Genomic DNA, 72089 nt, shown 5'->3' on the forward strand with positions numbered 1-72089 from the left:
CATTATAAACTGTAGTGAAACACTTGGGGGTTCAAAGTTCTCACAACATATCTAGATAAGTTCCTTGGGGGGTCTAGTTTCCAATATGGTGTCACTTGTGGGGGGTTTCTACTGTTTAGGTACATCAGGGGCTCTGCAAATGCAATGTGACGCCTGCAGACAAATCCATCTAAGTCTGCATTCCAATTGGCGCTCCTTTCCTTCCGAGCTCTGCCATGCGCCCAAACGGTGGTCTCCCCCCACATATGTGGTATCAGCGTACTCAGAACAAACAACAAACAACAACTTTTGGGGTCCAATTTCTCCTGTTACCCTTGGGAAAATACAAAACTGGGGGCTAAAAAATAATTTTTGAGGAAAAAAATATTTTTTTATTTTCACGGCTCTGCGTTATAAACTGTAGGAAAACAATTGGGGGTTCACAGTTCTCACAACACATCTAGATAAGTTCCTTAGGGGGTCTACTTTCTAAAATGGTGTCACTTGTGGGGGTTTCAATGTTTAGGCACATCAGGGACTTTCCAAACGCGACATGGTGTCCCATCTCAATTCCAGTCAATTTTGCATTGAAAAGTCAAACGGCGCTCCTTCCCTTCCAAGCTCTGCCATGCACCCAAACAGTGGTTTACCCCCACATATGGGGTATCAGCGTACTCAGGACAAATTTCACAACAACTTTTGGGGTCCAATTTCTTCTGGTACCCTTGGGAAAGTATAAAAATTGGGGGCGAAAAATCATTTTTGTGAAAAAATATGATTTTTTATTTTTACGTCTCTGTATTATAAACTTCTGTGAAGCACTTGGTGGGTCAAAGTGCTCACCACACATCTAGATAAGTTCCTTAGGGGGTTAACTTTCCAAAATGGTGTCACTTGTGGGGTGTTTCAATGTTTAGGCACATCAGGGGCTCTCCAAACATGACATGGCATCCGATCTCAATTCCAGTCAATTCTGCATTGAAAAGTCAAACGGCGCTCCTTCCCTTCCGAGCTCTGCCATGCACCCAAATATTGGTTTAACCCTACATATGGGGTATCGGCGTACTCAGGACAAATTGTACAACAACTTTTGTGGTCCAATTTCTCCTGTTACCCTTGGTAAAATAAAACAAATTGGAGCTGAAGTAAATTTTTTTGTGAAAAAAAGTTAAATGTTCATTTTTTTAAACATTACAAAAATTCCTGTGAAACACCTGAAGGGTTAATAAACTTCTTGAATGTGGTTTTGAGGGGTGCAGTTTTTAGAGTGGTGTCACACTTGGTTATTTTCTATCATATAGACCCCTCAAAGTGACTTCAAATGTGATGTGGTCCCTAAAAAAAAATGGTGTTGTAAAAATGAGAAATTTCTGGTAAACTTTTAAACCTTATAACTCCCTAACAAAAAAAATTTTGGTTCCAAAATTGTGCTGATGTAAAGTAGACATGTGGGAAATGTTACTTATTAAGTATTTTGCATGACATATCTCTGTGATTTAAGGGCATAAAAATTCAAAGTTGGAAAATTGCAAAATTATCTAATTTTTCACCTAATTTCTGTTTTTTTCACAAATAAACACAAGCAATATCAAATAAATGTTACCACTATCATGAAGCACAAATATGTCATAAGAAAAAGTGTCAGAATCATTAAGATCCGTTGAATCGTTCCAGAGTTATAATCTCATAAAGGGACAGTGGTCAGAATTGTAAAAATTGGCCCGGTCATTAACGTGCAAACCACCCTTGGGGGTGAAGGGCTTAAATAAATACATTTTCTCATGGCATGTTCCATTGCATGCAAATTTGCTGCCGACACAGGGATGTGGATTCAAAAGAAGACATATCAATCGCTCCTTATATATTTATTTATTTATTTATTTATTTATCCTTCATATGTTTCCTTATTTTTAGGAATTTAATAATGGTTTTTACGGGGTTTTTTTAAGAAAAGCTGTCTAAAAATCTCTATGTGTTATTCCATGGGACAAATGGAATATCTATCCCTATCAGTCTTATAAAAGGGAATGACGTTTTGGTCATGCACATTCACTGTCACACCGTAAAGACAGTTGACTTTGAGACCTTCATGCGCAGGATCGGTAGATTTGTCATCCTACGCTTTAACCTTACCTGAGAATAGGTGATAAATGTATTTACTGAGACATCCCACCCCTTTAAGAGGAGAATAAAGGGATTGTCCTCTACATAGGCAACTCCATTTTAACTGAAGTAGTCACCCCCTTAGGATGATTCTGATATCTCCTAGTGGTTCATTATATGAAGCTATAAGGATTTTTTTCTAGGTAGTCATTTCACTGTTCACCTGGAACCACTTTAAGAATTAATTAAACCACATAAACCACTTCACATTCACACTGGTTTGAACAAGACTTGAGATGTATAAAGAAATAAGTAGTTAGGAGCAAGACTAAAGGATATGTTCCAGCTGGCATGTCATTACTTTTCCTGTGTTTTTTTCTTTTATAAGTGAAGGTCCTATAAAAATAATTTATATCTACTCCACAGCTGTTTAAAAAAAGAACAACATTGAGTTTGGATATATTTTATCTAAATATTTCAGCTTTATGGAGAGCAGCTCTGAGATGCCTTCTCGGTATATATACACATACTTTCACAAAAACACAGAAGCTTGGACACAACTGTTTTGATAACTGGGAAGGCACAACATGAGCTAATGCATTTTACCACTTGAAGATTTCTCGGCAAACATTCCATTAGGAATTCTGAATAATTATGAAAGCTTGGTCTTCCTCTTCAACATGTCAACTCCAAGTTATGGTGTCATAACAAACCCCGACTTGGCTGCCAGTGCCGGTTGACCTATTAATCTTACTTGAGTAAACATAAATTGTCCCAAACCACAAAGATTTCGGCTGCCGAAGGTTAAAAAGTTGCAGGATGGAACTTTAATGTCTTGTAATGAGCAAGTAAACAAGTCTATGGTCAGTCTATGGCTTGTGTCTCACTCTGCGGGAGCACTAATGTGTCAATGGTCTGAGAAGATGATATATAAGTATACATATACTGTATCTAGCTGTATTATTCCAAAAGGAGATGTTCTACAACACCAAAGGAAAGTAGTTAAAACACCCTTTAATTTTATAGGATAAAAAATGGTAAAAAAGGGGTTTTCTACCTGAAGCGCATAAGCATTATGTTTTTTCTTAATATGAGCTGTAAGATTGCTCTCACTGAGTGTATTGGGGGACACTCGCTTAGTACGGGATTAACGTAGTCAGGCACGATTTTTCCAAACAAAACAATCCATCGGGTTTATTAAAGTGTCATAAACCGGGTTATGCACAGTTCATATTATACATTTCATAAAACACAACAGGCACCAACTGGGCTTTGTCTCACAGACACTAAACATGCTGGACCTCTCACTTCGTCCAGTTACCATGGGTGTCTGTACGCCGAACAGCTCACCAACGTCCCTAGTCATATAGCGCACATGACATTGGGTCGCGGTCTCTAAACACGCTGAACCTCACTTCGTTCAGTTACCGTGGGAGACCACACAGTTCATAGATTATCACAAGCACCAACAGTCAATGGTACCTTATGGGAGCTCCTGCTCCACCTGCTGACTCCTCGTCAGTCCTCTCTCCTGGGGAAACCGCCTTACGGGGTTCACCAACTTGCCTGGCCGGCACACATCAGTCAGTCCAGAGCCACCAAAAGATGGTAGCTTCCCCAACACAGACCAACCAGAACCATAGTCTTACTGTGTGCTATTCAGGACGTCCATCCCACATGGGACCGTCTAACACACTGGCATGTGCTCTTCAGGATTCCTATCCTACTCCCAGGAGATCCAACACAGGTTGTGCTCTTCAGGAAGCCTACTCCCAGGTCTTCCAACACAGGTTGCCCAGTGTGCTATTCAGGATGTCCATCCCACATGGGACCGACCAACACACTGGCATCTGCTCCTCAGGATTTCTACTCCCAGGAAATCCAACACAGGTTGCCCAGTGTGCTATTCAGGATTCCTACTCCCAGGAAATCCAACACACTGACATCTGCTCCTCAGGACTCCTACTCCCAGGAAATCCAACACAGGAACCACACAAGAACATGTGACCCACACCCTGGTCACATTATATACCTGTAACCACTCCCACAGGTGGGAGTGTATAAGTGTGGCTAGTTTGTCCCGCCCATCTCACATAACTAGCCTAGTAAGTCTCCCTTACAACTATACAAACTCTTGAGGGACTACAGGTCCCAGAACAACAACATTGCATCAGACTTACCATGCAGACTCCTTCTGCGACACATATCAGCCATTCACAACACTGCCAGTCACTGTTTCACCACCATTATAACAACAAATATGCCTCCACGCATATCCCAAGCAGCACACACAGCGCCCCCTAGCTGCCATAGGGGTCACTGCATCACAGAGCACATTTTGCCAATTCTTTTTTATCCTATATGATTAATGGGGTTGTCCATTACTAGGACAACCCATTCTTAAACTAAATGTTCAGACCTCATAAAATAATAAAGGCTATACTCATATGCCACCTTTCCCGCAGTGTCGGCACTCGCTCTCCCCGGGGCTGTGATGCGGTGTTGTGACACGTGACGCCGGTGCCCAATCAGCGCTGGCATCACTGTCTCCATCTTTGCATGAACTGAACATGAAGAGGAAGCCAGGTATACAGCTCATCCTGGACTTCTTCTTTATGTTCAGTTTGTCTGAAGGTGGAGACAGTGGCACCAGCGCTGATTAGACGCCAGACATCATGTGACACAACAACCGCATCACAGCCCCAGGACCATGAGCGCCAGCACCGCTGGAACAGAACCGGCATGGGAGGTGAGTATAGGCTTTATTATTTTATCAGGGACAAACATTTAGTTTAAGAAGGGGTTGTCCTAGTAGTGGATAACCATTTTAAAGGTTGTTTTAACTACGTACCTTTGGTGCTGGAGAACTTTCCCTTTTTGACCATTGAGAGAGATTTGACTTGGGAGCCAGACCAGTGCATACTCCACACCCAGACCATAGACTGTCCACCCTGGAGGTCTCCTGCGATACTTATCTATAACACAGACATGGTGAGCTGAATTGACACTTTTTCTATTTTTTGTTCACATATTCACGCCTATTTTTATCATTTCTTGATTTAAAGGGTAACTATATTTTAAAAATGTTTAACTTTGTTGAAGCTTTTGTCTAGTTGTTTCAATCGGTGGGGATCTAAGTCCTCAGACCCACCGACTGCTCAAGCAAAAGTGCTCAGCTTATCCGTGAGCATGAGCCAAGTGGTTATGGCCTCATGATGTCAAAAAGCAAACAAAAGAAAGGGAATGGTGCCTCACCGCGTATTATATGGCAGCTAGCCTCTTATAATGTTGTCAGGATCCAGATTCCGTTAGACCATCGGATAAGTTAGGATAAGAAAAAATTAGATCAGCAAACTGAATTTCAATAAAAAAATTATTTATTTCATTATTTAAAAAAAAATTAGTAGATAGATAGTAAAATCATGTAGCATGATTGGTTGATCCAATTTTCCGTCCTCATGATGTCCTTTTCAGGCGGATTCTGTTGCAACAACCGTATGAAAACTCTATCAAAGAACGTTCAAAAGAATAAGCATTTCTGTGTAAGAATCACGTTTGTTCAGGCTTTTAACTAATTCAGATTTCTGAAAATGAAAAACAGTTAAAAGAAGTGACATGTCTATTTTTCTCCTTTGGACTTGTGTCGTGCAGCAGCTGATATATGCGATTTTTACATGTTGCTTAGGTGCAATTTTGCCAGGTGAGGAGATTCCTTCTCTGTCTTTCCTCAGGTTTTACAGTTAAAGCCGTATTTGGCGCTCTTCGTTCTCCCAGTTTCTACATTTGCACGTCTATTCTTCTGGCATTTTCCGCTCACAAGATGCTCTGTACTCTACAATACAAATCATAGGAATGCTCAAAAGATGACCACATGTTTTTTTATTAAAAAAAGCTTACAGCTTCATCATTATTCAATGGAGTGAAAAAATAATAATTGGAAAATTACACTAAAAAAGGTTTTTACAAGAACCATGGGAACAAAAAAGACTGGAAAAAGACCACCGAAAAACTCTCAAGAAATGACTGAACAAATGACATAAAAGACGGTTCAGAAAAAAGCATCATCTGCTGGAAAAACTAATCAGGTTAAACCTGGGTTTAAAAGATATTGTGTGCACATAGTCATAGCCTGTCAATTGAGCTTATATACTGCTCGCTCAAGGACATGCTTAGTGCTTCTGTCTCTTTCTGAGGGCGATCGGTGAGGTTCTCAGAACCTAGATCACGACAGATTAAAACTAATATGCAACATATCAAAAATCTTTTATAGTTTAGTTACCCTTTACAAGACAACTCCAGATCATATTTCAGTTGTCATTACAGCATTTTGGGTGAGAAATTGGCACACATTTTAGTGAGTATTTTTATAGCTTTTGGGGGCAAAAAAACATTTAAACCAGATGCATTCTAATTCTATTCGGCCATTTTTTCACTGCTTTCTAGCCTATTTTGGGTACTGAGTAGTGATGAGCGCAAGTGCTCATTACTTGAGTTTCCCTAGGGTGCACAGGTATGCACTGAGTATCGCGGGTGTTCGAGTGACATGTTCGAGTCCCCACGGCCACATGTTTCAAGGCTGTTAGACACAAAACATGCAGTTATACTCGGTGCACACTTGAGCACCCTAGGGAAACTCAAGTAACGAGCACTTGCACTCATCACTAGTACTGAGCTTCCTTCCAAGCATAGCATAATTTATATGTAGGTATTGAAGGTTTTCTTACATGATTTTTACCCAAGCTTCACTACGGGAAAAAGAAAAATGGAAATCCCATGTGTAAATAAACAAATTGCCACCAAAAAATGTGAAAACTCTTCCAAAAAATACATTCAATTCTTTTTCAAAAAAAGGCTGCCCAAATGTATTAAAAAGTAAAGGCAAACATACATATTCTTCAAAATAGTAGCATGTCGCAAAAAAACTATCACTGAAATATAGCATATATATATATATAAATAAAATGAAACCTAAACAATAAACCCCATCACAGACAAATGTCAAAAGTACACAAAGCAACGAATAATCTTTTTATTAACTCATATATGTGTTAACACAATCACCATAAATAAATTCCAAAAAACCATTAAAGTCAAAATCTAAAAGGACTTGGAGATGTTGGCTATCCTCCTGGACTTGACATTGTCGAAATATCTCATGGAAATGGATGTAATCTGGAGAAAAGCATCTCTTGTCTATGGTAGGATCAAAGGGATTTTTCCAAATTTTACAATAATGGCCTAATCCTTAGGTCAATGAGTATTAGGCCATGTGCACACGTTCAGCATTGTTCGCGTTTTTTTCGCGTTTTTTCGCTATAAAAACGTGATAAAAACGCGAAAGAAAGCTAACATATGCCTCCCATTATTTTCAGGGTATTCCGCATTTTTTGTGCAAATGTTGCATTTTTTCCCGCGAAAAAATCGCATCGTGGAAAAAAAAGCAACATGTTCATTAAATTTGCGGAATTGCGGGGTTCCGCACACCTAGGAATGCATTGATCTGCTTACTTCCCGCACGGGGCTGTGCACACCATGCGGGAAGTAAGCAGATTATGTGCGGTTGGTACCCAGGGTGGAGGAGAGGAGACTCTCCTCCACGGACTGGGCACCATATAATTGGTAAAAAAAAAGAATTAAAATAAAAAATAGTGATATACTCACCTTCGATGGCCCCGGAGTCTCAGCGGTGCATGCTGCCACTTCGGTTCCTATAACTGGTGTGTGGTGAAGGACCTGCGATGACGTCACGGTCTTGTGATTGGTCGCGAGACCGGTCATGTGACCGCTCACGTGACCGCGACGTCATCGAAGGTCCTGCACACACACATCATCTATAGGAACGGACACCGCTGAGGAGATCAGCTGTCTGCAGGTGAGTATAACCATTTTTTTTATTTTTTTTATTACTTTTAAACATTCTATCTTTTACTATTGATGCTGCATAGGCGGCATCTATAGTAAAAAGTTAGTCACACTTGTCAAACACTATGTTTGACAAGTGTGACCAACCTGTCAGTCAGTTTTTCAAGCGATGCTACAGATCACTTGTAAAACTTTAGCATTTTGCAAGCTAATTTCGCTTGCAAAATGCTAAAAAAAAAATGCGAAAAAAACTGGAAAAAAACGCAAAAAAAAAAATGCGGATTTCTTGCAGAAGATTTCCGGTTTTCTTCAGGAAATTTCTGCAAGAAATCCTGACATGTGCACATACCCTTATAGATCAATGTGTGGTTAGTGAGGGTCTATCTACTGACACCCTCATTGTTCATCAAAAAGAAAATGGTTGTGCTTCCGTATCAGCCAACAATATTTAAACATGCATATGGTCGTCATTGTGTACGTATCCCTTCTTCTGCTGATCTGTTTACATCTATGATATTTGCTAATGACTGGTCAACCAAGTAAAATCCGGAAAAAAAAACCTCATAAGTTGATGCAAAGTTTCATTATATGGGCATCGGGGGAAACGTGGGATAATTTGAGTTATTTCTATATTTGCCGATCTGTTATAGAAATTTTTTTACCAAGCATTCCTTGTATTAAAAGAAACCTTTTAGGATGCAAGGGTTTGAGTGGCGTAATATGTGAAAATATGTTTCATATTTCTAAAGAAAACGAACATACTTCTTGTTATCTGCAGCCGTCATATCCATCCCTTTGTGCATGTTTGTTTTGGAGACTGCAGTAGAAGGAACTAGGAATCCCAATGTCGGAAAAGATATTTTGAATAGTCCTTCCTTATCTTCCCTCTTTTTTTTTCTTCTGAATAATTTATTTGCTGTTACATCGTTCTTCCAGGGATTACTATTTCATTTATTGTGCAAGTCTGAGCTACATGTCAAAAAATATTAAATGATACTGTCCTCTGTAAGCCGGGTTTTATCTTCTTATGGTCTGAAATCCATTATTCCATACCTAACTTATGAAATGGATAAGACTGACCTGGGCCAGTAAGGTTTATACTGTAGTTAACTATTTGTATACATGTTTCCTTTAATAAGGAGTGCAGGATAGTCCTATAAAGAAGATTCCACGTTCAGCTTTAGTGCCGGACTCTAATGTCTTAAGTGTCTTCTATTTGGCTTCGGTTTATCTCAACTTTTTGAGGGCACTGTCTATTAGAAGTGTGAGGTAGTCTGGAACCTACTTCGAGACTCTTCCCAGGCTGTACTCCGAAGCTCTTCGCATTCTGATTGGCTGCTGCATGCGTAAGCGAAAGCCCACCTCCGGCCCACTAGGATACAGAAAGCATAAAACAGCATAAAACGACAAGTAACCAATCAAACAGTGGTAGAAAGAACAATAGGTGTTTAGCTCCAAAACGTAAGAGACCGAAGGCTCTTTTCATCTTCAGACATTCATTTGTTTCTTTGGCCTAGTAGCGGCACAAAGTGTAGGAGACCTGAGCAGGAACCAAACCAGGGGTGTTAGAAGTTTGTACTGATATTAGAAAATATAGCAGTGTCAGACAGTTTGGAATTAAGTTTCCAGCCACCCTGCCACCAATCGTCTCTAAAGTCTGGGACAAAGATTTTGCTGTCTTAACTCAAATCTATGAGCAGGTTTTCATCCTCCCACCCCCAAAAAAACTATGATAGATAGACAATACCTTTACATGGCCAGTCAGCTCCTCCATTACTATGAGGCTTAAAAACTATTTGTAGATCTGACTCCTCTGTCACTCCAGCTCTATTCGCTGCCCAGTGCCAGATCTTTTGCTTGAAGTCACACAGCATAGAAGTTGACTCTGTTCTTTAACCCTTACTCTTCTCCCTTCCAGCACCACCTATAAGCTGATAACACTCAAATATGCCTCTCTAGCCCAGATGTCATCTCTGCACTGTCCAGAATTAGCCATATCCCTTTTCTTCTGAAGATGATTTCTAAAATAGAGTGTAAAGAAAGTGAACTCATCATCTTTTCTCTATCTCGCTCAACCGTTTCAAAACAATCCATTACAAAAAATTAAATCTCAATTTGCCCTTTATCACAAGTTCACTGCCTTGTCCTTCAAACCACACATACAAGCCCTGACCACTTCCCTCCTCCTCCAACTAAAACACATTTCCAGAACCCACTCTTTCCTAAACCCTGAGTCTGCAGAAATGTTAGTATACAGCATGTCCTCATCACCTACCGTCTTGATTACTGCAGCATCCTCCTCTGTGGTCTCCCATCTAAGGCTGGAGCCACACTACCGTATGGCACCCGATGCATGAGCATCGGATGTGATATGCTAATGACCCTCTGCTCCTGCTCTTCTGTGAGTGTGAGTGGAGTGTCAGGCTACTGTACGCCGTTCCTCTTGCATGACAGGATGGGAGCACAGGTGCGGAGGAGGTGAAGAAACTAATTTCTCCATCTCCTCCACTGCTGGCGTCAGCGAATATCCCACCGCACTCGGGTGATATCTGAGTGTTGTGCGTTGTATCACTCGCACCCATAGACTTATATGGGTGCAAGTGAGTCGAGTCTCGCTGCAAATTGCAGCATGCTGTGATTGTCCTCTCATGCCAAATCGGCATAAGAAATTAATCGCAGATTTGAGCTGCCCCATAGAATAGAAGAGTGACTCCAGCTTACCACTCTCACTCCACTCTATTGTATCATTAAAGGAGATAGCCAGGCTGGAGGTTAAAGTCTGCAGTCACTCTATATGACGGAAGACTTTTGAATCCTCACATTACACACTGTGAGGATTCTCCAGTGCCAGTGCTGGTAACAGATGGTCACATTTTGCTAAATTTGGCCATGTGCCGACTAGACATTGGAATTGTTGCTCAATACAAGTGAATTGAGGCTGGGCACATCTAGTCTGAATCTATCCAGAAGTTTGCAAATTGCATATTTTTGATCACGAGACTGACTGCTCCTAGCGGCAGCACTGGAGAATCCTCGCAGCATGCGGTGCACGCGCTGTAAGGATTCAAAATATGCAGTCACATAGAGTGACTGCACACTCTAACATCCAGCCTGGACAATACTTTTAAAGAAGCATGCCCATCAAAGTTTTTATCCTCTTAATGTATTGCAGTCATCGTATTATATAGCACTGTGTACTTATAATTGCTCATTTTGCCTTTCTATCCATTTAATTCTTCTCTTTTAAATTAGGTCTATGACATCACATGATTAAAACAGACTAGTTGAATCCTTGTCTGCTCTAAGTAGAAACAGGAAGTCTCTTTTCCTTGCATAAGTCATCCCACTCTTCAACTCCTGACCCAACTGCTCTGCTCTTCACCATGCCAGGAATTTTGCACTGACATATAATTGTTGTTCTAATGATGACTCATGGAGAGAAAAGATAACTTCTTGTTTCTACATAAAGCTTAGAAGGATTCAGCTAGTTTGCTTCTAATCACATGATCTTATGTTAATGTATAAATATATGAGGGGACAGTACAAAGACCTTTCTGATTATCTTTTTGATAATAGACCTGAGACAGTGACAAGGGGGCATCCTCTACATCTGGAGGAAAGAAGGTTTAAGCATAATAACAGATGCGGATTCTTTACTGTAAGAGCAGTGAGACTATGGAACTCTCTGCCGTATGATGTTGTAATGAGTGATTCATTACTTAAATTTAAGAGGGGACTGGATGCCTTTCTGGAAAAGTATAATGTTACAGGGTATATATATTAGATTCCTTGATAGGGCGTCGATCCAGGGAACTAGTCTGATTGCCGTATGCGGAGTCGGGAAGGAATTTTTTTCCCCAATGTGGAGCTTACTCTTTGCCATATGGGTTTTTTTTTGTCTTACTCTGGATCAACATGTTAGGGCATGTTAGGTTAGGCTATGGGTTGAACTAGATGGACTTAAAGTCTTCCTTCAACCTTATAACTCTGTTACTATGATGTCATTGACCTTATGGAAAAGAGAAGAATTAACTGTTTAGCACTGCAAAATGAGTAATTGTAAGTACACAACACTACATAATCTGATGACGGTAATATATTAAAAGAATAAACATTTTGATGGGTTTGTATTTTTAACTCCGCTGCCTGATTAATCTCCCTCTTCCCTCATTACTCCTCCACCTCTTCCCGATGAATTTAGCTTAAATTACTAACAATGATATACAAGGTTGTCTATAATCTGTCTCCTCCCTACATCTCTGAACTAATCTTCCAGTACCTCACCATGTGTAATTTCCATTCAAGATTTTTTTCCCAATGCGCTTATTTGTTCCTCCTAAAACCATCTGCAAGATTTCTCCTGAGCTTCACCCATCCTCGGCTAAGCACATCAGATTGTCTTCCCTGATTGAAACCTTTGGATTCAACCTGAAAACTCATCTCTTTAGGTAAGTCTAAAGCCTGCAACCCTACTACAACTTCACCACCACTGCAACCCCCTGACCTACTGTCTCCTCCCCTTCTCTGTGTATGTAGATTGTTAGCCCAAGAGGGCAGGGTTTTATCCCCCTCTGTACCAGTCTCCCACTGTTAAGGCCCCGTCACACACAGCGATGCTGCAGCGATACAGACAACGATGCTGATCGCTGCAGCGTCGCTGTTTTGTCGCTGTGTGGTCGCTGGGGAGCTGTCACACAGACAGCTCTCTCCAGCGACCAACGATCAGGGGAACGACTTCGGCATCGTTGAAACTGTCTTCAATGATGCCGAAGTCCTCCTGCAGCACCCGGGTAACCAGGGTAAACATCGGGTTACTAAGCGCAGGGCCGCGCTTAGTAACCCGATGTTTACCCTGGTTACCAAAAAAAACAAACAGTACATACTCACCATCTGATGTCCGTCAGGTCCCTTGCCATCTGCTTCCTGCTCTGACTGAGTGCCGCCGTACAGTGAGAGCAGAGCGCAGCGGTGACGTCACTGCTGTGCTGTACTTTCACTTTCACTTTGCGGCACTCAGTCAGTGTGGGAAGCAGACGGCAAGGGACCTGACGGACATCAGATGGTGAGTATGTACTGTTTGTTTTTTTTTACATTTACGCTGGTAACCAGGGTAAACATCAGGTTACTAAGCGCGGCCCTGCGCTTAGTAACCCGATGTTTACCCTGGTTACCAGTGAAGACATCGCTGGATCGGTGTCACACACACCGATTCAGCGATGTCAGCGGGACCTCAACGACCAAAAAAAGGTCCAGGCCGTTCCGACACGACCAGCAATCTCGCAGCAGGGGCCTGATCGCTGGTACGTGTCACACATAGCGAGATCGCTACTGAGGTCGCTGTTGCGTCACAAAACTTGTGACTCAGCAGCGATCTCGCTAGCGATCTCGCTATGTGAGACGGGGCCTTTAGTTTATGTTTATTGTACTTGTATTGTACTTGGACATGTGTATCATCCTATAATTAATAATGCTCTAAAACTAGTTTTAATAATAATAAAAATGTAAAATAATGTTTAAAAAGTATGGCTACACTAAAAGTATGGCTATATATTCAATAAGGGGGTTGCCTCTTGATGATAACATTTGAGTATATGCCCTGTTAGGTTTAGTGAATATCCTTGGTGAAGGAACCTATGAGCCAGAAACTAGATCTCCTCTGGAGGCCTCCATCCATCCTTGTACAATAAGGATGACCATCTATCCGAGATTGCAACCTTGGCACCCTACAGTAAAACATTGTAAAGAAAAGTTGTCACATGAAGATGGCCCTTTCCTAATGGAAACTAAATCTGACTGTTTTACCTCTTGCCAATCAGCTGTTTTCACTAAAGGACACAACTTCTGGTTAGAAATTTCCCCTGGCCATTGCGCTATATAGTAGCCATGATACCATGATGAAGAGCAGGTTAACCGCTCGAAATGCGTAGGTTCCATACCTTATTTTATGGTGTCACTCTGTTATAACATGTTTCTACTCTATAATCAATAAAGAAGGTTTTATTCTATATCCATGTGGCTGGACTAAGAAGCATTTTTGGATTCTCAATGGAATGTTACACAGAAGCATAGCCCTTGGAATAATCCTATCTACACCCAGTGAGCTGATACACTTTTTTGGAACATATGATAGCATTGCATTCCAATTGCAAACCGTCTCTCTTATGGTTCACACAAGGTTGTCCTGGGTGGGGATACCTCTTCTGTGGCATCTATATGGACCTACAAAAGCATGAAATAATTCCTTTTAGAAGGTAGACAATATAAAAGGGTTTTCAAATTGGCGATGAAGTAGAACTTATGTTGGAAATGCAAAAATAAAAAAAATCTGGATTTAGGTAATTCAATCTAAGTGGTCATTTTTTACAAAAAAAACCCGTCACATAAATGACATAATTATGCGTCTAATCTAATTTGCAGTTCTACATAAACACAATTGAAAATGACCTGTCTTTCCTTTCCGAAAATCACACATTGTGATTTTGTGTATTTTGAATCAATCCCCCCGATGAAGTGGTAGAATTTTCGGCGTTGATTGTAACAAATTGTAACCGGCTATGAACATATAATTTCAAAGGTAGGTTGTTAAGTATTTCCACTAAGTTCACAATCATCGCGGACATCATTCATGAAGATATATAATCACGTTGTGAATACGACACCGTGCCTTGAGCTTAGATGAAGAAACAGTAGGTTTTATCCTGCCCTGGAACAGTCATGAGCTTAATGGAAGGATATTTATCTTTCCTGAGCAGACATTAGCACTCCGAGAAGTGGACAGTGCACATATTATAATCTCTTAATTGCATTTTGGCATCATCCATACTAAAAAAGGATAAGTCTGTGATATACAGGATGTATCGTTGCAGTCAGCACTTCTGTCGAATAAGGTCCACTAAAATAAACAGAATTTTTTTTATAGAACTTACAGTAGAATTGTAAAAGCTGAAAATTACAATGTTTAAGTTCCCTGACTTGTATACTGATTTTATTGTATTCCTGTGTTATTTTAGTACAGAATAACAAGATGGATTTTATCTCGTAAGTCTTAAGGCCCCGTCTCACTTAGCGACGCTAAAGCGATCCCGACAACGATACGACCTGTCAGGGATCGTTGCTGCGTCGCTATGTGGTCGCTGGTGAGATGTCAAACAGTGAGATCTTCCCAACGATTGCTGCTGCGATCTCACTGTTTGACATCTCACCAGCGACCTGTAGCGACCTGTACCACGATGTCACATGGGAGCTATTATGACGATTCAGTGTCTGAGTCGTCAACGAGGTCGTTGTTAAGGTGTCAAACACAGCGATGTGTGCTACCCAGCGGGACCTCAACGATCAAAAAAACGGCCCAGGCCATTCCGACACGACCAGCGATCTCACAGCAGGGGCCTGGTCGCTGCTACGTGTCACACATAGCGAGATCGCTACTGAGGTCGCTGTTGCGTCACAAAACTTGTGACTCAGCAGCGATCTCGCTAGCGATCTCGCTAAGTGAGACGGGGCCTTTACTCTGAGAAAAGCCTTTCTTTTAGGGGGACAGGTTTCAAGGCTGTTGCATTAAGTAATATAGTTTATAGCCTATGTCCACCCGATAAAATGTTTTAGTTTTTCTAAATGAAATAACTTTACTTGTTTTCTTTTTTCAATATCTTCAAATCTTATACACAGGTAACAGGCAAACAAACCTTATGCAGTCTGATTTGTCAGACATATTCTCAACCATTAGTCCCCTACTTAGGGTATGGCACAGATTAAAGAGTGCCATGACTAGATGATCAAACTACACAGAATTGTTTGTTGTTATACAGTATGTACATATGACTGTAGAAATAAAAATATAGAGCTATGTTTCTCCATAACTACAAACTTATTGGGGACATGCAAAAAACATTATAATGTAAAGCGTAGTTCCATTGCTTTATTGTTTGCTGTCCACCAATGTTCCCCAACCGTTCTTACCTTGAGAGCCATATTCAGTTCTGAGAGAGGTTCAAGAGCCTCATGCAGAACCCCCACCAAATAGTGTCATTCAACTCCTGTCTTTCCCACTATAGTAGTAGTCTTAGGTAAACTGAAGACCGCGCACACGGTGTAAATTTTTAGGTGATTTATTGAAGCCTACGCGTTTCAAGAGCTTTCCCACGATAGTGACACCAAGAGCACCCATGGCCTTTCCACAGAATTCACACAAAGGCAGTGTATTGATATCCAGAGGTTATTCTTGCATTAAAGGGAACCTGTCACCCCCAAAATCAAGGGTGAGCTAAGCCCACTGGCATCAGGGGCTTATCTACAGCATTCTGTAATGCTGTAGATAAGCCCCCGATGTATCCTAAAAGATGACAAAAAGAGGTTATATTATACTCACCTGGGCGGGCGGTCTGGTCCGGGGCCTCCCATCTTCATAGGATGACGTCCTCTTCTGGTCTTCATGCTGTGGCTCCGGCGCAGGTGTACTTTTTCTGCCCTGTTGAGGGCAGAGCAAAGTACTGCAGTGCGCAGACGCCGGGAAAGGTCAGAGAGGCCTGGCGCCTGCGCACTGCAGTACTTTGCTCTGCCCTCAACAGGGCAGACAAAGTACGCCTGCGCCGCAGCGTGAAGAACAGAAGAGGACGTCATCTGATGAAGATGGGAGGCCCCTGACTGGACCGCGACACCCATCAGACCGGACCAGGAGCGCCCCTGGGTGAGTATAATCTAACCTCTTTTTCTTATCTTTTTGGATACATTGGGTGCTTATCTACAGCATTCCAGAATGCTGTAGATAAGCCCCTGATGCCGGTGGGCAGGTTCCCTTTAAGCACTCTTACCACACTATCACATCCTGCTTCAAACACCACCTCTTCCTGGCAGTGTCATTCTATGTCCAGCTTAGCATTTATTTATCTCTCTGCCCCATAGGCCAGTATATGAACATTTGGATCTGTTGTTCAATGTTGGAGCTACTCACAAAAATCTCCATCTGGAAACCTGTTCTTCATAGCTGTTTGCTAGACCTGGTGCTAATGCACCACACCAAGCTGATAGACAGCTGCGAGTCACACATTATGGTCCCACAAGTCACATGTGGCTCCAGAGCCAGAGAAGTTGGGGATTCCTACTCTACACCATGACTCCTAGTGCCATAAAGGACTCACGTTATAATGTCTCTATTTACTTGTGCTGACTAGTCCTTGGATGATTCACATTGTGATGTCACATCATGTATCATGACGTACAAGGCCTACTTGGCACCGGAAGTCCCAGAACAGAGTAAAGATACCAGTAGAGTCAAAGGAGATGTTTTGTATGGTGCCACTAAAAGCTTCATGGAGGACCGAATGAAGGCTATGGCAATGGGACAGGTATGTGGCGAGGTATTTTTCTTTTCACCCTACATTTAATATGCTCTGGGGTATTGACAGACCTCAGAGAATAAGGAATATTCGATTCTCATTGGACAACTTCATAGCCAAATTCAAACATACTGGGTGTTCAGATGTGGGCAAGCTTATGTGATCAACAGAGCTAACTTTACCACAATGCCAGTCAACTTCAGGTAATGTTCTGTAACCACTTGCAGGACCCAGGATCATTACAGCGATCTCTCTTGAAGGCACAGTCCAGAACTGCTTTCTGTGTGTAGGTTTAGTCACCGAGACTTTCGTTGGATCTCAGGGTCACTCACTACTCTTTTTGGCAGACCCAATTTCAAATACAAAAATAGCCAGTGATACCTACCCCAATATCAGGCATTAATCACTGCCCATGTCTGTCTTTTCTAAATCTTCAAAAGGAAAATGATTTCATGTAACTTCTCTTTATAAGTAATATTTGTAACATAGGAAAAATGAGACGCTGGTTTCAGTCATTTCCATTATTCAATACCGGACAAACTGCCAAGTTCCACAATAAATCCATTTATAGCAAGATACAAAATTCATGATGCCAACAGGCTATCCCAATGCTAAAGTCTGTCTACTAAGCCTCACCGTGGACTCCAGGATCTGGCGCACAGCTTGCTCTGCTCAATCACTTACTTGGAGATGCATCAAGTGCACAGCAGGTATCTGGTGCACTGTAGTAAACTGCTTTTGGCAGAATACATCTGCTGTTTGCAGCATACATTATTTCCAATTTTCATCACTTAAAGTCTTAAAGATTGATAAAATATGTGGAAACTAATATAAGGCTCTAAAATGTAGGAGCGCAGGTCATAAATAAAATATGCATTGGAATGCACACTACGTAGGCTCAGGGTTATTATATGAAATTTGGGTTGAACTTAGCACTTGTTTGAAGTCTTGTCGATAAGTATATGGACACCCAGTCTTAAGAATCCCAACCCAATGTTTCCAAAATTGTGAACATTAATATGGATCTTGCCACCCTTTAACAACATTTGCGCTAGACTCTTTAAAGGGAATCTTTCAGTAGGATCAACCCTCCTACGCTATATGGGCATGAAGGTCATAGGATACCTTTATATCTGTTATGATTCCAGAGAAATCCACATTTTTCTTAATATGTAAAAAAGCTGCTAAGATCTTGTTAGAGTTGGCGGAACGCACCGAATATATTTATTAGATGGGATTGGTGCGTTCGCAACCCGGGATCCAGGAAAGAACCTGCTGCTAAGTAATTGGCGGCACTATATAGCGGTATGAACCAGCTCTGCTAGCTTCACAGAGCAGCCGAGAAAGCAAAGCTCTGTGCCCTGTTAGACTTTCACAGAGGCACAGGCTAACTACCCAAATGAGAGCAGTCAGTGGTCATGCATGCACACAAAACTCCTCGCCGGAGGTGCCAGCATTCTAGGGCTTATTTCAGCCAGGTCCCTGAACACATACAAACACATGACCATACTGGCGCAAAGCACATAACTTAGGAAGATACTAGCGCATGGCCGTGCGGCCATGCGAGCATTAAATAGCTGCAGCACGTACAGGACCTTCCTAGAAGGATGAATGAGAGGCTGCTACAGAGCCTGGGCACCTACAGGACCTTTCTAGAAGGACTAATAGATTTGGCTGCAGTACCTGAGCATGTGACCCTTGATCTCCACTGAGAGATCTTACCCTGGGCATGCTCAGTGTGTGCAAAGCAGGACTTAGTCCCAGAAAAGCCTGCTCGCCGCAGATCAGTGCAGGGTACAATAGCAGAGCCTGGAGAGGCAGCTGTAACCCTTTGCACAATATCAGTCTCAGTGAGACGCTGGGACCGAAGTCTCTGCTGAGCAGGCTCCACTGCGGCCGATGCAGAATGGGAGACCGCAGCAGACACGGATCGAGATTCCCCCTGTGCAGCAGAGGAAACTCAACTCCTAACATTACCCCTCCTCCTTGGGCCCCCCCTCCTTGAGCCTCGCTACGCTCAAAAGCTGCAATGAGCAGCGGAGCCTGAATGTGCTCCACAGGCTCCCAGGTTCTATCCTCTGGACTGTGACCCTTCCAGTCCACCAGATAAAATTTCTTGCCACGTACCACCTTGCACCCCACGATAGCATTCACCTCAAACTCATCTGTGGATGAACCCGATGTCCCGGCAGATGACACAGAAAAGCGGGACAAATGAACGGGCTTTAAGAGGGAAACGTGAAAAGTATCGGTGATACCAAGGCGTGGAGGAATAGCCAAACGGTAGACCACAGGGTTGACCTGTTCCAGAACCTTGAACGAGCCAATGTAGCGAGGCGCAAACTTAGTGGACTCAACTCGCAGCCTGATGTTACGGGCAGAGAGCCATACTAAGTCGCCAGGAGCAAAGGTCGGAGCGGGGCGCCGGTGTGTATCAGCCAAAACCCTCATTCTCTCCTTGGAGGCCCGGATGGCATCCTGTGTGCGGTCCCAGATGTCATGTGCCTCCACCGCCCAGTCTGCCACCCTAGAATCGGTGGATGACACGGGCATGGGCACAGGGACATGCGGATGCTGGCCGTAATTAAGGAGAAAAGGAGTCTGACCAGTGGAATCGGCTACAGCGTTGTTCAAGGCAAATTCCGCCCAAGGTAGCAAAGATGCCCAGTCATCCTGCCTAGCAGAGACAAAATGACGCAAGTATGTCACCAGAGTCTGGTTGGTTCTCTCTACCAAACCATTCGTCTCGGGATGATATGCAGAGGAGAGATTCAGCTCTATGCTGAGTAAACGGCAGAGCTCTCTCCAAAACCGAGACACAAACTGGGGACCCCGGTCGCTGACAATTTTATCAGGCATTCCATGTAAGCGGAAAATATGTTTTATGAACAACGCCGCCAAGGCCCATGCAGAAGGTAACCATGGAAGCGGCACCAAATGCACCATCTTAGAAAAATGATCGGTGACTACCCAGATAATGGTGCAGCTACGAGACTTGGGTAAGCCCACCACGAAGTCCATCCCGACCATCTCCCAGGGCCTGTCTGCCACGGGCATGAGATAAAGTAACCCAGCAGGCCGTTGCCGAGGAGACCGATTCTGGGCTCAGGAGACACATGCCCGAATATAGTCCCCGACGTCACGGGCCATATGCGGCCACCAGTACGTCCTCACCAAAAGCTCAGATGTCCTCTTGGTCCCAAAATGTCCACCCACTCTGGACGAGTGAGCCCAAGAGAGAACCTCCGGTCGCAAATTCGCTGGTACGAAAGTCTTGCCCGGGGGCACGGACTCTAGCGAAACCGGAGCCACAGTTCTCAGGCTCTCAGAAGGGACAATAAGCTGAGGCTCCTCCTCCTCCTCAGATGACACTACGGAGCGGGAGAGAGCGTTGGCACGAATGTTCTTCTCCCCAGAGAGAAAATGGAGAGTAAAATGGAACTGGGAGAAGAACAGGGACCATCTAGCCTGGCGAGAATTCAGCCGCTGGGCCGTCTGTATATATATGCCAAGTTCTTGTGGTCAGTGAACACTTGGAAGGGGAAGCAAGCTCCCTCCAAGAGGTGTCTCCACACTGAAAAAGTCAACTTCAGGGATAGCAACTCCCTGTCCCCGATGGAATAATTCCTCTCCGCTGGTGTGAAGGTCTTGGAGAAGAAGAAGCAAGGATGCTTCCGACCTTGAGCATCCTTTTGGAAAAGGACTGCTCCAGCACCAGCGGATGAGGCATCCACCTCCATGATAAATGGCTTATCTACATCGAGGCGATGTAGGATGGGAGCGCTAGCGAAGTGTGACTTAATCGAGAGAAAGGCCTTGGAGACCTCCTCTGACCACAACTTGGGATTTGCTCCCTTCTTGGTGAGGGCAACCAAGGGAGCTACCAAAGTTGAGAACTGTGGAATGAACTGGCGATAGTAATTAATGAACCCCATAAAGCGCTGCACCGCTTTAAGAGAATGGGGTTCCTGCCAGTCCATCACAGCCTGTAGCTTGGCAGGATCCATAGCCAAACCCTGGGCAGAGATGATATAACCAAGGAAAGGCAAGGACTCCTGCTCAAACACACACTTCTCCAACTTGGCGTAGAGCGAGTTTGCCAATAAGAGGTTGAAGACTTTGCGAACATCTCTCCGATGGGAGTCAATATCTGGAGAGTAGATGAGAATATCATCCAGATAGACTACGACCGAGGTGGTGAGCATATCCCGGAAAATGTCGTTCACAAAGTCTTGGAAAACGGCTGGGGCATTACCGAGCCCGAAGGGCATCACCAGGTATTCATAGTGCCCATAATAAACCAATAAGAAAAGAAGCACCAGGAGAACCAAATATAAAATATGGTAACAACTTTATTGAGTACAAGAATGTAGACATAAGAAAACACAGAAAAAACACAGGACAGATGACAGGGAACACACCATAAGGTGGCACCACAGGAACCGGCAGGCAAACCACAGTACAAGAGCATCACAATAAGCCTAAATCATGTGCACCCAAATAAGGTAAACATACATATATCCCAATGTGTTTGGACAAATGCCAATAATAAGGGGCACCGATAAGGAGTAGCTATATCCAAAAGAGGACATATAGAGATGCAAGAAAGTAAAAATAAAGAGGATAATACCTGCGGGACCGTGATGCCACCCACCCCACCCACCCACCCACCACCGTGATGCCACCCACCCCAACGCCGCGTTTCGGCCTCGTGCACGAGGCCGAAACGCGGCGTTGGGGTGGGTGGCATCACAGTCCCGCAGGTATTATCCTCTTTATTTTTACTTTCTTGCATCTCTATATGTCCTCTTTTGGATATAGCTCCTCCTTATCGGTGCCCCTTATTATTGGCATTTGTCCAAACACATTGGGATATATGTATGTTTACCTTATTTGGGTGCACATGATTTAGGCTTATTGTGATGCTCTTGTACTGTGGTTTGCCTGCCGGTTCCTGTGGTGCCACCTTATGGTGTGTTCCCTGTCATCTGTCCTGTGTTTTTTCTGTGTTTTCTTATGTCTACATTCTTGTACTCAATAAAGTTGTTACCATATTTTATATTTGGTTCTCCTGGTGCTTCTTTTCTTATTGGTTTATTATATTCAATTGGCACTGAACCCTATTAGATATACCCTGAAACCCCTTCCATTATCTCGGTGTGGTGTGTATATTTTGTTTTTGGATTTATATATTCATAGTGCCCATCCCTGGTGTTAAAAGCCGTCTTCCATACTTCCCCCTCACGGATACGAATCAGGTTATAGGCACCCCGCAGATCTAATTTTGTAAATACCCTTGCTCCCCGTAGCCTATCAAAAAGCTCAGATATCAGGGGTAATGGGTACTTGTTCTTAACGGTGATGGCGTTAAGACCCCTGTAGTCTATGCATGGACGTAAGTCTCCAGTCTTCTTCTGTACGAAGAAGAACCCAGCCCCTGCAGGTGACACTGACTTCCTAATGAATCCTCTTGCCAGATTCTCTTGGATGTACTGAGACATTGCCTCCATCTCCGGGAGAGATAACGGATAGATTTGACCCCGGGGAGGCTCAGCACCAGGCAAGAAGTCAATAGGGCAAGAATGGTTTGGTGGGTAATCTGTGAGGGTAGTGTTGACCCATTTACCACTCGAACGGTTACTGGTTTGGCGAGCATAACCAGGGGTATTGCGTGATGCTGGGCGAAAGCGGATGACATAAAATTACCCTCCGCCCCAGAGTCCACGCATAGCTCTACCATAAGAGTGGATGGGCCTAAGGTAATTGTCCCCTTGAAGGACAACTTTGAGGCAAATGTCGCCGTGTCTAGTGTACCTCCTCCAACTGCCACTAGACGCTGACGTTTCCCCGACCGCTGAGGACACTTGAAGGCAAGATGTCCTGACTGCCGGCAAACATGACAGACCTTATGTGCACGAGCGGACTGGGACTTGGATCCCGCTCGTGTCACCTCTATGGCCTCATGTGACTCGGACGCCTGGACTGGAGATTCCAGAGGTCTGGCGAAGGTGGGAGCCAGCCAAAACCTCTGCCTACACTGGGCTCGCTCCAACCTTCGCTCGTGAAAACGAAGGTCTATGCAAGTTGATACAGCTATGAGCTCCTCCAGTGTGGCGGGGATCTCTCTAGTAGCCAAAGCGTCCTTCACATGGTCAGCCAGCCCCCTCCAAAATATGGGAATGAGGGTTTTATCTGGCCATTCCAACTCAGACGCTAATGTCCGGAAGAGAACCGCAAAATGGCTGACCATGGTTGAACCCTAAGTCAAAGCCAGCAGTTGGAGCGCTGTATCATGGGTGACTTGAAGTCCTACAAAGACCTGTTTCAGAGTGTCCAGAAACCTAGGAACACTCCACACCACATGATCGTTGCGCTCTCACAGCGACGTAGCCCACTCCAACGCCCTGTCCGACAAGAGAGAGATTATGAATCCCACCTTTGCCCGCTCTGTGGGAAAACGTGCAGCCAGGAGCTCGAGGTGTATACCACACTGGCTCACGAAACCCCTACAGGACTTAAGGTACCGTCACATTTAGTGACGCTGCAGCGATCTAGACAACGATACCGATCGCTGCAGTGTCGCTGTTTCGTCGTTGTGTGGTCGCTGGAGAGCTGTCACACAGACAGCTCTCCAGCGACCAACGATGCCGGTCCCCAGGTAACCAGGGTAAACATCAGGTTACTAAGCGCAGGGCCGCGCTTAGTAACCCGATGTTTACCCTGGTTACCAGTGCTAATGTAAAAAAACCCAAACACTACATACATTCCGGTGTCTGTCCCCAGGCGCTGTGCTTTCCTGCACTGACTGTGAGCGCCGGCCGGAAAGCAGAGCGGTGACGTCACCGCTGTAATCTGCTTTACGGCTGGCCGGCGCTGACAGTGCAGGAAAGCACAGCGCCGGGGAACAGACACCGGAATGTAAGTATGTAGTGTTTGTTTTTTTTTACATTTACACTGGTAACCAGGGTAAACATCGGGTTACTAAGCGCAGCCCTGCGCTTAGTAACCCGATGTTTACCCTGGTTACCAGTGAAGACATCGCTGAATCGGCGTCACACACACCGATTCAGCGATGTCTGCGGGAGTCCAGTGACGAAATAAAGTTCTGGACTTTCTGCTCCGACCAACGATGGCACAGCAGGATCCTGATCGCTGCTGCGTGTCAAACTCAACGATATCGCTAGCCAGGACGCTGCAACGTCATGGATCGCTAGCGATATCGTTCAGTGTGAAGGTACCTTTACTGTCCCCAGAGTATCTCTCAAGCAATAGGAGGTGAGATAAGGTCGGAACAGAGGTGGCAGTGGGTAAAGCTGCTGCAGCCACGCTAGCAGCCGGAACAGCTATTGCGGTAACATCCACCGCCGAGGTTGCACGCTCAAGAGACGCCAACAGGCCCTCCAGCAGCTGGTTGTACCCCTGCAATCGCTGTTCATCAGCCATTACTTAGCCAGATCCTGGCGCTAGTATACTGTTAGGGTTGGCGGAACGCACCGAATATATTTATTAGATGGGATTGGTGCGTTCACAACCCGGGATCCACCGTGCAGGAAAGAACCTGCTGCTAAGTAATTGGCGGCACTATATGGCGGTATGAACCAGCTCTGTTAGCTTCACAGAGCGGCCAAGAAAGCAAAGCTCTGTGCCCTGTTAGACTTTCACAGAGGCACAGGCTAACTACCCAAATAAGAGCAGTCAGTGGTCATGCATGCACACAAAACTCCACGCCGGAGGTGCCAGCATTCTAGGGCTTATTTCAGCCAAGTTCCTGAATACACACAAACACAATCTCCTCGCCGGAGGTGCCAGCATTCTAGAGCTTATTTCAGCCGGGTCCCTGAACACATACAAACACATGACCATACTGGCGCAAAGCACATGACTTAGGAAGATACTAGTGCATGGCCATGCGGCCATGCGCGCCTTAAATAGCTGCAGCACGTACAGGACCTTCCTAGAAGGACGAATGAGAGGCTGCTACAGAGCCTGCGCACCTACAGGACCTTCCTAGAAGGACCAATAGATTTGGCTGCAGTACCTGAGCATGTGACCCTTGATCTCCACTGAGAGATCTTACCCTGGGCATGCTCAGTGTGTGCAAAGCAGGACTTAGTCCCAGAAAAGCCTGCTCGCCGCAGATCAGTGCAGGGTACAATAGCAGAGCCTGGAGAGGCAGCAGTAACCCTTTGCCCAATATCAGTCTCAGTGGGACGCTGGGACCGACGTCTCCGCTGAGCAGGCTCCACTGCGGCCAATGCAGAATGGGAGACCGCAGCAGACACGCATCGAGATTCCCCCTGTGCAGCAGAGGAAACTCGACTCCTAACAGATCTATGGGCCGGACATAGATCTCCCTGAGAATCTGCCACCAGAGCTTGTTTTAAATGAAAGGGAACTTTACCAGTGTGATATGTAATGCCTGACAGTCTGCTCCCCTGTTCTACATATCTCACACTGGTAATGTTCCCTTACATTTTAAATAATATCTGGAGGCAGATTCTCAGAGAGATCTGTGTCCTGCACATAGATCCTAACAGCTCATTTACATATTAAGGAAAATGTGTATTTCTTGGGAATAAAATATCAGGATAGGTTATTAAAGTCCAGGTTATTCAGTTTGGAAAAACAAAGGCTTAGGGTTGATCTTATTACAATGTACAAATATATGAGGGGACGGTACAGAGATCTGTATAATGATCTTTTTACACTTAGGCCTGCATCAGGGACAAGGGGGCATCCTCTACCTCTAGAGAAAACAAGGTTTAATCTTAATCACAGAAGCAGATTCTTTACTGTAAGGCTGTGTGCACACGTAGCAGATTTTTTGCGTTTTTTTCGCGTTTTTTCGCTATAAAAACGCTATAAAACCGCCTTAGGCGGAGTTCACACGTAGCAGAATTGCCGCGGAAATTTCCGCGGCAATTCTGCGCCTCCTGCCGCGGGTATATCGCATGCAGAATTTGCATGCATATACCCGCAGAAAACTAGCGTTTTGCAAGCATAATTAGCTTGCAGAGTGCTAGCGTTTTCCAAGCGATCTGTAGCATCGCTTGGAAAACTGTTTGACAGGTTGGTCACACTTGTCAAAGATAGTGTTTGACAAGTGTGACCAACTTTTTACTATAGATGCTGCCTGTACAGCATCTATAGTAAAAGATAGAATGTTAAAAATAATAAAAAAAATAAAAAAAAAGGTTATACTCACCTCAGCGGCTTCCGTTCCTAATGCTGTGTGTTCAGGACCTTCCATTGACGTAGCGGTCACGTGACCCGCGGTCATGTGACCGCGACGTCATCACAGGTCCTTCACACACACCTCGGAAGCCTCTGAGAAGGTCGGGCCGCCAGAAGGTGAGTATATCGCTATTTTTTATTTTAATTCTTTTTTTTTTACCACTTATATGGTGCCCAGTCCGTGGAGGAGAGTCTCCTCTCCTCCACCCTGGGTACCAACCGCACTTGATCTGCTTACTTCCCACATGGTGTGCACAGCCCCGTGCGGGAAGTAAGCAGATCAATGCATTCCTATGTGTGCAGAATCGCCGCGATTCCGCAATTTTAATGAACATGCTGCGTTTTTTTCTGGATTGCGATTCCGCTCAGGAAAAAGATGCAGCATGTGCACAAAAAATGCGGATTGCAATCTGTTACATAGGATGCTTAATGTTAGCGTTTTTTTCGCGGTTTTATAGCGTTTTTATAGCGAAGAACAGCGAAAAAAACTCAAAAAATCTGCTACGTGTGCACACAGCCTAAGAGGAGTGAGACTATGAAACTCTCTGCCACATGATGTTGTAATAGTTCATCCATTAATAACATTCATGATGGGTCTGAATGCCTTGGAATTGAGACCTTAGAGTTCCATATTTGGTGTGCTCCACCTTCTGTACATATAGTGTTTCAACTTGCATCCATTCCTGCTGGCTTCCACTTCATCCCCCTGAAACCCCAGAGATTCCTGTGTGTGCCAAGTTCCCATGTGTCTTCATTCTTGCTGTATAAATGCCTGGGGTCCATGTGTCTGAGGCTTAGAGGATTCGCCTCACCAGCCTAACAACATTATAGATCTTTCGATGACCTACATGCCCACATAGCTAGCATAGGAGGGTTGATCTTCAGTGGTGTAACTAGAGTATGATAGGCCCCGATGCAAAATTTGGACCTGACTCCCCCCCAGCATGTTGATTGGATGTATGGGCCCCCAAAACACAACTTAATATTTGGTACAGAAACCTTTGTTTGCAATTACAAAGGTCAGTCGTTTCCTGTATTTCTTGACCAAGTTGCACACACTGCAGCGGGGTTTTTCACCCACTCCTCCATATAGATCTTCTCCAGATGTTTCAGGTTTCGGGGCTATAGCTGGACAACATTGAATTTCAGCTCCCTCCAAAGATTTTCTATTGAGTTCAGGTCTGGAGACTGGCTAAACCACTCCAGGACCTTGAAATGCTTCTTGGAGCCACTCCTTATTTGTCCTGGCCTTTTGTTTCGGATCAATTTCATGCTGGAAGATTCAGCCACAACCCATCTTCAATGCTCTTACTGAGGGAAGGAGGTTATTGGCCAAAATCTCGTGATACATGACCTCATCCATCCTCCCTTCAATACAAGGCAGCCATGATGTCCCCTTTGCAGAAAAGCACCCCCAAAGGTGCTTCATGTTTCCCCCACCATGCTTCATGGTTGGGATGGTGTTTTTGGGGTTGTACTCATCCTTCTTCTTCCTCCAAACATGTCGAGAGGAGTTGATACCAAAAAGTTCTATTTTGGTCTCACCTGACCACATGACCTTCTTCCATGCCTCCTCTGGATCATCCAGATGGTCACTGGCAAACTTCAAACAGGCCTGGACATGAGCTGGCGTGAGCAGGGGGACCTTGCCTGTCGTGTAGGATTTTAATCTATGATGGCGTAGTGTGTTACTAATGGTAATGTTTGAGACTGTGGATCCAGCTCTCTTCAGGTCATTGACCAAGTCCTCTTTTGTAGTTCTAGGTTGATTCTTGACCTTTCACAGAATCATCCTTATCCTACAATGCGAGATCTTGCATGTAGCCCCAGACCAAGGAAGATTGACAGTTTGACGATTGAAGTTTATTCCATTTTCTATTAATTTTACCAACAGTTGTTGCCTTCTCACCAAGCTGCTTGCCTATTTTCCTGTAGCCCATCCCAGTCTTGTGCAGGTTTACAATTTTGTCCCTGGTGTCCCAGGACAGCTTTTTCATCATGGCCATGGTGGGGACTGGGGAGGATGGAGTGTGATTGAGTCTGTGGACAGGTGTCTTTTATATAGGTAACGAGTTCAAACAGTTGCAATTAATACAGGTAATGAGTGCAGAGTAGGATGACTTTTTAAAGAAAAACTAACAGGTCTGTGAGAGACAGAAGTTTTGCTGGTTGGTTGGTGATCAAATACTTATTTCATGCAATAAATTGCAATTTAATAATTTAAAAATCATACAAAGTGATTTTCTGTTTTTTAAATTTTAGATTCTGTCTCTCACAGTTGAAGTGTACCTACGATAAAAATTACAGACCTCTCCATTCTTTGTAGGTGGGAAAGCTTTAGCAGTGTATCAAATATTTATTTTCATTACCGTATGTATATCTATATGTACTCCATCCTGGTATGTATGCTCTCCATCCTGGTTTATACTGTATATCCCCCATCCTGGCATATATATCTGTCGTCCTGGACCCCATCCTGGTATATAGGTCCTTTATCCTGGGTCCCATCCATGTATATATGGTCCTGATCCTGATACATATGGCCACCATTCTGCTGCTGTTCTTTAATGCACAAAAAAAGTATAAATGACTATGCTAACCTTCCCTTCGCTTCCCAGTCATTCTTTTCTGAAGCTGGCAGCTGACTTCATCGTGCAAGCAACGGAAGTGCATCACATCACTGTCATGCACCCCAAGTCACGTGCACACCTTCATCAGCTGCTGGACTCTGATTGGTTGGTAGTCTGTATTGCCTCTCAAATCCGGCGGGTCTCTGCGCTGCAACGCACTTCAGGTAAATGTGCGTCAGAGGACACACATCCAGTCGGTAGACCCCTCACCTGCACGGGTTCAGTCATGGTCAAGACCTCTGCTACTGCGATCATTACACCCCTATTGATCCTATTAACTGATGCCCTTTAACCTGGGTACCGAGATTTCAGCCATTTAAACCAATAAATTTACAAAGACAAGCACTAAAGCTCATGGTATGGCATGGCCATTTTTTCCATATAACTATAAATGGTCTTCATTGTCCTGCTTCACATTTTCAGGGAGTGGTTCAAAAAATATATAACTCTCATGAAAGATGCCATGAACGTACATGGACTATGATATTAGACAGATGTGGTTCTCTCAAAGTTGATGGCTGATTTCTGTAAGATATAAGAAAAATACAAAATCAGAAAATCTTTAATGGAGTGGTCATCTCCAAGAGGTGGTCTTTCTAAGAGGTTTTACTTTATGACAAGTTCCAGCACATTGGTGGAGAGTTCTGCAGATGTTGCTGGACCATTGCGAAAATGTATCTTTTTTTAGCCTGGAACCTGGTTAAGCTGCCCAGTAGACTAATATTAATGAAAATTGACAAATTCAACCATGTGTGACATCTGTGCCTGTCCTCTCTACTCCTGCTTTGCTCATCAGTTGACCCAGTGTGGCTATTCAGTAGAGCTGTTTTACTTCCAGGATTAGTGACTCTCTGGCCACCTCAGAAGCTATGCGGTTAAAATATATTAGGTTGTGTTTCTTTTTGATGTCAGCACTGGGTGGGACTGGTCACTATTTAACCCACTGTGAATCAATTCCCACTTTCAGTCAATATTTCCGCTGTCCTTGTATATACCTCCGTGCTGTGCTCCTGTGTTTTTTCCTCATTTTCCCAATCTTCGACCTTGGCTTAACATCTGACTTGCTACTTCCTTTTTATCCCTGACGTTACTTTTTGGCTTTGATCCTTCTTGGTGACCCTTCCTGCCTCTGGTTGGCTACTCCAGATGACAGCCCTTCCGTGGAAACAATCAGTAGATCCGTTGTAAGACCATATCCCTGTACAAGAGTTAAATGGTAAAAATCAAGATTCCTCTGGAATTTGCCAAACGGAGTGGCTTGTGCCATGTCTGTCTGAGGTAGCCCTTTTTGAGCCTGTGGACTTTGACAGTCGTGACACCATGATGAACATTTGTCAGGTGGAATTTAGCAAAGAATCATTTTCGTTGACCAAAACATTGTTTCCTTGAAAGAATATTACCAAAATGATTGTGTGTTTGTCGCCCAGTATCATTGAACATGTATGACCAGTTTGAACAACCATAGTGCCATAGTGGCCAAAATGGACTATGAAGAACTGTAGTGGTCAATAAGGACTCTAATGTGTATGGCTTTGTCCGCATAATGATTATTCACTACGCCATTTTTCTTTCAATGGCTGTTCAACCATCAACTCATTTCTACTGAACGTGTATGGTCACCTTCAGACTAACTTTTCCCATGCCCCTTAATCTAAGTGATTGGAGGTAGTTGATAAGAGCAAATAAAGGGAGAAGAAATCGTAATGCAAAGGTGGAAAACTCCAATGAACAGTAATTACTATAATAGTTAACTAAACAATTTATGCACCTACTAATTAGTTTTTCAAAATGTAAACATCTCTTTGTACATATGTTTACAGAAGATTCCCACTGCTACTGCTGTATATTATCAGATATGGCCTTTTGTCTTTAAAAGATCCATATGGTATTTGTGTCTTCATTGTTAGCTTCTAAATAACATTTCTCATCCATTTTCAATGTAAATATTGTTTTTAGAGGAGATGTAGTCCGTAGTATTCCATGTATTTGCTGAGTGATGTCTGTCCTGTGTTTATTCAGCGTTACATTATTGCCTCTGTTCCGCAACAGTTCCCATTTATTCAGTGTTCTCCATAAAAAGGCCGAGACAGGGAAATCCAAACAGTCCAGACAGATGATTCTGAAGGGCCAGGCTGAGCTGTCACTCTTGCCTCTTGCCTGGCTTTCTTCTCAATGCTGTTTGTTATGGCTGAGGGTAGAAAGAAGGCAGACAAAGGATTTACAAACACTCCCTCCCAAGTGAAAAATGAATTCTAACAAGTCATTAACCACAACCCAGCCTTTGCTTCATAAATGGCTTCTGTCTTGTGTGGTCACTTTAATCCATACATCCAGATGCTTCAAAGATGATTAAAATCTTACTACGAGAAGATACAAAAGACCAATAACAGTAAATATGAGCAAGTTGTGCATAGGATCAACAATCAACAAGGCTGCGAATACTTAGGTGGACTTATTGGAAATTAGAAAATGGAGTTAGATGTGGGAACCATACAAGTAGATCTACAGGTTATGGATGGGCTGAAATCTCCCGATATAGATGCACTTGGTGTTGGTGATCTCTCAAGCTTTCCTTATCATTTTGGCTAAAACAAACAAGAATTAGTTTAAAAGGGGAGAATGAGGGGTCATTTTTGAGTACAATGAGCCTATTTGAGACACTAAAATTCAGTTATAATGCTAGACTCTGCAACTCACCTGTCCCATCTCCTTGGTTCCTTCTTCTTTGTCCAGCTCCCTCTTTACTAGTACACGTCTGCTTACTCTGGTTACTCAGCAAACACCTTAGACATCATTACTCAGGGCCACCCATGCTTGATTATTCAGGTAGCATAGTTTTCAGATACCACATTTCTTATAGGAGTTTGCCTCATCATCCACTTTACTCAGCTCGAGGTAAGGTAATCATCTTCTCAGCAAACTCCTGACTGTTATCCAGCATTCTGAAAATAGCTCCTAGCTCATTCCTGTGAATCTTTGCGTTATCGCACTCTCTGCGGCAACATCGATCCTTATAATGATGTCATCTCTACTAATACTAGTGCTGTTCAAACCTTTTTCTATGACAATTCGTCTCGTATTTTCATATCTTGCCATACTCCCAGCTCTCCTGTTCCTGTGAGTAACCACTTTTCAGCTCTAAGTTATGTGATTGCTTATACATCTATTATTCTGCTGTGAAGTCACATCTTTTCAATCAAGTCACAAGATTGCCTATAGATTTACTGTTTTCATGTATAATTGCAAACCTGGCTCTGCTTCAACTGGTGCTTCCAGCTCTTCTTGTCTGTCTGCCATCCTACATACCCCGTTGTCCAAGTCTTTGCTGATATGCATGTTTTCTGGCAAGACCCAGTCTTGTGCATTATTGTCTCTGGTGATTGCTACTCGCCGTAACCTGTAGCGTAGAGAATTCACTTTACCAGGAGAGGACCAAACAGATTTTTGGGGCAAATAAAGACAACACAATTTCAAGCAAAATTGACTTTAAAAAATCCTTTCGTGATGAATTACCCCTTAATTTTCAAATACTTTATTTGAAAACCAAACTGAGGTTTAGGAATTGAGTCTTGGGGTGAGGGATTCACATTTTGACCCACTGTACATGCTACTGGATTCCTACAGGTCTTACCAGCACATTTTATGTATATTAGTCTCACCCTACTTGGTGAACGTGAAAAGTCAGGTGCACTCCTAATAGTACACACAGAGGATAAGAGTATTGGTACCTGCCTTGCAGTAGTCCAGAAACAGTTGTGACTCTTGGAGCCTCTGACCCACTCCCATTACTTGTTTTGCACTCAGCTAACATCACAGCAAACATCAATTTGCATTTGTAGAGCTTAGTAAGTGTTCATCCCACAGTACATTTCATGTTGCAGAAGAGACCTGCTAAGAGTTTTAGGGTAGGTGCACACGTTCAGGATTTTTTGCGTTTTTTTCGCTATAAAAACGCGATAAAAACGCTTACATATGCCTCCCATTATTTTCAGTGTATTCCGTATATCTTGTGCAAATGTTGCATTTTTTTCCGTGAAAAAATCGCATCACAGAAAAAAAAGCCACATGTTCATTAATTTGCGGATTTGCGGGGATTCCGCACACATAGGAATGCATTGAAAAGGCCTCCATGCACATCAGACTAAAGTCAACCATACCTGCCGGTATTCTCGAGATCGGCTGACAGTCTGATGAATATGCGGACTTCCCAAGTCTCTGACAGATGATGTCTAGGGAGATAATGATGGAGTAGTTTTTGTTATTCAGGAGATAGCTACTACCAGAGCGCTTTGTCAATGGATTTCACCACTCTGCTCTTTGAAAACACATTAAAATTTTGCGAAGCTTAAACTTCATATATTTTGGGTAGTTGGGAGCGTTCAGTCATCAACTATAGCATGTGTATTGCCAGCTTAGTCCAAAAGGGACGTAGGGTCAACAAACAAGCACGGAACTAAAAAAATTACTATATCTAATGCACTCCTTACAGTTACAGTTACTCATACAGAAGTGGGGATGGTGGAAGAAGGTTGATATGACAATGTGTCTCCAATAGATCAAACATGGTGAATTCCATTTTTTGTTCACCCTGTATTTAGTTCCCTCGAGGCACGACTCTCTCCCTTTCTGCTGTTCTTCTTCGTGCCATTTGTGCCTTCCACACGCTATACTACTTTCTGCTCACTCCCCCCATCTTCTTATGCCCATCACCTTGGCTGCAGTATATGATGCTTAAAAGGGCTCCTAATCAGCCCTTGCTTCTTGTCTTCACTGATTGCTTCATACAAAGCCTAAAAGGATGCTCTGAAAGCAAATCTTTCCTAATTTGCAGTGACAAGACCATAAATCTGACACCAATGAGCATATTAAATGGTTGCTTCAACAAACTTTGCATAAATCAGTAATACCAAATAAACATTGTGATATATCTTATGAAAGAAATCAGCTTCTTTGTCCAATTATGAGACACTTCTTCCCCTTCCTCCTGCCTCCTGAACTTCTTTTAGAACATCATCAATGAAATGCAGCTCAAACTAATCATGATTAGTGATGAGCGAATATACTCGTTACTCGAGATTTCCCAAGCACGCTCGGATGTCCTCCGAGTATTTTTTAGTGCTCGGAGATTTAGTTTTCATTGCCTCAGCTGAATGATTTACATCTCCTAGCCAGCATATGTACATGTGGGGGTTGCCTGGTTGCTAGGGAATCCCCACATGTAATCAAGCTGGCTAGTAGCTGTAAATCATCCAGCTGCGGCAAAAAAACAAAATCTCCGAGCACTAAAAAATACTCGGAGGACACCCGAGCCTGCTCGGGAAATCTCGAGTAACGAGTATATTCGCTCATCACTAATCATGATAAAGTGATATGGACTCTTCTAAGCAGCTGCATAGCACTCTGAAAATGAAAATGGTGGTGGCCCACAAAGCAGTAGAAGACTATAAGGAAATAGCAAAGCATTTTCAAGTTTCCCATTCTTCAGTTTGAAATGTAATTAAGAAATTACAATAACCCAGAACAGTGGAGATCAAGATAAGATCTGGAAGACAAAGCAACATTTCAGTGAGTGCTGCTCGTAGGATTGCTAGAGCGGCAAATCAGAAGACCCGCTTGACTGCAAAGGACCTTTAGATAGATTAAGCAGACTCTAGAGATGTGGTAAATTTTTCTGCTGTTCAGAGACACCTGCACAAATATGACCTTCATGGAACAGTCATCAGAAGAAAGCCTCTCCTCCATCCTCACCATAAAATGCAGAATCAGAAGTATGGAAAAGAACATCTAAACAAGTCTAATGCATCTTGGAAGCTGGTACTGTGATGATCTAAAGTATGTGTCGAGAAAAAAGGACACAGAATTTCAGGAAAAGAACATCTCTCCAACCATTAAGCATGGGGGTGGATCAATCATGCTTTGGGGTTGTGTTGTAGCCAATGGCGCCGGGAACATTTCCCGGGTAGAGGGGAGAATGGATTCAATGAAATTTCAACAAACTTTCAATGCAAGCATAACACCATCTGTAAAAAAAAAGCTGAAATTGAAAATAGGATGGCTTCTATAAATTGACAATGATCTTAAAACACATCAAAATCTTCAAAAGGTGCAAGCTGAAGGTTTTACAATGGCCCTCACAGTCCCCTGATATGAACATCATAGAAAATCTGTGGCTAGACCTCAAAATAGCAATGCATACAAGATGACCCTGGAATCTCACAAAACTGGAAAAATCTCTCAAACAAGAATTGAAAGACTCTTGGCTGGTTGCAAAAAGCATTTACAAGCTGTGATACTTTCAAAATGGGGTGCTACTAAGTAGTAACCATGAAGGGTGCCCAAGCATTTACCTGCCACTCTGAGTCTTTTTAGTTAGTGCAAATTTTTACTGTCTTTCCAAGGGGCAATGACTCACATGATAAGCTACACCTGCTTGGAAAGACCATAAAAATTTGCAGCAAATAAAAATGCTCATAGTTCTGAAACCATAGGGTGGATTTAAAGGTTAAAAAAGCAAGGTCAATAAAAATAAGAGTAAAAACTGTCTCTTTTTGACTGTACACACAGCAATACAGATCAGTACTACTGTATAATTTCCTCCATGCTTCTGCTGTTTCTCAGTGTTCTACAGAGAACGAAGAGCAGTTGTCCAGACGTGATGTTATTCTTCATATACAAGTGCTTCTCACAAAATTAGAATGTCATCAAAAAGTTAATTCATTTCAGTTCTTCAATACAAAAAGTTAAGCTCATATTATATAGAGTCATTACACACAGAGTGATCTATTTCATGTGTTTATTTCTGCTAATGTTGATGATTATGGCTTACAGCCAATGACAACCCATAAGTCATTTTCTCAGTAAATTAGAATACTTAATCATACCAGTTTCACTTTTTGCATTGAAGAACTGAAATACATTAACTTTTTGATGACATCCTAATTTAGTGAAAAGCACCTTTATGTAGCAAGAGAGGACAGTATGCAATAAAGAACAGGGCGCTATAAATAACAAAAAGAAAATCAAATATGTAGGGAATTGTGCTGTCCATAACAACAGAGTGTTGGTATATCACGTAAAATCCCAATAAAATGCATTTACGTTTGTGGGTGTAATGTGAAAAAAATGTGGAAAAATGGCACAAACCATGACTTTTACAGGCCAACAAAATGAAGACCACAAGGGTAAGACTGAATTTAAGACTGGGTAAGGGTAAGATTGGGATTACACATATGGATTTCCCCTAAATCAAAAATTACAATGCAATATTTGACATTTCCTAGAAGAATTGGTGTAATCTCACATTGACAGGAAGGTACATATTCATTGCGGGTGCCCCTGTATACTGTCAGTACACATCCCTGGTAAAATTACATTATGGATTGGCTCATAAAATCAACCTGTGACCTGCAATAAATCAATAAGCTTTAAAGTGATTTTACTAATTAATTTTAGAAAACCCAGAAAAAGTTAAGAAGTTTCGGCACATTGTTGGAGAGATGGCCTCACAGCTAGACTGTCGGATTCTATCTAGCATCTTCCGGGAGCAAGAACGACTTTACGGATACCGAGTGGCTAATATAGAGAAGAAGATTTTACAGGTGGACAAAACTAAATTACCTTTAAATACGAATTTATTTTAATAAAAAGAGACGTTTGTCAATGTGTGAGTTCCACACAGCTTAGATATCAATATAATACTAGTTCTTACAAAACAATGGCTTCTGCTAATGGAATTGAAGGGTATTGTCCAGGGAATAAGTAATAATTAATATACCTACTCTTTAATTCCCCCACAATCCCAGCCCAAGTTCTCAGAAGATCCCTGCTTGTCTCTGACATGCCATAAACGTGTTTGCTGCTGGAAATCGGTGATCTCTGTGGCTATGCCTATATGTGAGACAGTTGGTCTTGTGCACATGTACAGCACATAATTCACTGCAAGACATGTCAGCAGACCAGCGAGACCACCAAAGTGGGGGTGCAGGAATGGCTAGATAATTAATAGGAGTTGAAGTTATTTTTTTATTTTTCAACATTGATTGCTCATGGTAATTTTGGATTTTTTTAAGCCCTAGAAAAGGGAGAAAAAAATGCAAATGAATGAAAAAGGGGAAATAAAAAATTCTAAAAGGCTATGCTAAATGTATATTGACTGTTGATTTCATGATTTCAGGTGACCACATGTCCACTAACCGGCAAAGTGGATGAGAATTTAAGATCCGAGCTGTATATGCGCTACCATGATACAATGAGTCAGCTCAAGAAGTTGGGCTATAACCCCACAGAGCATCACCACCTTACAGAGTACCTAACTACCACTTATGGGATCATGAAGGACAAACATCTCGGAATTGATAACATTTCCTCCTTTAATGACCCAGAATACCTGAGCAAGATGGTAATGGAGTGTATGCCAAGTGATAAGGCGAAGGACAGCCTAATATCAACTTTCTGGGATATTTTGCCAAAGAGGATGGAAAGCCCCAGCTCATTTAGTAATTAAGGAGTTGACTTTCACGTGCAAGACCCAATCCAAATAAATGTTGCCGACGCCATCTGAAAACTTAGTCTCATTGATTGGGTTCTTTCTTTCTACTGATTTATATTTGTTATCATTTTGGCTATGCCATCAAGAAATCTAATCCTTCCTTACAGGTTGACCGTACAACAGAAAGTTGTAGATCTTGTAACAGTGATTACGCTTTAATAACATAACATTGGAGAACCTTTTCATTAATATTATTTTGAATAACATTTTATTTCATAGACTTTGTGCAGATCTCACATCACACAAGCTTTTTCTGTCATGAGAAGCCGGGGCAAAGTATACAATATCTTCTCTTTCCATTATGGAAATATATGAAGCATACAATACAGACAATGAGCTAATTTTCCTGAACAGTTTTAAGTAGAAATTGCAAAAAGAGGATTGTAAAGTTCTGAGATCCAAAGGCAACAAATTACCATATGTATATGTCTTAAACAGATACCTTTGGGGAAACAGTTGTGCCTGTCTACACATAGGAAAAGTTGTTAATGCTCTGATTTCGGTGCCAGCGACTGGTGCCAGTATGACACAGATGCTATTAGTCTAATGGAACACCACTAAATGTAGACATTATAGAGTCTTTTCATTATTAGGGATTTTATTAATTCAATTTATTGGTTATTTTAATCATTGACATTGCTTTGCCGTCTGTAGATGTAGGAATAGGGCCCCAGCTTTCCATTAACCTATGGGATTGTACCAAACATTTGCCTTCAGACCAGTTATTCAGATACCTTTCTTCATATCAGCATACAGGATAATGAGAAAGGATACCGTAAGTTGGAGGGTTGCTGCAGCTTCTTTGGTGATGAGGTGGGTTATTGCAGGCTATATGCTTTCTTTAACAGATGCATTTTCAAGTTCTGTCTGAAAGCTCCGAGTGTGGTGCATGGACATGTTACAACACAAAATTCCAGAGAATGGGGGATACTCAAGAGAAGCCTTGGAGGTGAATGGGCAAGGAACGTATAAGTGTGAAGGAGAGAAGGAGGTCTTTGGAGGACCAGAGGTTGCGTGTTTGAAGATATTGCAAAATTAGTTCAGAGATATACACATAGACAGATTATGGACGGCCTTGTGGGTCAATGTTAGTAGTTTGAATTAAATACATTGGGCAATTGGGATCCAATGAAGGGATTTGGATATGGGAGAAGATGAGAAGTAGTGAGAGAGAGGTGAATTAGTCGGGTATCAGGGTTAAGGATGGACCGAAGAGGTGTGAGAGTGTTAGCAGGGAGGCCACAGAAGAGGATTTTTCAGTAGTCAAGGCTGGAGATGATGAGGGCATGGACTAACATTTTTGTAGATTGAGGGTTGAGAAAAGAACGGATTCTGGAAATATTTTTAATTAGAGGCGGCAGATGTGTCAAGAGCATGGATGTGCAGTTTGAAGGATAAGGCAAAGTCGAGGGTTACTTCAAGGATTAAAGCAACCATACAAGAGGGGTGTCTTCACAAGCCACTCTTCTCCTTTGATGATCACAGAATGGTGATCACCAGGATCCTCATAGGTGCATAAACACAAAGGCAGAACTAGTGTAATAGATGTGGGTCCCCATTTTAACCTAAACGCGGGTTCAATCTCTAAGGAACATTATTTTCAATGGTTGAACGGCTCTAGATTTTATTACATTCTACCTCTAATCCATCTCTATCTCATTGATCTTACCCCCAGAAGTCCCATTAGCAATGCAACTTGGCCTGTCAGCGATTTTACTGCCCCTCCAGACATTCTGGGAGGGTCCACCATAAGAATGCTAGAGTTTCTTTCATTTCGCTCGTTAGTTGAGTCGAGCACCCGGGCATTACGAAAAGCTTGTTACAAGTAATGAGCATTCGACCATATCAGTGTTCGCCCATCACTAATTAATACATGTCAGTATCACACTGATTAGACTGTGCTCCTGGCATGGAGCAACATATTGCTTGGCAACTTACTGCTTGGCTACTTGGCATCTTCCACCCTGCCCAATTCAGTACCACCACTCCAACCAACTCCTGTCGAAGGAAAACTCGATTTCTCTCTAATTCATTCTAGACTAGTGATGAGCGAGTATACTCATTGCTCGGGTGATCTCCGAGTATATGGATGTGCTCGGAGAATTAGTTTTCATCGCCTCAGCTGCATGATTTATGGCTGCTAGACAGGCTGAATACATGTGAGGAATGCCTGTTTGTTAGGGAATTCCCACATGTATTCAGGCTACTCGCTCATCACTATTAAAGACTCTTGCTAATGCTAAATCAAGCATTACCTAACCAAAATGATTCCAATAATTACTTTTTATCCGCTGGGGCTACTTTTATTTATGGTATGGTGTAATATACAATTGTCACCATACATATTGCTTTGGAACAACAGGTTTTCTATCACACCATGTGGTTTCAGCCACATTGTCATCTCATAATTTGACTTGAAAATTGCCTCTTCAGAAAAGAAGAGTTCTAGTTTCCCAGAGAAGCATTGCATGGCTTATACGCCTCCTCACACTGGCATGCCACTATCCACTATGCACAAGGAGAAACGCTACCCCTTAGATCCTAATTTCACTTATGAACTCATTATCACAACATATATAGAACACAATGCAGTGATACATAAGGAGCATGACTGCAGGTCAAAATGTAAAATTCATGCTGGCCATTCATGGACTGACAATGTATTACATTGACCGAAATGTCCATTGTTATGACCTGGTGGTTATGGAGCGGTACTGAGATGACCTGGTGGGTAAAACCAATCATGGACAAACTTAGAGGAGGTAGCAGCTCCACAGACAGTAATCACTGATATGACCTAGTGAATATGGAGCAGCACTGAAATGACCTGGTGGGTAAAACAAATAATGTACTAGCTCTGAGGAGGTGGTAACTCTACTGACCGCAATCCCTACTCCTAACACCAACACTAGAAATAGCCGTGGAGCATACCTAACTCTGCCTAGACGCCTCTGCACAGCCTAAGAACTAGCTACCCCTGAAGATGGAAACGGAAAACTATCTCGCCTCAGAGAAACCCCCAAAGGAAGACAGCCCCCCACAAATATTGACGGTGAGTGGAGAGGGAAATGACAAACTCAGAAATGAAACTAGATTTTTTAGCAAAGGAGGCCAATACTATCTAAATAGACAGAGATAGGAAAGGCTACTGTGCGGTCAGTATAAAAACTAAAAAGTCCACGCAGAGTTTACATAAAATAACCACCACACCGACTCACGGTGTGGAGGGGCAAATCTGCGACCCCAGAGCTTCCAACTAGCCGGAATATTTCATAATGACAAGCTGGACAAAAGAGACAAAATTAAACTGAACAGAAGGTCATAAGCAGGGAAACACCCAAAAACTAGCAACTTATCTTAAGCTGAAAATGGACTGGCCAACAGAGAACTTCCAGGAAAGAACTGAATCCACAGGAAATACATTGACAGCTGGCATCCACTACAGCCAAAAGCCCAGTTAAATAACAAAGGCCAGGGAACCGATTAGTGAACGCAGCTGCTAAGTTCCACTTGAAACCACCAGAGGGAGCCCAAGAGCAGAACTCCCAAAAATACCATTCGCAACCACAGGATGGAGCCCAAGAACGGAATTCACAACAGTCCATATTCCATATTAAATATACGATCATATGGCATATAAGGGAACCTCCACATGATATGGATACATTCAGCGGCCCCCGGGAGCTCCTGACCTAGCGCCACGGACCTGGTTACCTAAGCGTCACCCATAACGGCGGGTTCTCGCCTCTCCCCAGTGCATTCATCCAGGATCCCAGAGACGCTCCAGGGGTTATTTTCGTTCTGGGTTCACCCAGTTCAGGCCGTTCGACTTTCACACCCCCCTTGTTTATTGCTTCCAGTTTTGTTTAAGATATTTCTGATGAAGGTCTTGTGTATGGACCGAAAACGTTTAAATCTTTGAACTGGATGCACAAATAAAAGGAATACTCATTCTCATCTTGCAAAGAAACTCTGAGTGCCAAGTGATTTGTTATTATCCTACTGACGGGCTGGAAACCTGACTTGGGCACCATATAGAATCCTTGAATGCCGTGTGCATTGTCTTTATGGATACATTCATAGTCAGCAGTGAAGAAGTTTCACTCTCACCCTGGGCACATTTCACCTAGGAAAAAAAGGGGGGTGAAGGAGCTTGATCAGGCTAGTTCAAATGTCGACAAGAGGATCGGACCGAAGGGTGCCATGTCTCAGGCTGGTGCAGTGCAGCAATGTCGAACCAGGGGCAAGATGGAAAAGATGGCACATCCAAGGTAAATACTTCTTTAATCTGTTTCCATTAAAATGACAAAGGATTTAAAACCGATACGGTTTTACAGTTTTAAATCCCTTGTTTGTAGCTATGATAGCTCCAATATCTGAGGGTTCTTGGGATCAGCGGGATCCCTGGCATGAGCAAACTGTCAGGCACACATGGTTCGTGGACCCACTGTGCCACAGGGTCGGGCTTACCTAGAAGGAGCGTAGCTAAGCAGCTTCCTGCTTTTCACTGGAGCTCCTGATAGTAGAGACAGGTTTGATCTGCAGGTAGGCATGATGTACTACTCCTAGTCAGTCCTCGGTAATGCAGCAGTTGACCCCAAGGAGACAGGTACATTGACACGGACTGGATTCAAAGTTACAGACATGGCTGGATTCGGAACCCGTTCAGACAGGTGCAGTATCGCCGATGCGCCTTCAGGTGCAGGTTCTGCCAGTGCGGCTTCAGGGTTCAGGTACCACTGGAGTGGCTTGCAGGGTAACATACACACTATCCAGGAATACAGGAACAGAATCAGACTAACATACTAACTACAATGGAGTAGGACAAGGTACCTGGCAACATACAGTTGCACACACAAGAGTTATAGTGAAGCTACAGGGGTTGCTCAGGCACCTCCCTAGTGGGGAGGTTGCCTTTTAAACAAGATGCCTTCCATCTATTGGTTGGGGACATTTTCACACTTTGCACTGCCCCTTTAAGAACAGGTGAGAGCATGTGCGCCACGAGGCATGCCACCGGGTTGCAAGAAGCAGGGAGGGGAAGCAGGAGGTGGAAAGAATGCTGCACGGCTGTGGTGGTGAATATGTTGGCGTCTCTGCATGGAGGGGAAGGGGAACCATGCAGGGGTGCCAGCATTAGTGTTAAAATACTGCACTCCCCATATTCCTCCATTCTCCTCATTCCCCCACTGCTCCGGTCTCTGCATCGAGCTTTCAGAAGCGCCTCACATCTCAGGGCAGCGAGCGACATGTAGTGACATCAAAGCTTATGCTGCTGTGAGACATCAGACGCTAAGGAAGAATGATGGTGGAGGAAAATTTTAACTTTGAAACGTTTTTTGAAATGCTGCAGCCCCTGTTCAGTCCTGCTGATCATTGTGGGGTCCTGAGACTCTCACTGCTCGCTCACATTATAGGTCACAAGTGCTAAGCTTATGCTCAGGCACTCAGAGTGGTGTACAAAGCCATAGCTTTTCCATTGAGCCCGAACATCATTTTGCTTAGGCTTGAGCATAAGTTGACTGCTTCTGACCCTTGGATTGAGCAATCTCTATGTGACTCAGAACCTGGATCCCACTGACTAACAATGGGCTACAGCTACAAAATATCAAAAGTTGTTAAAAAGTTTAGTTCAAAAAAGAAAAGAATGTCCAGCTTCACCGAATCCGTAAAAAAGAGATTTCTTTATTCACATACTTTTAAGCATAGAGGATACAGACTTCAGCACAAGCCATATGGGTAAGAATCTCAACACGTTTCTGGAGACTAAGCTCCCTTAATCATGACATGATGGACATTCTTTTCTTTTTTGGACTCTATACGCCTGAACACAGCGGGTCCATGCTCCCGAGGATTGGTTTATGCATCACGGGTGAGCTGGTTTATATTCCTTCTTAAAAAGTTTAGTTACCTTGAAGCCTCACTTGCACTTTAGATTCCAGGAGTCAGCAGAACCTCAGATGGAGATCACTGATAATCTGCCTTTCTAAATATTAGGGCTCTATCTGTACAAACGACCGTATTTCCGGTCCAAAAGTGATCTGACAAAACTTTATTTGTTATTCTATGGGGCCGTTCTCATGTCTGATTTTTTTCCTCAAACTGACTCTGTCCAAGGAAAAAAAATCACAGCATGCACGATTTGCATCCGTAAATCGGTTCGCCCTCGACCATGCAAGTCAATGAGTCCGTGAAAAAATTGGACTGTACTTGGATGATATGTGATTACAGTTTGATTTTCACTGCCTCACAGAATGGAGAAGATGGGGAAAAATGTTTTCCCATGTTCTTATCATCCGAGAAAATTGGATCACACTCTGATCAAACTTTAATCAGAGTGTCATTGGCATGATTGTACCAATTTTCTCGGATGGGAGAAAATACAGTCGTGTGACCTATGCCTTAGAAAAGCAATTAAAAACCGTGTGAGATGTCAAAGAATATACTGAAATATGGAACAAAAATGTTACTTTCATCCAGAAAATATTGAACAGATCTTTTTAAAATAAATCAACCCATGTATACCCTTTCAGTTTCTAACCTCTGTGTTATCCTAGTTCTCCATAGTTATTACACTCGCTCAAATTTGGTATTTTACTTTGCATTTAACACTTATACTTCATCGACGTTCTTAGCTTTGAAGCAAGTTAAAATAACCATACCAGAATCCCCAGGTGCCTTTATGTTGGCTCTTTGATATCTAGAAAATATATAGCACCATTACTTTAAAAACAGAAGGAGACATTGACTAAGCTGGTCCGAGCCAGTGACAGTGTTAAATGTTCTGTGTAGTCAGGTTTGAGACTAGCCAGGTCTTTCTGACCTGAGACTGAAAATATTGCCGACTTGGGTGCAAAGTAAAAGGAAATTGCAATAAATCATTTTCTTAATGAGATGAATGTGCACCTATTTCATTATTTTAGTAGCCATGAAGTAAATATAGAAAACATTCAATATATAAAATGTATAATAGATGCATATATTTTTTTTTTCTTTCTTTCTTTTTTTTTAATTTATAAATTTAATTTACCATTTTGAAAAATGTTAAGATTTTGTTAACTGAATATAGTTACAGGCTTATTCTAAGTTTTCTAATTTTAGACGCTTTTATTACGTTTTATAGCTATGTAAATATACATATAAATGTGTATGTTTGTGTATATATATAAGTATATATATAGACAGATAGATAGATATATAAGTGTATGTATTTATATGTGTAAATATATTAGTTTTCAATTTTTTTATACCTATAACCAAAAGTAGACACTGTATATTAGTTTTCTATTTTTACATACTTTTATTATGCTTTATATCTATATAAATATAAAAATCTATAAATATGCACAAACATATGTGTGTATATTTATGTATGTATTTATATGTGTATATATATTTATTGAAGCATTATAATATTGAATCAATACAGAAGAAATTGTAGTTTTATACCTTCCACTACAAAATGTATATTTTTACAAAAATACAATTTGTTAACATTTATTTATCTATTGAACAAAAAAAAAAAGTTTTAGTCCCGGCACACAGCCTTTTGTATTATTGTGTTGTCTTTTCTTTTTCTACTTTAATTATGGCTTGTGAGACAACAAACAAATGAGAACCGCACTTTTGGTGACAGTTTCCAGAACTTCCTCACAATTGCTTTCCGTCTCTATGCTTTTGACTCGCCTCAACCCTAAAGTGCACTCCGGTGTTGATTTTAAATGTACAGGGGAACAAAGTAACTTCGTTTGGGAGAATGATGATAATGTCATCATTTATCAACGTCGTCCTGCAAAAAATTTTTTATGGAAAGTGATGTCTGTATATAATGAACATCATATTTTATTAGTTAGCAAAGCACAATACATTTGAAAAAAATTATATATATATATATATATATATATATATATATATATAACAGAACAAAATATGAGTCCAAATAATAGTTCAAGAACACTGAAGCCTGTAGTTACAAAATATTGATACAAGAATAATAAATATTTTCTGAATGTTTTACTAAACTTTCAATACTTTTGATCAATCAAATGGCCACATTTTCTTTCTACTAGCGTTGTGCACTTTTGCAGAAGTGATGTTTTTTGCACTCCAATATTTGTATGCAGAAGGCTCACACGTTGAGCCCTTCCATACCACATGAGCGCCGGCCATCTTTTTTGTAGCAGGCACCCAGCTGTAATTGCTGTGACTGGAGCTAGCTCTGAAAACAGCAGTTTAACCCTTTAGATGTTATGGTGCACAGAGATCATAACATCTAAATAGTTAGATGGGGGTACCCTCTGTCAACCATATTGCGCCATAGGGAATCAATTGCAAGAAATTCATGGTTTGTTAATTTCAGTCAGGGACCCACAGAGACCTTAATTTGGACCTGTGCGGATTTTTATGCACCCCCCATGGATTCAAGAGGTAACTAATGCAGCTGAATCAGGGTATGATGGATGGTTATTTACTCCATGTAAGTGCTAAATGTAATAAGAAAAAATAAGATGTGATCAGAACGCAAGAGTAGCATACTCTGCTTATAGGGATTGTCCACTGCTTGACAACTATAGATAAATGGATTGATTCGCTAGACTTCAGTCCAGCTGTGATGATTGTGTTACTTCCTGGGAGATCTGGAGTTAGACAATCATTGTGCATCGGGAATCGCAGGTCTTCCATTTAGCCTGTGTGTTTTGTTCCTCATATTTAATAGTCTTTATTTCCTTTGGTACTGAAGAGGTTAAAAAATCTTTGTATGCTGGTTAGAGACATGCAGCTCCATCTCAGAGCTGCTCCTGACCTGCTCATTTTCTCTCTCTATAAAACCTGTCCAGACCTTCTCTTTCCTGCCTGTGAAAATTTACTTCCTGGCTTGCTGGGGTTGGTCTGCTGAAGTTGGAGTTCGTAGTTGCTGCTGGAGATTATTTCTTGCTGTTTTTGGGTGTATGCATTCTCCATTATCCTATTCCCATATGGTTTGTACCTTCCTATCCTTCCCTTTATTCCTCTCTACTCATGGTGAGTGTTTTTGTATGTAGTTTGCTTTTTGTTATCCATGTTTGTCTTATGTGTTTATACACTAACATATACTGTATGTCCCAGGCCTCCTGGGGGAGGTAAAAGCTTAGGGTCCCAGTTCAATTGACAGTTTGAGGCCCTATTCCTTACCAAAGACCGTCACAATGTAACACCAGCGTCCAGTTCAGTGGTACCTGGCAGCTGGATTGGAGACCCACAAAAATATTACCTTCCTGCATCCCCAGCAAGGGATTTGATTTGTCAGGGCTGGAGCCATGTCAGTAAGTGCGATATGACTCACAAATGACATTGCATCAGCCTTGGCTAAACATAACTGTGGGCTTTGGAATGTAAGAGATTTGTAACCGCCAGGTACCATTGACCCGGATGCTGGACCAGAGTCCCAAAATTCGATCCACTCATCTCTATTGACAACCAATTTCCGAATGGCATCAGGTTGCTCAGATTGTTTTTTAATTTATAGAGCACCCTGTAGCCTTTAATAAAGGGTTGACCAAAAGTGAAAAAAAACTCTTTAAACGTAACTTTTCTGATTCCTGACTTTCTTGCAAGATTATTCTTCATTTTCACCCTCAACACAATTTTGTCAGCAGGGAATATGTGAAATTATTGTGCTTTCATATATTGTGCCATCATGTTCCACAGTACATTAAAGACATCATCATCACTGTCCACATTAGGGTTAACAATTCCCTATCAGTATGTTTTTGGAATGTGGGAGGAAACCCATGCAAACAAGGATAGAACATACAAAGTCCTTGCAGATGTTGTCTTTGGCGGGCTTTGAACCTGGGACCCCAGCGCTGAAAAGCTACAGTGATAATCAATGCTATAGAGTTTAAGTCCTCTTTTTTTCTCAGAAGAGGCAATTTGCATATTATATTTCCCAGAGGAGCATTGCACGGCGAATAAGCCTCCTTACCTTGACAAGCCAGAGATGGTATGTCACTCTCCATAATTAGAAACGATACCCTTTAGACCCCAGTCCACAGCCTCTCACCTAGCCAAATTAGTTCTCATGCTTCGCACTGACGAGGGCCAACAGCCCGAAACACCGTGTCTGCGAATTGAGATACTGATTTGGCTTTTAACCTTAGTCATATTGCACGACTTGTTAAAGGGTTGATTGGGACTTGTAGGATCGCTACTTCCAACAGGTGGCGCTATAGAGTTTAAGTCCTCTTTTTTTCTCAGAAGAGGCAATTTGCATACAATCAATGTTGAAAGCACTCTTAAAATAATGTTACTCTATCTTTAACATGGCCACGGCACATCAGAGAGATGGGTATTGCAACTATTGGAAAGCTATCTCAGGTTTCAGTTTATAGTTGGGTTTTTGTCTCTCTCAATTATGTGCACAGTTTCCACTACAACTTCACATCCCTGATGGTTATTCCACTTTCCTTGTTCCCAGCCCTCATTATAATTTTGTCTTCATTATAATAAAAATGTATTGTACAATAAAAATAGGGAAACTAAAATTAAAAAAAAAAGTTAAAACCAGAAATCTAGGATTCATGACCTTACAACGACTTTCCAAACTGTTTACCAAAGGATGGAGGCTCTTTACATAGATGGGACCTTAACTCTTCCTAAAGATTTAGCATTAATGCATGAATGGTTTAGCCACTTCCATGTAATTTATTGAGATTATATAAGATATTTATGACTACTGGCTATCAAAAACAATGTGACCTTTTATGGGAAATACTCGATTAGCTAAAAAATTCCCTTTAGAAATCATTGTCTGGACCAAGGTCATGCTGGATAAGCAGAACGGAGAGTTTAAATTACATTCTATACAAACATTCGTAGACAGGTTTAACCTTTGCAAATATGGAGAGTTTTCTAAATGTGTTTTTAAATTACAAACACTGAGCACATGGATGTTACTCCCACTTAAACTTAAAGTCATTATAATTAGTCTTAAGACACAACAGACCACACAGAGACGCATGACTTATGTACTTTGAAAAGTTAGAAAATGTTTTAACTTAGTTAACGGTAAAATTTATGGTGGTTGTAACACAAAAATATCCTGTAAAAAAAATTTAAAAACATATAATTTTAATGGGAAGGTTTTCATAATAAAAACCATCAGGACTTAGATATTGATGACCCACACATAGCATATCAAATTGATAAGGGTCCGAAACCTGACACCCCCACTGATCAACTGGTAGCTGGCCAACTTGTGGCTACATATAAACAGAACCCCAGCTCCATACACTGTGCAGTGGCCGTTTTTTGGTACTGCTGCTCAGGCCAACTCCTATTAAAGTGAACGTAAGCCAAGCTGCAGTACCTGAGAATGGCCACTATGCAGTGTACAGAGCTATGTTGTTCTGCCTCCATACAATGAGTCATTCCATTAATACAGTAACAGCTGATTGGTGGGGGTGTCAGGTACGGGATTACACAGATCTGATATTGATTACCTTTCCTAAGGACTTTCTCTTTAAGGACCACTTAGATTCGCCTTTAAAAGGAAACATAAAAGTAGTACAGTTGTCCTCTGCATGGGTCAACTTTAACTAGCCATTTGAAGTGCAACATTTGAACCTTTAGGCCTTGCTCACACTGAACGTGAATCACACTAGTAACGAATAAAATGGAAGTCAATGGAAAAACATTTTTCTGGGATACCCCAACAGGAGAGCTGTGGGCAGGAAAATCGCTGAAATGGATGGAAACAGCGCTCAATTGGAATGGAAACAGCATGGAGAAGATGCCTGGATGTATATCTGACTCCCAGGTTGCTGCTGGGAACTAAATAATTCAATAATTTTAAAAAATGACATGGGGTTTCCCCTATTTTTGATAACCAGCCAAGGTAAAACAGATAGCTGTGTTTTTTTATCAGGCTGGGAAGGTCCTTGGCTATTGGGCCCTTCACAGCCTAAAAATACAAGCCCAGAGCCGCTCCAGAATTGGCACATCTAGTGTCGCATCTGGTGCTTTGCCCACCTCTTACTGATTGCTCTGATGTGGTGGAAATTGGGTCATATTTTGGGGGGTTAATGTCAGCTGTGTAATGCCAGCTGGCATCAACTCTTGGGGTTAGTAATGGAAAGGTGTCTAATCCGATACCACCACTATTAAACCAGTAATCCCTCCCAAAAAAACATGCACACAGAATAAAAACACTTTATGTGAATAAAGACTCACACACTACCCCTAGTTCACCAATTTATTTTTTTTTTAAAAAGCTCTCCCTCATAAAACGACTCTCCCCGAACTGCTTCCATTGGACAGTGTGCTGAGCATCGTGGCATTGGGTCTCAAATAAGACTCCATGACTTGATGTATTTGGCCAATCACAGTAATGCCAGTAGCCAACATGGCTATGGCATTAGTGTATTTGTTGGGCAAGCCTCACATGTTTATTGGCTGTCTAACAGCCGCTAAAACATGCATGTCAGAGACATGGCGCTCGAGAAACTGCGATACTCAATCGAGCACCCTGTTGTATTGAGCAATGGCACGCTCATTCGCTTATCACTACACTCTGATGACATCGGAGTGCATTTCCGATGTTTCACACGCACCCAAAGATTTATATGGTTGCGCGTCATCCGAATATCAGAGGTACTCGCAGCATGCAGCAATTGAATAATATAAAATTGGGCCCAGTGTTATCAGATAAAACATGGGATGGAACTTGGCCATGGTAATGGCAGTGTGAGCGAAAAGGTACCCGTGTAGAAGGAAGACTCGGTCCATTTTACATGGTACTCTCTTCCAAGAGTCCACCAAGATTGTCACTGATCATCTTGAACATACTGGTCTTGTAATAACAGGCTTCTTACTAGACCTCAGGTTAGCCAGACTCTTACTATCCACTGGCCTTCCTCTATGGGCTCGCTCACACTGATGTACAACACTGCCGAGTGCTATCCAATGTTTTATCAGATAACGCTCAGCCCAATGTTATAATATGGGGCAGTGCAGGTCTGTGATTTTTTTTTTCTCATGCCGATCGGGCATAAGAAAAAAAATGAAGCATGCTGCGAGTGGCTCTGCAAATCAAATCACGTGCACGCATTCAAGTCTATGGGTCTATTCAAGTCTACAGATTAATAGTTCTCATGATACAGACCCCTTGTCTCCTATGAAGATTGAATGTTTTCTTTCCAGTTGGAAGCAATGTCCTTTTGTATTTTTAAGGGGTTTTACATAGAATCACTTTCACTATATTTTTTTACATGGGCAACTTATGTATTTGCCCAAGTTAATCATGTCCTCCCTTAGTCGCCTCTTCTGAAGACTAAATAAATGTAATTCTTTTAATCTCACTTCATAACTAAAACCTTTCACGCCCCTTATCAGTTTTGCGACTCTTCTTTGTACTTTTTCTAACTTTGTATGAACTGGTGCCCAGAACTGAACTCCATGTTTGAGATGAGGTCACACTAACACTTTGTAAAGTGGTAGTATCACGTCTCTTTCCAGTGAGTCCATGCCTTTCGTAATAAATGATAATATCCTGCTGGCCATAAAAGCAACTGATTGGCGTGGCATGCTGTTATATCGTCTGTGATCTACAAGTACTCCCAGATCTTTCTTTACAAGTCACTCTCCTAGTTTTACTCCCCTGTGAACACTTAGATCCCATAAATTTACATACCGTATATGGACAATTCTCAGTTTTTCAAAGTCTACTTGTAACTTATAAACATCCTGTCACGCTCGCGCCCAGACTGGTTGGCGCAGGCGTGCGGGGGAGTGGCCCCACTGGACCACAGACCAAACTTCCCTGGAAGGGGCGTAACTAAGTAGCTTCCTAGGTGTTCGCTGGAGCCTCCGATGGTGAGGTCAGACTTGTGTAATAGGAAGCTACCAGGTACCACTCCAGGGTGGTGTCTGGCTGTGGCTGCTGATCCCACCGGAGAACAGAACATAGACAAGCAAGCTGGCACGGCTGGCACTCCGGCAGACAGGCGGCACGGCTGGGACACAGGCAGGCAGACGGGTACAACAGAGATACTGGCAGGCAGGCGGACACAGCTGGCTCTCTGGTAGGCAGGCAGGTATGGCTGGATCTCTGGCAGGACAGACGGACAAGACTGGTACACTGGAAGAACCGGTAGGGACCGGTCTGCAGGCAGGTATGTAAAACAGGTAAGAACCTGTTCAGACAGGAGGACTTAAGAATAGGTAGAGAAAGACCAAAAGAGCGAAAGCACAGGAGCTAGAGCCAAGGACAGAAATGCAGGAGGCGGAGCCAAGAGCAGGAGGCGGAGCCTAGTGCAGAAACGCAGGAGGCGGAGCCAAATGCAAAAAAAAAGAAAGAAAAAAACGCAGGGGTGGAGCCAAGAGCTGGAGGCGGAGCCAAGTGCAGAAACAAGGGAGGCGGAGCCAAGAGCTGGAGGCGGAGCCAAGTCTAGAAATGAAGGATGGAGCCAAGAGCTGGAGGCGGAGCCAGGTAGAACCGCAAGGAGCGGAGCAAAGTAGAACCACAAGAAGCGGAGCCGCAGAGTGAGAGCTGAGCGGAGCCGCAGAGCAGGGCCACAGAGTGCACAGCAAAGTCAGAATACAGAGCAAAGCTACAGAGAGCAGACCTGAGTGCAGAGCAAGATCACAGAATGCAGAGCAAGGAGCAAAGCAAGGTTGCAGAGAGCGGAGCCGAAAGCAGAGTAAAGCAAGACACAGAGGGCAGAGCAGGGCAAAGCAAGACACAGAGTACACACAGCAGAAAAGGCAAACCAAGACAGGGATATAAAGGGACACAGGAACGGGACAAGACTAAGAGTCAGGAACGAGACTAGGCACAGAGACATAGAGACATGGACACAAGCCAGGGTACGACACCCTTCTGGGTGGCGGACATAGGCCAGGGTACGAACCCCCGCTGGGTGGCTACACAGAAAACAGACCAGGGTACAACGCCCTCCTGGGTGGTGGACATGAGAGTAAGCGAGACAGGGCCTGGCACCTCAGCAGCTAAGAACAGACTGAGGGAGTAAGTTGCACAGGCCCCCACCAATGGGTGGGGATGTCTTAAATACAGGAAGCCTCATGGTGATTGGCCAGGGACACCTTAGCAAGGTGCACACAGTCTCTATAAGAAACAGGAGTTGCCGGCGCCACCCCCCTATGCACACAGAGCATGCACAGAGCAAACAGCAGACATGAGGCACACAGCATGGAGCTGGCAGCAGAGAGAAGTCACAACAAGGCCCAGAGAAGTAAGTGAGTTTGAGTGTAATGCAGGTGGGGGATGGGAGGCCATGCAGTGATGCCAGCAGAGTTGTTACACATCCTTTGTAGACTGCATTTTACTACAAAGTTTGGTGGCATCTGCAAAAATGCAAACTACTCTATTAATCCAGTCTCCTATCTCATTAATAAATAAGTTGAATAATAGTGGACCCGGCACTGAGCCCTGGGGTTCACCACTTATAACCGGAGATCGCTTGGTGTAGAATTCATTCACACACATCTCTCTTCAGCTAGTTTTCGATCCAGTTGCAAACTTTATTTTCTAAGCCTATAGAGCTTAATTTACCCATTATGAAAAGTAGAATCAATTGATAATCATAGCAAAATGAGAAATTGAATGTTGGTGTCTCAAAACTGAGATAAAGAGCATACAGGGAATCGGTTCAACTGTATACAAAGCAAGGAGACTAGGCTGGGTTAGTGGGGACTCTGAGACAGTGATGAGTGGGACTGGAGCAACATGTAGGCTTGGAAAACTTTGGCAAATAAATACTGCACTTGTGAGGAGGGGCACTTCGATTACTGGTGTTGGGGTCACTGATATGATCTTCAGCCTGGGTGGCCTTTAAGGAGGCTTAAGAAGTTATTTCATCAGACATAAACACTTTAAAAATAATGGCATCCCCGGTAAACAGTTCATTTTGACACCCACCGACCACAAGGCTCGGGAAATTGTAGGATCAACTAATTGGTCATTGAGGAGAAATGAGGGTCAGTGGGTGCTCTCATCTGCTGGCCTGGCTGTCTTTGGGAAGACCGCATGGGCCAGGATTCATCCCATTGAATGCCTGTACTCCTTCTCCATGGGAAGAATACTACCCAGACAACACAAGGTGAAGGTAACACACTGCGGTAATACTTTATTGGATCCCCAACAGCCAACAACATATACTACAGTCCCAGCCAGTACACAAGATGGTGCAAATGACTCACCCTTCTGCTGGATTGCTGGGAATTAGAGTCTTTGCAACTATGGGGCATCCAGGGCCCACTACCTCAACCAATAGCACTGCGCTTTTGGAGGACATCCACAGAGAGGAGGTAGCATCCAACTTCAGCAGCAGAATGAATATAGTGAGGTATGTGGCCAGGTGACCTGATTGTCCCAACCTGGGTTCTCCAAACATCTTTGTGGGTTCAGTGATGGGCAGTGGAGCAGATAGATATTCCACCAGCCAGAGTTGTGGTCCCTTAGGCTGATGTCATGCAGACTTTTTGTAGAGATAGAGGGAGCCCCCATTTTATACTCCACAGCTCTCATTCAGAACATTCTCCCACAGCATTGAGGGAAGCTGGGGGGAGGTAATCCATAATTGTTAGATTGCTCAATTAACCTGCATATTTGTCCTTCAAGATGTGTAGTCTAGTAAACTTGCAGGGGGCTGATACAATATGTAATCACCAAGCATTCCACAGACTAACATACAAGAGTCAACGTGCAGGCTCATGAAACAATGGCTCATGTCCAATGACTAGTGTTGAGCATTCCGATACCGCAAGTATCGGGTATCGGCCGATATTTGCGGTATCGGAGTTCCGATACCGAGTTCCGATATTTTTGCGATATCGGGAATCGGGATCAGGATGCATATTCATGTGTAAAATAAAGAATAAAAATAAAAAATAGGGATATACTCACCCTCGGACGCGCCCTGGTTGTAACCGCTGCAACCGGCAGCCTCCGTTCCTAAGAATGAGCGAGTGAAGGACCTGCGATGACGTCGGGGTCTTGTGATTGGTCGCGTAACAGCTCACGTGACCGCTCACGTGACCGCGACGTCATCGAAGGTCCTTCACTCGCTCATTCTTAGGAACGGAGGCTGCCGGTTGTAGCGGTTACAACCAGGGCGCGTTAGAGGGTGAGTATATCCCTATTTTTTATTTTTATTCTTTATTTTACACATGAATATGGATCCCAGGGCCTGAAGGAGAGTTTCCTCTCCTTCAGACCCTGGGAACTATCCAGGATCACTTCTGATATTTGTGTCCCATTGACTTGTATTGGTATCGGGTATCGGTATCGGCCGATACAATCCGATACCGATACTTTCAAATATCGGAAGGTATCGCTCAACACTACCAATGACCTACCAAACAAAGGAAAAATATGTCTGGCATAATTAAGAATAATTCACCCCCACATCAGGCCAGGGTGACGCTGTGTCGTCAAAGTCCTCCTCGTAATTCAAGTGTTACTCTAATTTGCCAGAACAGAAGCCATTCATATAGAGTAACTCTCCATTCTTCCTCATAGATGGGCATCCCCAATGAAGATATCTTCTCTGCGACATATTGACTGGGGTTGCCTTTATGAGATTGCATTGGGCATATTGCAATTTCCCCTACTATCTTATATTGAGACCCTCAACCCCAACCAGATCATAAGGAGAAGACTCCACCTTTATATTTATTGTAAAAATTACTCGATCAGAAGATGCAACCACATTTTGTTTGCATACATTTGGTGAAATGTTTCCCACTGGAGATTACTAAGGATATATTCACACACGTGGATGTTGTGGTGGCAAGTACAAACATGATGTCAAGCTCCATTCAGATGAATGGTACAGTCACTGAAAATTCTACAACAAATCTATCAAATGTGATTTCAACCCTAATGGAGTTCTAAAAATCTACAATCCAGAATCTCTTTACTTCCTTCCTTAAAACTGAATGGCATTTATAGGAGTATCACATACTTATCACATTATGCAGCTTCTTACTGGGCCAGATAAATGTCAAATAAAAAAAGTCTAATAAAATGTTTATAGTATCGGATCCACAGAAACCCGGCTGGTGACCACAGTGTGCGTGTACTGTTACCAATTCTTTCATTAGATATTATCTGGGATCTATGAATACTAAGGAAGAGAGGAAGAAGAATATATGTTTGGATTTTAGGGTAAAGCCAAGACTGGTTTGGGTTTTTCTTTAATTTAATCACACAGATCACGTGATCGCTTAGACATCTTTCAGGTTATCAGACCTGTCGGATTCCGTGCCTTTACATTTAGCAAAAAAAAAAGAATTTACCAGCTGGGTTTCTGACACTGCTCATTTGAAAAGAAAGAAACGTAAAGCAAAGGATTTCTAGTAAGAAAAAACTGAATTCTTTTCTTACATCTAAAAAATCATATTTTCTGCCCTATATGGTCCTGTTTCAAACCAAGACATGGGCAAATATTCATGTAACTGTGCAGATTCTTTGAAAAATACATGGCAAATCCCAAACATGTGATCATACCCTTAGATGTATGTTGGGCATAGCAAGTGCTTCAATTGAAACCAACTATCCACTGGGTACGGGAGATCCTTGACTCTACCCTCACTGTAGGAAAGAAAGATCAGGCCTATCAGTATGTCTCTAGGAAACCAGAGAACCCAGAGAAAACCCATGCAAACACAGAAATGGAGAAAGCCAAGCACCTCTGGTGATTCATAGAGCCAATACCCATAGAAGCGCAACACGGCGCGAAACGGCCGTCGTTTTTGCACTCTCTAGCCCCCCACCTGCCTGAGATGTTTTAAACATTTTTTGGACCAATAAAGTTTGGACTTTATTCCGGTGAGTGCCACCGCTTTTCATTTCATTTGGACCATGCAAACACAGAGACAACATACAAACTCCCTGCAGATGTTTCCCTTGCTGGGATTTGAAAACAGGACCACAGAGCTGCAAGGGTACTTACCACTGAGCCACCATGCTGCATTAAACCGCATAGGCACTCTAGGCCAAGCCCATTGTACAAGTATATGGGGAAGTCATTGGGAATAATCAATGCCTGAATAAATTTAAGGTGTATGGTTATTGTCACTGCAGCTCGCACTGGAGCTCTAGTGTAGAGGAAATACAAAGTGTAATTTAAAGTCAGTTAACCTTTAGGGATATCAATCTGTCCAGTTATGAAGGAAAAATTATGGTGAACCAGTTTTGCCTGTTTTGCTATCAAAGAAAGTAACAACAGGAGCATTGGGGTACCAACAGAAAGGGTGCTTTCACATTGCGTTCTGTGTCCCCATCAGGGCAGATGTCCAAAATTCCCCTCAAAACGGTGTCTGGACACATGTGCCGATGGGGCCATAGACTACAATCATGACAGGAGAGCGAACGTGAGCTCTGCTGTGCTTTATCAGTAGCGTGAACCAAATGGGCATTGAGGGGCTGTCCTGTCCTGGATTAATGCTGTGTTGAGCCTGACTGGAGAGAGTGAGAGTTAGAGTATGAAGGAAGTTCTGAAGATGAGAGTGACTGCTGACCACTCTCTGAACTTAACTTATGGACTACTTCAGACACTTGGAGAAATGTCCTGGTAAAAAAACATCTCAGATAAGCTGGTCATGGCAGATTTTGGGGGCAGCCTGAAATTACCATGAGAAGTGTTTCACGCTAATTGGAAGAATGACACTTTTACACGTTTAAACCATCTACAATAGACCTGGTCAAAGTGGGCCTCGTGGGCCACATCTGTTCCAGTCAGGCCTGCTGACCGAGATAGCAGAGGGGCTAAAAACAGTGGTCCATGGGCCTCACTGTGCCCACCCCGCCTGCTGTCTGCATCCTCAGGCTGCATACAGCAGTGAGTGCATTGGTGGAGGAGGGACCGCCATCCCCTTCTTCCACCAATAAGCATGTGAAACAGCTGACGCGATTACGTCATTTCATCTCTTCAGCTGTTCACTGCAGAGAGTCTGCACCGGAGACAGGAGAGGAGCGTCAGGGGAATGGGAATGAGGAGAGTATGTGGCCTTTTTGTATCCGTAGGTGGAATGATCTGTGCACTTTGACCTTTTTATATTTAGGCTATAATATCATAAAATGTCTCTGCTTTCCTGGCCCTCAGTTTTTATGCTGGCTGTGATAGTCCAGCAGATTGGCTGATAATGTAATGTGATATCTATACGGCATTATCGGAAAGCCTACCTGACCACGCCTGGCACCATTAGTCCGCTCTTTGTTTCTTCAGCAGTGTGTGAAATTGTGCCAAGCATTATATTTTTGGCCAGTCCACACGAATCGAATTACAATCTGTTTGAATTTCAGGAAATTTTACTCAAAGTTGATTCTCCCCTGATCAATTATTATTATTAATATTATTATTATTATTTTATATAGAACCATTAATTCCATGGTGCTGATCATGAGAAGGGGTTACATCAAAATACTAATATCCCTTAGAGTAAACAAACTAACAATGACAGACTGGTACAGAGAGAAGAGAACCCTGCCCTTGCGGGCTTACATTATACAGGATTATGGGGAAGGAGACAGTAGGTTGCGGGTTGCAGTAGCTCCGATGGTGTTAAGGTGGCCGTGTGGTCATTACAGGTTGTAATCTTACTTAAAGAGGTGGGTTTTCAGGTTTCTTTTGAAGGATCCAAATGTGGTGGATAACCGAACATGTTGGGGCACAGATCATCTCTATGTGGTGTCCACCGGTCCAGGTTTTTTATGCTACATATTGCGACTACATGGTATCACAGATAACGTGGTGTACTATTCTTCAGTACTGGTCTCCAACAGAAGGCCACAATCTTTCCTGGCTGTCCCTTGCCCATAAAAGCAGTAGCTCTCAGATCAGCCATTCCTCACCTCCAGTCACTGGTCAAGGTCAAAGTAGAGTTTGCTACACCTCCTCCAAATGCCTAAAGCCACAGCAGCATCTAAACAAGCCACAGCAGCAGTTTTGAGTGACTTTAGGGCATAGTAGCCCAGAAACTATCTTTATAAGTGGTAATACAGCTGGCACTAGCTATTACGAGCTATTTATGCCGTATACAGTATTTGGCATCAAATCATACATGTGTAGATTAATCAGTTAGGATATGTTTCGGCCACCCACTGATTTTCTCATCCATTTAGCACATGGTACTAAGTAGAGATTATCAGATCAATCCACAAAGACTCAAATTTGAGTGGAATTTCTTGAAATTCATAGATCCCTGTGAATTTGAACTGTTTTCAATTTCACCCAAATGAAACATGATATCACTTATGCATTATTAATGCACTGTATGTACATGTATTCTATCTCTGAATGAATTTTAAATACCAATAATTTGTAACACTGTACATGCGCTATGTACTACATCATGAATGATTGATATCAGATTATACACTAATGTCTTACATGTAATATTTCACTAATGAGTTTGTAAATGTAATATGATGAAATGTTGCTATACAGTATATACCTCATGCTTTTATGTATTCACTGCTTGAGAAATGCTGGTCACAGCCAAAACGTTGATACACCACACGGGCTAATAAACTCCACCTTTTTCCACAAGATTTTGGAGTACTGCTTATCTTTTTTATTGCTATTATTATTACAATCTGATATTTCTTTGGGGGACCTTGCACTCATTATTTATATACTACGGTGCGTTAAAAATTCTTCGATAGATAGATAGATAGATAGATAGATAGATAGATAGATACAGGGGTGGATTAAGGGTAGCCAGGGCCCCGGGCTGTTCAGACACTGTGGGCCCCCCCCCGGTCATGTGACGGGGGTCATGTGACGGGGGTCATGTGACGGGGGTCATGATATACCTGGACCAGATTATTCCAGAAAAATGGCCGGGCCCTACTCTACTGTAACCTATTAAATATTTGTTAAAATATGCAATACAATTTAGGTATATTTTTACCAATATCACATACAAGGAACAAATACCACCGCACCATGACCAGACCACAAATTACAACCACAGTGATCGAATAATATCACATACAAGGAACAAATACCACCGCACCATGTCAAGACCACATATTACCACCACTTGGTGACCAAATAGCACATTCAAGGGACAAATACCACAACACCATTTCCAGACCACATATTACCACCACATAGTGACTGAATACTACAATACTGATCAGTAATTAAAAAAAAAAACACAATACTATCACCATAAGTGCCAGTATTCACAGGAGATCTGTACTTAGTATGCAGTGTCTGTGTAGAGGTAATACAGAGATCACTGGTGGTATTATACACAGGAGCGCTGTATATAATGTATAGGTAATACAGCGATCACTGGTGACATTGTACACAGGACCTCTGTATATAGTATACAGTGTATAGTGTCAGTGTATAGGTAACACTGACTCCTGTTATGACCCCAGTGGACAGGGTCTCAGAGGAACGTGTAAGTCTGCAAGATACAAAAATCCAGCTCATAGGGCTGTGGTAACTGGGTTGACCAAATAGCTACTCCTAACGCCAACACTAGAAGTAGCCGGGGATCATGCCTACGGTGATCGCTATATGACTCGCGCCAGCCGGAGAATCTAACTACCCCTAGGAGAAGAAAACAAAGACCTCTCTTGCCTCCAGAGAAAGGGACCCCAAAGCAAGAAACAAGCCCCCCACAAATAATAACGGTGAGGTAAGAGGAAATGACAAACACAGAAATGAACCAGGTTCAGCAAAGAGAGGCCAGCTTACTAATAGCAGAATATAGCAAGATAACTTATCTGGTCAACAAAAACCCTATAAAAATCCACGCTGGAGATTCAAGAACCCCCGAACCGTCTAACGGTCCGGGGGGAGAACACCAGCCCCCTAGAGCTTCCAGCAAAGGTCAGGATACAGATAGGAACAAGCTGGACAAAATACCAAACAAAACAAAAGCAAAAAGCAAAGAAGCAGACTTAGCTTGAAAAACAGGAACCAGGATCAGAGGACAAGAGCACAACAGATTAGCTCTGATTACAACGATGCCAGGCATTGAACTGAAGGTCCAGGGAGCTTATATAGCAACGCCCCTGAACTAACGGCCCAGGTGAGGATATAGGAAAAGACAGACGCTCCAGAGTCAAATCACTAATGACCACTAGAGGGAGCAAAAAGCAAAATCACAACAGTACCCCCCCCTTAGTGAGGGGTCACCGAACCCTCACCACGACCACCAGGGCGATCAGGATGAGCGGCATGAAAGGCATGAAAGGCACTAACTAAATTGGCCGCATGAACATCAGAGGCGACCACCCAGGAATTATCTTCCTGACCATAGCCCTTCCACTTGACCAGGTACTGAAGCCTCCGCCTGGAGAGACGAGAATCCAAGATCTTCTCCACCACGTACTCCAACTCGCCCTCAACCAACACCGGAGCAGGAGGCTCAGCAGAAGGAACCACAGGCACAACGTACCGCCGCAACAAGGACCTATGAAACACGTTGTGGATAGCAAACGACACAGGTAGATCCAGGCGAAAGGATACAGGATTAAGAATTTCCAATATCTTGTAAGGACCAATAAAACGAGGTTTAAATTTGGGAGAGGAAACCTTCATAGGAACAAAGCGGGAAGAAAGCCACACCAAATCCCCAACACGTAGTCGGGGACCCACACCGCGGCGGCGGTTGGCAAAGCGCTGAGCCCTCTCCTGTGACAACTTCAAGTTGTCCACCACAAGATTCCAGATCCGCTGCAACCTATCCACCACAGAATCCACCCCAGGGCAGTCAGAAGGTTCCACATGACCCGAAGAAAAACGAGGGTGGAAACCAGAGTTGCAGAAAAACGGCGAAACCAAGGTGGCGGAACTAGCCCGATTATTAAGGGCAAACTCAGCTAACGGCAAGAAGGTCACCCAATCGTCCTGATCAGCAGAGACAAAACACCTCAAATAAGCCTCCAAAGTCTGATTAGTTCGCTCCGTCTGTCCATTAGTCTGAGGATGGAAAGCAGACGAAAACGACAAGTCAATGCCCATCCTACTACAAAAGGATCGCCAGAATCTGGAAACGAACTGGGATCCTCTGTCTGACACAATATTCTCAGGGATGCCGTGCAAACGAACCACGTTCTGGAAAAACACAGGAACCAGATCGGAAGAGGAAGGCAGTTTAGGCAAAGGAACCAAATGGACCATCTTGGAGAAGCGATCACATATCACCCAAATAACAGACATGCCCTGAGACACCGGAAGATCAGAAATGAAATCCATGGAGATATGTGTCCAAGGTCTCTTAGGGACAGGCAAGGGCAAGAGCAACCCGCTGGCACGAGAACAGCAAGGCTTAGCTCGAGCACAAGTCCCACAGGACTGTACAAATGACCGCACATCCCTAGACAAGGAAGGCCACCAAAAGGATCTGGCCACCAGATCTCTGGTGCCAAAAATTCCTGGGTGACCTGCCAACACCGAGGAATGAACCTCGGAAATGACTCTGCTGGTCCACTTATCAGGCACAAACAGTCTGTCAGGTGGACAAGAATCAGGCCTATCAGCCTGAAATCTCTGCAACACACGTCGCAGATCAGGAGAAATAGCTGACAAGATAATACCATCCTTAAGAATACCAACAGGTTCAGCGACTCCAGGAGCATCAGGCACAAAGCTCCTGGAAAGAGCATCGGCCTTCACATTCTTTGAACCTGGTAAATACGAGACAACAAAGTCAAAACGGGAGAAAAACAATGACCAGCGGGCCTGTCTAGGATTCAGGCGTTTAGCAGACTCGAGATACATCAGATTTTTGTGATCAGTCAAGACCACCACACGATGCTTAGCACCCTCGAGCCAATGACGCCACTCCTCAAATGCCCATTTCATGGCCAACAACTCCCGATTGCCCACATCATAATTTCGCTCCGCAGGCGAAAACTTCCTAGAGAAAAAGGCGCAAGGTCTCATAACAGAGCAACCAGGGCCTCTCTGCGACAAAACGGCCCCTGCTCCAATCTCTGAAGCATCCACCTCAACTTGAAAGGGAAGCGAGACATCAGGCTGGCACAAAACAGGCGCCGAAGTAAACCGACGTTTCAACTCCTGGAAAGCCTCCACGGCAGCAGGAGCCCAATTAACCACATCGGAGCCCTTCTTGGTCATATCCGTCAAAGGTTTCACAATGCTAGAAAAGTTAGCGATAAAACGACGGTAGAAGTTAGCGAAACCCAAGAACTTCTGAAGACTCTTAACTGACGAGGGCTGAGTCCAATCAAGAATAGCTCGGACCTTGACTGGGTCCATCTCCACAGCAGAAGGGGAAAAAATGAACCCCAAAAAGGGAACCTTCTGTACACCAAAAAGACACTTTGAGCCCTTGACAAACAAAGAATTTTCACGCAAAATTTTAAAGACCATCCTGACCTGCTCCACATGCGAGTCCCAATTATCAGAAAAAACCAGAATATCATCCAGATAAACGATCAGAAATTTATCCAGATAGTTCCGGAAAATGTCATGCATAAAGGACTGAAAAACTGAAGGGGCATTAGAGAGCCCAAAAGGCATCACCAAGTACTCAAAATGACCTTCGGGCGTATTGAATGCGGTTTTCCATTCATCCCCTTGCTTAATGCGCACAAGGTTGTACGCACCACGAAGGTCTATCTTGGTAAACCACTTGGCACCTTTAATCCGGGCAAACAAGTCAGACAACAGCGGCAAAGGATACTGAAATTTGACAGTGATCTTATTTAAAAGCCGATAGTCAATACAAGGCCTCAAAGATCCGTCCTTTTTAGCCACAAAAAAGAATCCCGCACCAAGAGGGGAAGAAGACGGACGGATGTGTCCTTTCTCCAGAGACTCCTTGATATATGAACGCATAGCGGTATGTTCAGGTATCGACAGATTAAACAGTCTTCCCTTAGGAAATTTACTGCCTGGAATCAAATCTATTGCACAGTCACATTCCCTATGAGGAGGCAATGCACTGGACCTGGACTCGCTAAAGACATCCTGATAATCAGACAAGTACTCCGGAACTTCCGAAGGCGTAGAAGAAGCAATAGACACAGGCAGGGAATCCTCATGAATACCACGACAGCCCCAACTAGACACTGACATAGCCTTCCAGTCAAGGACTGGATTATGGGTCTGTAACCATGGCAGCCCCAAAACAACCAAATCATGCATTTTATGTAGAACGAGAAAACGTATCACCTCGCGGTGTTCAGGAGTCATGCACATGGTAACCTGTGTCCAATACTGCGGCTTATTTTCTGCCAATGGCGTAGCATCAATACCCCTAAGAGGGATAGGATTTTCTAATGGTTCAAGAATAAAACCACAGCGCTTAGCAAATGAGAGATCCATAAGACTCAGGGCAGCACCTGAATCTACAAACGCCATGACAGGATAAGATGACAGTGAGCAAATCAAAGTTACAGACAGAATAAACTTAGGATGCAAATTACCAACGGTGACAGGACTAACAACCTTAGATATACGTTTAGAGCATGCTGAGATAACATGTGTAGAATCACCACAGTAGTAGCACAAGCCATTCCGGCGTCTATGAATTTTCCTCTCATTTCTAGTCAGGATTCTATCACATTGCATCAAATCAGGTGTCCGTTCAGACAACACCATGAGGGAATTTGCGGTTTTTCTATCACATTGCATCACATCAGGTGTCTGTTCAGACAACAACATGAGGGAATTTGCGGTTTTGCGCTCCCGCAACCGCCGGTCAATTTGAATAGCCAGGGACATGGTATCATTCAGACCTGTGGGAATGGGAAAACCCACCATAACATTCTTAATGGCCTCAGAAAGGCCATTTCTAAAATTAGCGGCCAGTGCACACTCGTTCCAATGTGTCAGCACGGACCATTTCCGAAATTTTTGGCAATACACCTCAGCCTCGTCCTGGCCCTGAGACATAGCCAGCAAGGCTTTCTCTGCCTGAATCTCAAGATTGGGTTCCTCATAAAGTAAACCGAGCGCCAGAAAAAACGCATCAATATCAGCCAATGCCGGATCTCCTGGCGCCAACGAAAAAGCCCAATCCTGAGGGTCACCCCGTAAGAATGAAATAACAATTTTTACTTGTTGAGCAGAGTCTCCAGACGAACAAGGTTTCAGGGACAAAAATAATTTACAATTATTCCTGAAATTCCTAAACTTAAATCGGTCTCCTGAAAACAGTTCAGGAATCGGAATCTTGGGTTCAGACCTAGGATTTCTGGTAACATAATCTTGTATACCCTGCACACGAGCGGCAAGCTGGTCCACACTTGTAATCAAGGTCTGGACATTCATGTCTGCAGCAAGCTTAAGCCACTCTGAGGTAAAGGGGAAAAGAAAAAAAAAATGAGAGAGGGAAAAAAAAAACTCAAAATTTTCTTTCTTATAATCCCACTTCTGCAATGCATTAAACATTTAATACTGGCCTGGCATACTGTTATGACCCCAGTGGACAGGGTCTCAGAGGAACGTGTAAGTCTGCAAGATACAAAAATCCAGCTCATAGGGCTGTGGTAACTGGGTTGACCAAATAGCTACTCCTAACGCCAACACTAGAAGTAGCCGGGGATCATGCCTACGGTGATCGCTATATGACTCGCGCCAGCCGGAGAATCTAACTACCCCTAGGAGAAGAAAACAAAGACCTCTCTTGCCTCCAGAGAAAGGGACCCCAAAGCAAGAAACAAGCCCCCCACAAATAATAATGGTGAGGTAAGAGGAAATGACAAACACAGAAATGAACCAGGTTCAGCAAAGAGAGGCCAGCTTACTAATAGCAGAATATAGCAAGATAACTTATCTGGTCAACAAAAACCCTATAAAAATCCACGCTGGAGATTCAAGAACCCCCGAACCGTCTAACGGTCCGGGGGGAGAACACCAGCCCCCTAGAGCTTCCAGCAAAGGTCAGGATACAGATAGGAACAAGCTGGACAAAATACCAAACAAAACAAAAGCAAAAAGCAAAGAAGCAGACTTAGCTTGAAAAACAGGAACCAGGATCAGAGGACAAGAGCACAACAGATTAGCTCTGATTACAACGATGCCAGGCATTGAACTGAAGGTCCAGGGAGCTTATATAGCAACGCCCCTGAACTAACGGCCCAGGTGAGGATATAGGAAAAGACAGACGCTCCAGAGTCAAATCACTAATGACCACTAGAGGGAGCAAAAAGCAAAATCACAACAGACTCCCCAGTGATGTCTCTAGGTGAAGTCCTTCATTTTTCATCCAGCACAGACCGCCATCATTTCTTCCAGCCAGGACTCGTTTCTGCAGGAAATAACACAGTTATCTCAAGCTCCGCTTGCAGAACACATTACTTAATTTTTCACAACATCTACATTACACCACATGAAGAAAAAAAGGCGATATAGTGTCACTCTGCACAGTAACAGGACCGCACCCCCATTTAAAACAGTATACTCAAAAAATAAAATAAATACATCACTGCAGTAATAATATCCCTTAATTAGCCCCTATGGTAATAATATTCCCCATCCTGGCCCCGTTTATCTCATTCCTGGCTCCAGCCATATGTTCCCGCATCCTGCCCTCATGAGTATCCATTCTACCCCATATGATCTCCCCATCCTGCCCAATCTGTCTCCATCGTATCCATCCTGCCCCATGATCCAATCCTGCCCCATGTCTTTCATTCCGTGTCTCCAATCATGCCCCGCATCTACATTCTGCCCCTGCCTCCAGTCCTGCCCCCAGTGTGTCCAGCAATCTGCCCCAGTGTGTCCAGCATTGCCCCCAGACAGTGTGTCCAGCAATCTGCCCCAGTATGTCCAGCATATTGCCCCCAGTGTGTCCAGCATATTACCCCCAGTGTGTCCAGCAATCTTCCCCAGTATGTGAAGCATATTACCCCCCGTGTGTCCAGCATTGCCCACAGAGTGTGTCCAGCATATTGCCCCAGTGTGTCCAGCATTGCCCCCAGACACTGTGTCCAGCAATCTGCCCCAGTGTGTCCAGCAATCTGCCCCAGTGTGTCCAGCAATCTGACCCAGTGTGTCCAGCATATTACCCCCAGTGTGTCCAGCATATTACCCCCAGTGTGTCCAGCAATCTTCCCCAGTATGTGAAGCATATTACCCCCCGTGTGTCCAGCATTGCCCACAGAGTGTGTCCAGCATATTGCCCCAGTGTGTCCAGCATTGCCCCCAGACACTGTGTCCAGCAATCTGCCCCAGTGTGTCCAGCAATCTGCCCCAGTGTGTCCAGCATATTACCCCCAGTGTGTCCAGCAATCTGCCCCAGTATGTGAAGCATATTGCCCCAGTGTGTCCAGCATTGCCCCCAGACAGTGTGTCCAGCAATCTGCCCCAGTGTGTCCAGCAATCTGCCCCCGTATGTCCAGCATATTGCCCCAGTGTGTCCAGCATTGCCCCCAGACAGTGTGTCCAGCAATCTGTCCCAGTGTCTCCAGCATTGTCCCAGTGTATCCAGCAATCATCTGCCCCAGCGTGTCTTCCAGCATTGCCCCCAGTGTGTCCAGCATTGCCCCAGTGTGTCCAGCAATCATATGCCCCAGTGTGTCCTCCAGCATTGCCCCCAGTGTCTCCAGCATTGCCCCAGTGTGTCCAGCAATCATCTGCCCCAGTGTGTCCAGCATTGCCCCAGTGTGTCCAGCAATCTGCCCCAGTGTCTCCAGCATTGCCCCAGTGTCTCCAGCATTGCCCCAGTGTCTCCAGCAATCATCTGCCCCAGTGTGTCCAGCATTGCCCCCAGTGTGTCCAGCAATCTGCCCCAGTGTCTCCAGCATTGCTCCAGTGTGTCCAGTAATCTGCCCCAGTGTCTCCAGCATTGCTCCAGTGTGTCCAGCTATCATCTGCCCCAGTGTGTCCTCCGGCTCCAGCATATTGCCCCCAGCCAGACAGTGCCACTGACTGTCCAGCATTCTGGCCCGCCCGGATTGCCGTTAGGTTAGCAAAAAACAATTAAAAAAAACAAACAAACCGAGTTCTCCTCTCCTGACCAGCGCTCCAGGCGGCGAGCTCCCTCCGGCAGCGCGCACTCGCCAGCAACGTGTGCGCAGTGCCTGCGGCCGACTTCAGCTGCCAGCCTCCAATTGGCTGGTGGCTGTTGTTAACTATTGACGTGCGGGCACACGCCTGCACGTCAATAGGAAACCGCCGCAGCGCCGGTAGGGGCCCAGTGAGCAGATGAGATGGGGCCCGATGCGGGCCCCCTCTCTCTGCCCACCGGGCCCATAAATGATGCGCCAGTCTGGGCACGGGCAGTAATGCCCTGATGGCGGCGGGCAATCTGTGTGGTAGCCCAGGGCCCAGTGGTGTGGGGGGACCGCCCAGATTGACCCTCTTATAATCCGCCCCTGGATAGATAGATAGATAGATAGATAGATAGATAGATAGATAGATAGATAGATAGATAGATAGATAGATAGATAGATAGATAGATAGATGTTGCATCAATTCTACTGTACCCACAGAATAAAACATTTTTTTTTTATTCCATTTCTCTGGATAGTAAATTCTTAGGGGGTGGCAATAGTTCAAAAGAAAAAGTGTATGTATTGGAAATAAATGGATTATTCCAGGTCATATATAAAGAGTCACAATGATGAATGGCTGAGCCTATAAACTTAACTAGTCCTAGTTCGAGATCCAACAGGGAGAAAAAGTTCAAGGAAAAAAGCAGTCAGTGGAAGAACAAAAAAAGCACAAAGTTCTGCCTGAGATAATAAAACTGATTGATGGTATGAGTTGTATTTTATTGTCATATAATAGGGACATAAAAGCTGCTCATATCTTAACAGCATTTTGTCAGTTTTAGGATTGTAGTGCTCTCCCCCATACACTCTCCCCTTGGGTGGGCACACATTAAAGATCTGAAGCATTATCACATTCATTTCTCTGGCCAGCCAATATGACCTTAAGCACTATCCAGTGAATAATTTATATCTGACAGATGGTCTAAACCTTGAGGCTTCCAGCGTTTAATTGGCCCTTTTTTCTGCCAGCCCTGTGAAAATCTCGGAGATCTTTTTTTTATTAATCATATGGACTATAAGGATGTATCCAGTTTCAAGAACGCTTTTTGTCATAAAGTTTAATAAGAATGTAGTGAAACCTATTTGAAATGAACGACAAAAGCATTATTATTTGAGGAGTAGTCAAAGTACATGGTCACACCCTCAGTTCACATTCTGGCTAATTTGCAGGGGCTATCAAAGCTCGATTTCCCAGCGCTGGCACATCAGATTACTAAAAGAAAGGTATTATCCTTATTGTTATACTAGGATCTATACAGCCATATGGCTGGTTTCAGTAGTAAAATTGTCCTGACAGATTCCCTTTAACAAATCTGGTCTAGATTAGAGGGATCATAAATGCCATTTGCCACCTAAATTTGTGACCTAAATTTTGAGAACAGTTTTCAGTAGAGAGGTGGCAGACTTTGTGTAAGGCCCTCTCTATTAAAGTTGATGGGAGTCATTAATAGAGAAAGAGAGCAGATCAACTCGTTTTGATCTGATTTTGACTCCCATATAATTCAATAGAAAGGGCTGTGTACAAATTCGAACACTTCCCTTGTGAAGTTTATGGAGAATCCAGTTGGTGGGAAACAGCAAATCGAGTTCCCCAAAATCCCTATTTTTCCTGTAGTTCAAGGTCATGGGACCATCAACTTTCAGGCATTTATCAATGGGAATACTGCGGATGCCCTTAGGTAAAAAGCAGTTTTCAGAGCTACCGTCTAGCAGCCACAGATTACAGATGTAGCTGATGGACCAAGTCCGTGGTGGCCATATTTATTAGATAGAAGCAGGTTGAAGAACCAGTGACCAAATGATTGTCTGGTGGCTACTGTCTCTATGGAAGGACTTGATGTGTCTTGATGGGAGTCACAAATCATAGAGCTATGCTAAGAGTCTTTTAAAGATTATTATTTAACCACCATCAGTTCGATCTCGAGTCATGGTGACTTGATAGATGAACGCTCAGTAAGGTTAGAGGCATACACAGAGCGGTGACTGAACCCGTGTCGGCAGCACTCCTATGATTGAATGCCAAATGCTGCCGGGAGGAATAAAATTAATTTCTTCCCGGCAGCGGGGCTCTAAGTGCTGGTGCTGGGCAGGTTCAGAAGGCTATTAACCTTCAAATTAACCCTATATCTGCAGGTTAATAGCATTTTTTCATATGATTCTCTTTAATGACTATTTCTGTAGGTCGAATGTGTACGGGCACAATACTTTTGTCTAGATATTATATTTCTTCCTTGAAAGAGCCACCACTATAGAAGACCATCAATCCCATTTTTGGTGGTCCTATAACAGATTTTTCACTGGAAGAGAATAAACATGTCCTTTAGCCACAGTAAAATATATATATATATACTGGTCCACAACCCAATGTTTCTAGAATTTTGCATATGCAAAAAGCCTATTCAGAAAGTATGAGGGCTGGAACTGTAATGTCCTCTATTGGAAGTAGCAATACTAAGTCTTGCTTAGCACTGATGGGGTACAAAAATCCTGAAACATGTGTCTACAAATGGAGTTTCTAGTTTGGCTATGAGACAAGGCTCATGAAAGAGTTGATATGGGCTTTTATGACTGCTGCCCCCTTTTTCATCAATGAAAAGTCAATTTACATATTTAAATTCTCATGGGAGCATTGCATGGCTTTTAACTTTTCCTATGATGACTTAATGCTCTCCATGAGGAGAAACTTTACCCCTTTTTATTTTGCATTCATGGTTTCTTGGTTTCTTAGATAGTAAACAAAGCAATTTTATCATTGGCTTCTGGTGTCTGGTAGACATTCTGGGCCATTCCCACTCATAGACGCTTCTATAGATCTATGTAGCATTTACGTAATGCGCCAGACTTTCCAGAATGCAGTTGGCGAGTTTCAAACAGTAAAACCATGCATACAAATCAGCGGTAATTTTATACAATATCTAAAATGTCATGTAATTTTTTTTATGTTTTTGTAAATGTAGAAAATATTTTAATCTTTGTAGAAAATGAAGGAAAAAAAATGATCTAAATTATGCACAGAACAACCCGGGACATTATTTAATTTCATGAATAACCATCAAACGCTCTGCTAGATTCAATTACGTAAACATTCTCCCTCGCCGATTAGCGAGATAGAGGAATTGAACAAATATTAAATTTTCTTGGCGACAAACTCAGCATAATAAACAGCGGTGGATGTACACAAATTCCTGATGGAGAACAGAGGGGTTTCATTATGAATCTGAGACTGGTTTTCCACCCGTGTTACATCACTCAGTCTTAAGAAGACTTTGATAAATGACTCTGCCGCTTGCAAGGTGTGCCTCTGTGCGGTACCAGAGTCTGATGTTAGCCAGGTCCCTGCTCAGAGCAGGTTAGGCGTTTCTGCTACAGATATTATAGCGTAATTGAACTTGTTTATTTTTCATCTTTATACATGTCATTTGTAGAGTTTTTCTTTTTCTTTCGACGATGCGGACCAGAAGGCTCGACTAAATTGTTAGGATTCTCTTACAGTTTACATAAGAAGAGGGGGGGATGAAGGCTGCTTGACATGGAAATTAGAGCTAAAGAAATCTGGTAAAATAAAGAACGTAAGGAAAATGCAATTTTTTAGCAATAATGAAATACAATGATTGATATTTGTATTGTTCAATATCATGAAATTTGCTTTGACACCAGTTCAGTTACCTATCAAAATTGAAGAATCAATTTAATAGATGGCTTTGTCATCTGTTTCCCTCAAAGCTGACTTTTCCAAGGACATAAAGATCTTCTTCACGTCTTCCCAAATATCAATGTCATCGTCTATCTGGACCGCCACATGTGCCAATGATGAGATAAAATATGCAAGGTTAGCAACAAATTTTAAATGTCCTGTGAATCTAAAATACAACTTAGGAGAAAAAAAATAAATAAATAACATACAGGGAATGATCTATCTAGATTATCAACATATGAGGGGGTATCCAAAAGAAGTAGGAATCGTCTTCTGGATGGTGGGGCTGCTTGTAGTACAGGCTGCAATCATTAGGTGAATGTTCGCAGAACCCTTCGGAATCGGTACGCCATCTGGCGTTCTTAGGAAAGCTTTCATTTTGCTCCAGGGATTTTTATTGCACCTATTTTGCATTGACTGATTCACGTAAACAACATGCAGCTATGAAGTTTTGTTTCTGTTTGAGATTAAAAGCGTTGGAAATGGTTATTATGCAACAAACATCCTACAAGAAAGTTGTCAAGAGTTAAACACAAGTTTATGAATGGTTTTCCCATTTTAAACGAGGTACAATGTTAATTGATGATCAACCTCATTTCGGACGTCCTTTGAGCACCAGACTAAAGAAAATGGGAAGAAAATTTGTCAAGTCATTGCTGTCAGAATGTTGATGAACTCATGGAGTTGACTGGGATTTCATGGAGTTCCTGTC

The 72089-nt window shown here is 43.1% G+C and overlaps 1 protein-coding gene across 1 annotated transcript; it reads left to right on the forward strand.

Moving 5' to 3' along the window:
- The first annotated feature begins 17169 nt into the window (after positions 1-17169).
- Positions 17170-37646, forward strand: LOC143809068 (speriolin-like). The gene is made up of 4 exons (XM_077292230.1): positions 17170-17288; positions 29132-29307; positions 36596-36741; positions 37317-37646. Exons 2-4 carry the CDS (start codon positions 29199-29201, stop codon positions 37644-37646), a joined length of 585 nt encoding a protein of 194 aa, XP_077148345.1. The 5' UTR covers positions 17170-17288; positions 29132-29198.
- The last annotated feature ends 34443 nt before the right edge of the window (positions 37647-72089 follow it).

The sequence above is a fragment of the Ranitomeya variabilis genome, chromosome 2, assembly GCF_051348905.1.
Source record: "Ranitomeya variabilis isolate aRanVar5 chromosome 2, aRanVar5.hap1, whole genome shotgun sequence".
Lineage (NCBI taxonomy): Eukaryota > Metazoa > Chordata > Amphibia > Anura > Dendrobatidae > Ranitomeya > Ranitomeya variabilis.

Bases quoted from the DNA above. Each gene is read 5' to 3' on its own strand.
- LOC143809068 (XM_077292230.1), top strand. From the start codon at position 29,199: ATGCACCCCAAGTCACGTGCACACCTTCATCAGCTGCTGGACTCTGAT. The intron at 29,308-36,595 runs GTAAATGTGCGT...AATTAATTTTAG, and splicing joins TGCGCTGCAACGCACTTCAG to AAAACCCAGAAAAAGTTAAG. The intron at 36,742-37,316 runs GTGGACAAAACT...TCATGATTTCAG, and splicing joins TAGAGAAGAAGATTTTACAG to GTGACCACATGTCCACTAAC.